At 36.8% G+C, this 60,948-nt stretch overlaps 7 protein-coding genes, 1 long non-coding RNA gene and 1 other non-coding gene across 9 annotated transcripts; 6 read left to right on the top strand and 3 right to left on the bottom strand.

Annotated features, from left to right (window-relative positions):
• The first annotated feature begins 24,205 nt into the window (after positions 1-24,205).
• On the top strand, positions 24,206-24,312 carry LOC131024021 (small nucleolar RNA R71). Its single transcript, XR_009101617.1, has one exon. It is a non-coding gene; the product is annotated as a small nucleolar RNA R71 (small nucleolar RNA).
• Positions 24,313-26,627: 2,315 nt separating this feature from the next.
• Positions 26,628-27,443, top strand: LOC131023494 (uncharacterized). The gene has a single exon (XM_057953036.1). It carries the CDS (start codon positions 26,628-26,630, stop codon positions 27,441-27,443), a length of 816 nt encoding a protein of 271 aa, XP_057809019.1.
• Positions 27,444-27,968: 525 nt separating this feature from the next.
• LOC131023492 (uncharacterized) lies at positions 27,969-28,409 on the top strand. Its single transcript, XM_057953035.1, has one exon. The coding sequence runs from the start codon at positions 27,969-27,971 to the stop codon at positions 28,407-28,409; it is 441 nt and encodes a 146-aa protein (XP_057809018.1).
• A 5,563-nt stretch (positions 28,410-33,972) lies between these two features.
• On the top strand, positions 33,973-38,636 carry LOC131021923 (glutamine synthetase-like). The gene is made up of 12 exons (XM_057951263.1): positions 33,973-34,886; positions 35,849-35,888; positions 36,023-36,126; positions 36,210-36,258; positions 36,348-36,454; positions 36,535-36,622; positions 37,201-37,329; positions 37,418-37,492; positions 37,575-37,628; positions 37,883-37,920; positions 37,990-38,149; positions 38,239-38,636. Exons 1-12 carry the CDS (start codon positions 34,813-34,815, stop codon positions 38,389-38,391), a joined length of 1,071 nt encoding a protein of 356 aa, XP_057807246.1. The 5' UTR covers positions 33,973-34,812; the 3' UTR covers positions 38,392-38,636.
• A 2,849-nt stretch (positions 38,637-41,485) lies between these two features.
• On the top strand, positions 41,486-42,602 carry LOC131021929 (xyloglucan endotransglucosylase/hydrolase protein 9-like). The gene is made up of 3 exons (XM_057951270.1): positions 41,486-41,864; positions 41,937-42,130; positions 42,202-42,602. Exons 1-3 carry the CDS (start codon positions 41,577-41,579, stop codon positions 42,545-42,547), a joined length of 828 nt encoding a protein of 275 aa, XP_057807253.1. The 5' UTR covers positions 41,486-41,576; the 3' UTR covers positions 42,548-42,602.
• A 2,484-nt stretch (positions 42,603-45,086) lies between these two features.
• On the top strand, positions 45,087-45,684 carry LOC131021942 (uncharacterized). Its single transcript, XM_057951286.1, has one exon. It carries the CDS (start codon positions 45,225-45,227, stop codon positions 45,567-45,569), a length of 345 nt encoding a protein of 114 aa, XP_057807269.1. The 5' UTR covers positions 45,087-45,224; the 3' UTR covers positions 45,570-45,684.
• Positions 45,685-46,714: 1,030 nt separating this feature from the next.
• Positions 46,715-49,354, bottom strand: LOC131021913 (organic cation/carnitine transporter 1). The gene is made up of 2 exons (XM_057951251.1): positions 48,350-49,354; positions 46,715-48,188 (listed from the first exon to the last, which is right to left on the bottom strand). Exons 1-2 carry the CDS (start codon positions 48,744-48,746, stop codon positions 46,948-46,950), a joined length of 1,638 nt encoding a protein of 545 aa, XP_057807234.1. The 5' UTR covers positions 48,747-49,354; the 3' UTR covers positions 46,715-46,947.
• A 5,518-nt stretch (positions 49,355-54,872) lies between these two features.
• LOC131021955 (uncharacterized) lies at positions 54,873-57,372 on the bottom strand. Its single transcript, XR_009101105.1, has 2 exons — positions 55,304-57,372; positions 54,873-55,175 (listed from the first exon to the last, which is right to left on the bottom strand). It is a non-coding gene; the product is annotated as an uncharacterized LOC131021955 (long non-coding RNA).
• Positions 57,373-58,729: 1,357 nt separating this feature from the next.
• Positions 58,730-59,613, bottom strand: LOC131021937 (uncharacterized). Its single transcript, XM_057951279.1, has one exon. It carries the CDS (start codon positions 59,441-59,443, stop codon positions 58,916-58,918), a length of 528 nt encoding a protein of 175 aa, XP_057807262.1. The 5' UTR covers positions 59,444-59,613; the 3' UTR covers positions 58,730-58,915.
• Positions 59,614-60,948: the final 1,335 nt, after the last annotated feature.

Here is a 60,948-nt window from a genome sequence, read left to right as displayed (position 1 = left end):
TATCACAATAATTGATTATCTATCTTAATAGAGATTCGAATATTACAAAATAAATTTGAGATAGATTAACAATACAAATGATACGTATAAAAAATACTAACATGAAAAAAAAAGTGACCGCAATAATAAATTGATTGGTAATACATGTTTTACCCATATATGGAAAATTGACAAACATACATATAAATTTTGGCATATAAGACCACAAATTTATCGTTTTATATATGATTATTGGCTCTTAAATACACGAACTTTCGAACGATTTTGATTTTTCTCACGAACTTTGAAAGTTTTTAAAAATACACGAACTTTGACTCGTTTTGTGTTTTCCCACAAACTTTGAGAATTATCAAAAAATACATAAACTTTGATTCATTTTATTTTTTTCCCACAAAATATATTGTTAGAGAAAAATTATCCAAATAATTCTTTTATTTTAATTTTCTTTCAATACAACGTTGTTTTGATTATGAAATACTATATTTTAAGATTAAAAAAAATCATGTCACCCATTAATAATTGACAACTATCATTAATTAAACTAATTAAGCTAGCTAATTAATTATAAAAAAATTATTTGGATATTTTTTGTAACAATATATTTCGTGGGAAAAATCAAATAAGTCCAAGTTCGTGTGTTTTTTGACAATTCTTAAAGTTCGTGGGAAAAAATAAAATGAATCAAAATTTATGTATTTTTTGATAACTTTCAAAGTTAGTGAAAAAAATCAAAATGAGTCTAAAGTTCGTGTATTTAAACGCCAATAGCCCTTTCATATATTAATTTCACTTTCAATTATTGATATGGATGTTGCTCGTGCATCGTGTAGAGGATTGCTAATTCGAATTTTTTTTATAAAAAAAGAAAAAAGAAAAAAAAAAGACCAATTATGGTTTGTCGATCTTTCCTTATAATTTTTTATTTTTTAGTTAAAATTTATTAATCATAATTAAGATTTGATTAGAATAGATACCATACATTTAACTAGCATCTAACTAGAATTTATTAGAATAGATTTTATTTTTTTATAGTTATATAAAATTGATACCAATTTAATTATTATTTTTATAAATATAATAAAAATTATTTTTAATTAAATGAAATTTGAGTTGAGTAATGAAAAATAAAAATAAAAAAGAGTTCACAATAATAAAAATTGATATTATGAAAAAGCAAAAAAAAGTTTAAAAAATAAAATGAAAAAAAATAATTGGAAAATAGATTTATTCAAAAAAAAGATGAGAGATGAGAGATTTTTTTTATAATTTTAATCTTTAAATAAATATAACTTTTACATTTAAATCAAATATTTATATAAAATGTATCAAATTAAAGCTCTTATGGTGATCTTTAGTTTAATATGCATATTAAATATTATATAATTAGTTGAATTTCTTAATTTTAAAAATAAATAAAACAAATAAATAAGAAGATAAAGAAAAATGAAATAACAAGAAAAATATAGTTTACAAATAAACCTTCAATTTTACTATAAGAATGTGTTTACTTTGATCGTAAAATTTTCATTGAAAAATAATGGATAAGAAAATATGAGAAAATATTATTTTTTTTCCTCCCTTTTTATCATATGTTTATTAGAGACAAAAAAAAGTGTTGAAATTTTTTTTACACCACCACCCAAAGATAATACTCTCTGCATCCACAAAAAATAGTCAATTTTTTTCATTTTGTGACGTCCACAAAAATTAGTTTCTTTTAATTTTTGGAAACTTTCAATCACATGAGATCATTTTCTCCACTCATACAATAAATTATCATTATTAACATTACTTTGTAAGTTGTACTCTTTCTATACTCACAATACATTAATTATTTTTATTATTGTCCCCTTCTATGACTGGACAACGGAAGTATTATCCAATATTGAAGAAAAAAATGAGTGAAAATAAGTTGTCCGAGAAAATGTTTTATCATGTTCGGATAAAATTTTCTATCATAGTAAATATGTGAAAATAGTGGAAAAAAGTGGGGGGAAGAAAATATATGTATTCTCTCATTTTTCATCAAAGTAACGGACCTAACTACAAAATTCTAGTCAATTTTAAAATTAATTTAAAATTAATTTTAATTTTTTAATATAATATAGATTATATCAAAGTGCAACTCAATTCTTAACATTCGAACGTATTGTTTTTAATTATATTTATCGTATATAGAAATTTCAAAGATAAATACTCACGGTATCTTGTGATATTACATAAATAGCACCATATCACGTGAACAATAGGAGAGATATAACAAGAATAGAACATCATATCATATCAAACAAGATCAGGTTCTGACAGTTCTTGAACTTGAAAGGGATAACTTTTAAAATTAAAATTGAAGAAGATTGATATATTTTGATCTAGTAATAAATTGTTTGTTATACCAAGTAAAGCTCCAACCACTGCTTTAAGAAACATTGTGTCACCAACCATAACCATTTCACGCTTTGTCTGCCAAATTGAGATTTCTTTTCATTGAAATGTAATAATTGACGTCCAAAATTGATACTATGTTGCTCTGTCTTTTAACATCACAATTTCAAACATCGAATCGAATTTATTTATTCGATACGTGGATCCTACGTTTCACAATTTGGCTCCCACTTGATTGGTTCTGGATAAAAATCACGACGATAATGTATGAGAATATATCATATTGATATTTTTCTTAAAGTCACACATCCAAAAACACCGGTACATAATAGAATTTTGATTCGAACGCTTGATTTACTAACTAAAAAAATTATTTTATTAATTAAATTGTGCTTCATCATCAATCATTTAGTATTATTAAAAAAACCTTAAGTTAATAAATATTAATGGGGATGGCTTATTTCATTTTTAAAATTTTTCTATTGAATTACGGCTGCAATATTATTATTACGGTTATTGTTGATGCGTGATCGGGTCAAAATATCAATATGATTAAATGACTAAACTATCCAACAAGACTTCAGCTAAATGTTGAAGCTTCAAACGGTAATCATCGAATAATTTTCTCAAGCAAAAACAAAATTGAAGCATATCAGCCGAAAAACAATGAACACTAGCGTGAATATGGGACATGAATGAAAGTAACAAAGAGGTGAGATGAAAAGAGATTTATAATGTCTCGATTAAACAATTTGACAGAGTTTTGGAAAGTATTTCAATGGATAAATTAGCATGTAAATACAAGAAATTTGGAGGTGTTTGAAATGTTACGCATGACCATTTTTTTTTTAATAGAAATACTTGACCTTTTAATTTTTTTGATTTATCATTCAATTTTAAAATTTTCCCAAATCGAATCTAAGTTAGGAGTAAAAAATTCCTACGTCACCAAATCGCCGATGGAAAAAAATTACACAGTATTGGAACAAATCAAAACATCGTCGTTTTTAACTAAGTATGGGTTTCAAGTCCAAGAAGCGGCTTCAGATCCATCAACGAGTCTGAAGATGGTCTTAAAAAACACAGCATCCATTCCCTCTCAAAATTGATCGTCATGATATGAATCATTTCCCAACGAGGTCGACAATGGTCTTGAAACATGTCTCTCAATATGGTCGTAAATCATTTCTTGTGCTCATCATGAATTCCCTTAAATTGAATGCTTTATTGATTTGAAACTTATATTTAGTTATAAAGGGCGATGTTTTGGTGTGTTCCAATATTGTGTCATTTCTTTCATTGCTTATTTAGTCCCGTTGAGATTTCCAACGGGCAACCCATATTTGATTTAGTGGAAAGTTAAAATCACATGCAAAATTAGAAAATTGAAAGGTCGAGTATGATGAGGAGTAATATGTGCAGAGCAGAGAAATGATATAAATCAGAGGAATCACCTTTGTCAGACGAACCACCTTCGCCCGAGAAACGAACTTTACCAGAGAAACGGGCTCTCGCGGAGAAGTCAGAGGAATGGACCTCATCAAAGGAACGACCTACGCCAGAGAAGACGCTCTCGCCAGAGGAACGGTTTTCGCCAGAGGAATCACCAGGAACGCGGGAAGATTTCCCGCGGGAGGGAGATTTTACTATTATGCCCTTGACCACGCAAGGCGCATGCTCCAGCGATGAATGTACAATTTTACCCTTTACGTGTAATCTATAAATAGTTGCTTACGTGCTCCTTGTAAGGTTATGTTATCTTCACTCTTGCAATACTATAGTACTTCTCTCCCGAGCTTTCAATCCTACTTTTCTCTCTCGACTTTCGAGCAAGCACTAGGTATAATTCATAGTTTTACAGTAATTCTCCGATAAAATCCACTTCCATTTAACCATGCTTCACCAGAGTATATTCAAAGGAGGGGAGGGGGGGTACTTAAATGCATGTAAAATTATAAACTTTGGTCAAAATGCGCTTTGCCCATGAAATTTGGAAATTCCATTTTTTATCAAAAACTTTCACATTTTGTACAATTTTACCATCGATTTCATCTCCGGTGAACGTAAAATTGACGTAGCACTGATTTGAATTTAGTTTTACATATGTAGACACGTAATGACATCGTTTTACAAATGAAATGACGTTGTTTTAGTATAATGTAATTAATATTCCTAAACCCTTGACGAGCCACTTTTCGTGATCTTTTTGTTCATCGTTATGGTCTAGATCGAGTCTTCTTTTCATGTGTTTTTGTGTCTAAGAGGACGTATTTTGGGCAACAGAACATGTGTTACAACTATTGATGAAGACAAGGATGTGTCAGATAGGAAACTTGAAGAGCTTGGTTCGTTGAGAATGCTTGAGAATTGAGATGAATTTCAAAATTGACAAGTTAGATAAGAGAAAAAATATTGCTTTTATCGCTGACTTTGGGAGTAAGAAAACTAACACAACTGCAATTGATCAAGCTAAGTTAGTTGAATCTTTTTAATCATTCACCAAGAACTTTGAAAAAGCATTCAATATATTGTTTCAAAAAGAAGAGTGGTCCCCAAAAAGTCTTTAAGAACTCAAAGAATCAGATCTCTCAAGGATAGAATGAGCATACTTCATCATCTAAATCGGGTATTCAATGTCATGAATGTCATGGATTTGGACACGTTCAATCTAAATGCACCAACACGCTGAAGAAATTACATAAACATAATAAGCCTTATAATGTTCCTCATAGTGATAAAGAGACATACGACAATGGAAGTGAATCTGAAGAAAAATATGTATTTCTCATTGTCAACAAGAAAGCCCTATGAATGAACTAGTATATGCAGATGACCCTCTGGAGAAATGTATGGAATGAGATACAGAAGTTGATATAGTAGCTCCCACTGCAAGGGAATAGGACATCCTATCAAACACATGTCTGAGATGATGACGCTCTGAACGAGTATGCAGAAAGTGATACAGATGAACTAGATGTTGATTATCTTCCTCAGAACTATGAATTATTGCATAAAAATGCACTGCCGTGCTTGAAGTGAACAAATCTCTTTCTGCTCAATTGTCTGATGTTGTGAACTTAATGAAATATCCTAATCCTAGTTTTGATGATACCCAAATCAATAGGTTTCACTTAGAATAGACAAGAACTGCTCGAACTCAAGTGTTAGAGTTCTTTTTCTAGTTTAGTTGTTGTTCTGAAGACTGAAGACTGAAGACTGAAGAACGAAGGACTGAAGACTGAAGACTGAAGATGCCGACTGATGTGACGATTAAGGCAAAGTCAAATACTGATATTTGATTTATCAGTCGAAGAATCAGTTTCGACTGATTACTTAATGCGCGCCACGTGGATTCAGCGGACTGATACTAAAGTCAAGTATCAGTTAAACATTCTTCCTCGGACTGAACCTCTAAAGTTTAAAAGAAGCCACGCATTCCAGAAGTACAGCCGCATTAAATGCATAGATCTCAGGATCGACCTTTCTCTGTAGAGGCCATTCCTTTTGGTGATTACCTTTTCAGAGATGTCCTATCTCCTGCTCCTCAAAGTAGCCGTTCTCACCAAACAAGGAACTTTGAAGATTGAAGCCTCAGCCAAGTTCAAATTACTCTCTAACAAAAGAAATCTTGAAGACCATCTCCGCTAACAGATCTATTCAAGACGTCTCCTATAAATTGCGTTCGAGGATCACTTCAATCTTAACCGATTCAACAACATAAGCTGAAACGCTACCGAATTTGTTACTCAGCAAACCAAGCATCCCCAAAGCTTGAATCGAAGAAGAGAATCACAAAGCTGAAAATCAGTCACTGCTGATTACATATATTCTCTTAGAACTTAGGCAAATATTGTATATCCAAAGGCTATGTAAAACTGACTGCAGAGAACTTGTTCTTTGTGGTTTAGTTGGTAAGTTTTCGTACCTCTTTTCAACCGACCGAATTGAGAGTTTGAGTTGTAAGGAGTTCAGACCAGTGTTCTGTCTCTGAGAGATCTTAGTGCCTAGTGTGCGCTAGGAGTGATAAATCCAACCCAGTGTGTTGGTACTGAAGATAGGCTCTTCAGTTGTTTCGGTTTGTTGTGCACCCGTAAGCACGTGTTCAGGTTTGCTGTGCACCCCCGTAAGCACACGCATAGGTTTGTTGTGCACCCGTAAGTACATGCCCAGTGAAGTTGTCGGTCTGATCAACTGACCGTGGATGTAGGAAGTGTTTTCCGAACCACGTAAAAATCTTTGTATTGTTTATAGCTTTTAGTATTTGCCTTCTTACTTGTGCTCTTACTTTCTTAAGCTGAAAACCGATTAACTGCAAAGAGAAACTTAACTGTTGACAACATGTCTAATCTCACAGGCTATTTTGAAACAAAAGTTTTCCGATGCGTGTGTTATTAGTCTAACTGATCTATCTTTAGATAGTCAGTAAGATTCATAACATCTATCTGTTTAACAAACTCGACTAAAGCCTTACGTGTATCAGTTAAAGTCTTTGACTTAACTGATAACTCTTTACTGAAGAGCATTCAGTATCAGTCGTCAACCTTGTTTTGATAAAACTCTTATAACTAAAAAGGTTGAGTCTGTTTGTATTTAAAGTTTCATTTTCAAAAATAGCCTATAGGTGTATTCTCCCCCCCACATACACCTATTCGAGACCCTCCGGACCTAACATCTGAAGTTACTAAAGAAAGGAATGAACTTAAACTTCTTGATGAGAATCTTCAAAATGATATTGCCATTCATCAACAAGCTACGAAATTAAAAATAGGAGAACTTGAACATCATCAAAACTTGTGAAGAAGGTGAACATTAGCACTGAAAAGCTTGAAGAAATTCTTAAAAGCAGTCAAAATACAGAGAGCAAAGCTGCAATTGGATATCTGAAAAAGAAGTGGATTCCCAATTAATATCTTATCCTTAAAGCCAACACCTTTCATGTTCAAGAACCAAAAACATGGCTGCTCCAAAACATCCTGATCCTATTTCCTATAAAAATCTGCCACCTAGAAAGAATAGAGAAAATTGGTTCCCATATGTCACTATTGTCAGAGCCGCGATCATCTTAGACTAACGATGTCAGATTTCTCATTGTTGATAAGAAGATTAACTCTAGAAGTTATCGTTATTCCTCTTATAGAAATCATAGAAGTTATGTCGCACATACTTCCCTCTGGTCAGTCGTTTAAGGCATTTGGTATCTTGATAGTGGGTGTTCGAGGAAATGATGAGAAACGAGATATTTCTAAAGAATATTCAAACCATCAAGAATAAAGGTGTTACATTTGGAGATGGCGTACAAGTTAAGGTCGTTGGTATAGGCACACTAGATGTACAAGGTTTTCCTAAACTAAAAAATTTCATGCTTGTAGATGGTCTCAAAACGAAACTCATTAGTATTTGTATGACAACAAGATGGATGTAAACCAACCTGATCGAAATCTAGCACAAAAAATTTGGTCACACCAGCCTAAAGAACTTGAAGAAAATCATTTAAACAAAGGCTACTGGAGGACTGCCAAACCATGCCATCAATATCAAAGAAGTATGTGGCGCATGTCAAATTAAGAAGCATATTGTTCATATATTCATGAAGTCTTTAGATGCTTATCGATTCGAGAAATTGAGAAAAGAACTCGGGGTATGCGTCTTATGAGTAACCATGCCGAGTACGAAGGTGTACTGCCATCATGTTTGGCTCTACTCTCCTATGCACAATAACATGAAATGCACTTATTTCTTCTGGTATTCTCATGATCTATATATATGTATATGCTCTTGCACTTAGTTCATTTGGTACTATATTATTGTGTTTTTCGCCACTTTTGGTATATCTTGGACAACTTTTACGCACTGTGATACAACTTATATTCCTTATCGGGCTTTGGTATAAAGGCAAATTGATTGCGCTCATATGTGTTCCACCCACTCTTATTCATGGGCACACAATATGATTTTTCTTCAACTATACCGTACCATTCTGGAATTATTGCAAATCATGTATTTTGTCCCTATTGGTACTACTTGAAATCTTAGTATAATTGTTGATACGGTCGATATTACATATTGGGATTCTGTTAAAAAGCTTGTGGGAAGTCCCACTCCTAAAGAATCGGTTCTTAAAGTTTAATCCTCACACATGGTGAAGGAGTTGGAACGTCAACTTGAGTTTCTTATTGTCACCATGGCTCTCTGCATTTAACGTCGAGTTGCTCTTGAAGTCCTCTTTTATGATTTATGCCATACTGATCTAGATCAAGCTGGTACAACAGCTGATGTAGAGGTCTAAGAGGATGATGAGGATGATCTTGATGTTGGTGATGATGTCGGGACTGGTCTAAATGTTAGTGATGAACTGGTGATGATTTTTTGCTTTTGGCTGTTGTTGGCAACCGTTGGTTAGTTCTCTTTAGCTTAATTAGCTCGTTGTTGCTTAGCTTGTTTATGATGTTGTTTTGTTGTTGTTGTTGTTATTGATGTAGTCCCTAGCCTAGTTATTGGTTTGTACTTATGATGACATTATGCTCCGTTGCTCGTTGCTTTGATTGAAAGGGAGTGACATATTTTAAGGGGACGTCTTTGTCTTTGTAGAAAGCATGGATATGACATTTTAATTATTCTATTTGTTGAGCATGGAATTGATCTCAACAGCAAAAGATAAAAATATAAAGAATAACACCATAATTTACATGGTTCGATCATACAGAATGAAAAGCCCCATTTAATTGTACACATGAGGGTATTATTTATAGATTACAAAATAAACCTACCCCTAAAGCCCATTAAACAGTGCCATTGGGCCCAAGTATCTGGCTGTTGGAGTCCTGGAGGGTTGACTGACAAGTGTAAGGGGGGGGGGGGAATACACATGTGGGCTATTTTTCACAAGCAAAACAAACTTAATTAGATTTCAGTGCAAAATAGGTTGTAGACTGATACTGAAAATACTTCAGCAAATTGACATCAGTCGAACACTGGGCTTAATTGATATCCAAGTAAGGCTTCAGTCTAGTTTGTAAAACAGAGTGGAGTTATTAATCTCTCTGACTATCTATTGAGACATCAGTAGGATTAATAACTCAGCAGCGGAATTTAAACTTAATGCGAATAGCCTTTAGAAAAGATTAGTCACTTATAAAATCCTTAGTTACACTTTTCAGTTAATCCAGTTTAGTTGAACAGTTTGGCACAAGTAAAGGAATAACTTAAAACAGATAAAGAATACGAGAATTTTTACATGGTTCGGAAACAACTTTCCTACTTCCACGACCAGATGATTAATCTGTGGGCTTATGCTTAAAGGTGCACAGCAAACCTACCAATCCACTCTGAATTGGGTTTAACACTTAGCACGCCCTGACACTGTTGTGTCCAATCAACTAATGCTAAAGTTTTGGAGACAGAACCTTTAATTTGAACTCCCTCTTGGTTTAACTGGTACCAAGGTAACCGTCTTGTTTAGTTTTCTGGTACTAAACAACCACCACTTGGCTTACCTGGTGCCAAGGGACCGTACAATTTAGTTTTCTTGCACTAAACAACAACCACTACAACTCACTTTTCTCTCGGTTGAAAAGGGGTTTGGACTATTCCAACTAAGACTACTGAGAACAGGCTCTCGAGTAATCCATTCTAGGCTTAAGATAAAGCAAGAAGTGCCTAGACTATTAAGAGAGTTTAGGTAATCAGCTAGACTGATTTTACAACGATGATTACTCTCTTCTTCGATTCGAAATCTATCTATATATGAAAATGCTGGCTCTTTAATTTGGTAGAGCTTCAGCGTATGTCGTCGAATCGGTGAAGATTGCAGTTGTTCCGCAAGCTCTATTTATAGGCGAAGACTTGAATAGATCCGTAGGAGAGATGGTCTTCAGGATTTCTGCCGTTGTGAGAGGATGTCACTTCTTGGGCAGAGGTGGCAATCTTCGGATACTCCTTTTGACAGATATTTGAATTGTCTTGTCCTCGGAGTATAGTGCATCTGCATCTTTACACGCAAATGGAAGCTCTGGTACTTTGCAAGGACGATCTTCAACTCTTCGGTAATTAATGTTGTTGTACTTGAGCATTTAATGTGGCGTGTTTGAAACTCTTCACTTTAGTCAGATGCAGAATGTTGACTGGTGCTTGATTAAAGCTTCAGTTCAATGCTGATACTGCATAGCAAGAATATCTTTGGCTGGTGACTGATGACTTCAGTTGGGATGCATCCTTCTGTTTGTCTAGCTAGGTATGTTTCAGTTGTGCTGTCTTCGACCTTCAGTCTTTGCAGCTTCAGTCAAGGCTTGAGAGGACTAAAACATACTTGGACCTGCAAGAGAAATAAAGACAATCAAAGCGTTCTGATGGTTTTGGTATCATCAAAACAAGAAGGTTGAATATCTTTTTGTGTCCTAATTAACATTGGCATTAACATAGCTAGAGTGCCAAGAGTGGCGTTGACACGTCAACATGGATGTTCTAAGTAGTGGGAATCATCTAAGAACTTATTGAAGGGGTTCAGTACCACGGATGCTCTAATGTGTTACTGTTCACACACACACACACACACACACACACATATATATATATATATATATATATATATTCCATAGAGAACTGCAAATAATTAGAGAACGGAGAACAACGAATAAATCTATAAATTTAACGAACATATCGGCATAGCTAATGAATATATGTATTCAATAAAAATAGTGAAAATCTGGCCCCTCTCAGGATTCAAACCCAGGCCAAAATCTTATTGATTTATTTATCGAAATTATAAACTTATTTGTTACTTTTTCACGAATTCTCCGTTCTCTAATTATTTGCAGTTTTCTATGGATCTTCTCCCTATTATACATATATATATATATATATATATATATATATATATGAAAACACAGTTTTCAAAGCAATTTTTTTGGCGCCAAAATTCTCTGTCATCTCTTCTCTTCTATTTATTACTCCCCATGTCCCAAACGAAATGTCCTATCTTTTCGGCACGGAGATTAAGAAATGTGTATAAAGTAGGTAAAGTGGGTTGGTGGAAATGATTTAAATATTAAGTATAGAGAGAGTGTGTATTGCCAAAAAAAAGAAACATGACATTTCGTTTGGGACAGCCCAAAAAGAAAAACAGGACATTTCGTTTGGGACGGAGGGAGTGCTATATTTTAATACATGAAAAATATTTACTATGCATCTTAAATTAAAGATCATACACGAATTTTAATAAAATGTGAGGAAAGTTGTTAGTGGAGTGAGAGTCGCACTTTAAATGTAAGTGAAAATATGTGGACCCTACTACTATAAATTGAAGTGATAAATTTTTTGTGGACGGACCAAAAAGAAATTGTGCAAATTTATTGTGGACGGAGGGAGTAATAAATAAATTTGAAATAAAAAAACTTTAATCATTTAAAGCTTTAAAATTAATTAAAAAAATTGATTTCCTTCTCCCCACACCCACGTTTTTTTCTTTATTTTCTTTGTTTTCATTTTTATTTTTGTTTGTTTATTTTTTGTGTTTTTTATATACATAATTTTTTTAACAATAATAATTTTTAATGCAATTAAAGTTTAGCAAATTATGTAGAATTATATAATTTTTAGTTATGTTATAAATATATTTATTGTTATCTTTTTATTTTTATAATGTTTGTATTTTTTATTAGTTTAGTTACTTTTGGAGCATTTGAAAATGGACTTTAAATAATAATATAGTTTGGACTTTTAAGAGTTCAAAATATTATACTGATGATTTAATAATTTGCACAAAATGAGATTGACTTAAATGATGTGTTTTATAATCTATAAATTTAGTAATTATTATACAATGTTCATTAAATTTAATATTATACTCATTGAGTCGATAATATTATTATTGTCATACATTATTTCAAATTAAATATTAATATTTAAACTAATAGAAATTTATTTTTTTTACTGATTAATTTAATTCATAAATGATGATATTTTGATATTTTATGTAATTTAAATATTTAAAAATAATAAAATATATTATCATTCGCGCATTGCACGGGAGGACGTACTAATGGTAACGACGGATGAGTAGTAATTTTGTTTTTGTTTTGTTTTGTTTTAATTAACTAATTTTATTTGGAGCAAATAATTGAAGTAATGAGGATAAAGATGAGACAGAGAGAGATAGTGGAGAAGGCGTAGGCGACGTTATCGAGGAGAAACAATAGAAATACGCAGGGAATCTTGCCCCATCTATATTGACGATATTGATTGGTAGTTTCAAGGTGGCTCCGGCCCCACTTTTGACTCTTCAATGTAGACGGACACGTTTTTATGCTTCGCATCTCCGCTGTCACTCGTCCTTCACCGTACAACTAGTATGGATACATATACGGCAGTTTGGTTTGAAGGATTAGATAGGACTATATTAGATTAATATTATTATATTTTATTTAGTTGGATGGATACGGTCCGTGATTTAATTTTGGGAGAATTCCACATAAGATTAATCTAGGTGTATGAGTTCCTATAATAAAATTAGTCTTAGGCCAACTCAATCTTAGATAATATCAAGCTAATTTAATCTCGGCAACCGAACGCCCCATAAAATACTTAAAATTAAATTATACTTCTTCTATTTTTAAAAATGACTCTTCTTTGAAGTGAATTCAAAGTTTAAAAAAAAATTAATTATAATATTCCCCTCATTCCACTTTTTCTTAAATTAAAATTATAATATTCTCCTCATTTCACTCGTAATGATGTACTTCATGCCTCCCATTAAAATTAACTTAATTCTTTTAAGTATGAAAATTTTAAAAAAATACTCCATCTGTCCCATGAAGCATGATCAAGTTTCCTTTTTGGTTTGTCCCACAAAGCTTGACCAGTTTCCTTATATGGCAAAAAAATATCATTTATTCACCTTTTCACTTTTACACCTACCACACAAAATATCAATTTCTTAATACCCGTACTGAAAAGAACTTGTTCATGCTTCATGGGACGGAGAGAGTATATAAATTGAATAAAATTGACAGGGCTCACAATTTTTCTAGGGTTAAATATGTAAACAAGCCAATTTTAATAGGATATCCCAAAATATAAATGAGCCGTAGTAGAATAGAGGGAGTAATTTTTTTTGGATATGAAGATTAAGAAAAAGATATGTAGAGTGTAAAATAAATAAAAATCTTATACATGTACAAAGTAAATTTATATTGAAAAGTAAGTATAGTGGGTCTGGAGATGACTGTGATAAGGAAAATCTTTTTGGGTGAGAATTCTTAAGTCTAAGTATGAGTCTTGTCTCATTGATTACCCGGGTAGACTTGAGAGAAGAAAATTATCGCTTTGGTGGCGTGACTTACTTGATCTAGTTAATGGGGTTGAGGGTGAGATTTTTTGCAGCAAGCTAAAATTTGTGTTAGGAATGATAATTATGCTAGGTTTTGGGAGCGTTTTATTCCTGATAGAAGATCTCTTATCACATGGCGGATTCTGCATTTGAAGATGCCGACTCTGGATGGTCTAATCAAAAGGGGCATGCACGGTGATCACTAAATTATTAGCAACAAATTACCGCAACTAACACGGTGCAATTGCAGCACAAAATCAGTATCCGAGTATCGTATCCACAGGGACTATTATAACGAATTACTCTAAGTAATCCTAATTAAACTATAGTAATATTCAGGCAACGAAAGGGAGAGATTGGTTGACGTAAATTAAAACGCAAATAGAAACTAATAAAAATACGTAGATAAATTCAAATATGGAAAACTCTGACCCTAGGGATGTATTTTCACCAATCAACTACATGCATTCAACCTATTGATTCAATTACCAATTTTAATCCAACCCTGATGAAAGATCACTATACTATCCACAAGCGTCTCTAACGACCACCTATGAACGTAGATTAATTAATCCCTTTTCGCATTCAAGACTCCAAGGAATAAATTAACTCCAAATAGCACATAAAGAATAGCTTCCTATAGCTTCACCTATCGCATTCAAGACTCAAGGCTAACACTATATCATGCATTCCTGAATCGGCTGAACAATTATCGCATTCAAGACTCAAACTGAACAGCTAGACATGTAAATCATTGATCAGATAATTCACAAGAGATTAAGCACCAGGAATCATGAATCACAAGTTGGAGGGCAAATTGATATCAATAAATCAAAAACACATAATCAATCAGCTATGTACAAACCCTAGGTTCAGATTAAAAGACTAGCCAGACATAGTAAAATCAAACATAAACATAATTAAATTGAACGCAATTGTAAAAACGAATTGTATAAAAACCGAATTGAAACGATTGTAGCGACTTGAATCTTCAATCTTGATCCAAGCCTTGAAAACTGGAAAGCTAAAAAGTTCTAAAGCTATAAAACTGAAATATGAAAATTGAGAACTGAAAAACTAAAGCTGGGAACCCTAGATAGGTCTAAAGAGGACCTATTTATAGTCTTAGGGTGAAAAACCAAGTTCTAAACCGAAAATAACTTGAAAAATCGTAAAAACGCGGAAGGAAAATAAAACACGCCACCAATTCGGCGACCCGTTTGGCGGTCGCCGAATTGATCGCCGAAATCCGGGATTTTTCTTCATGAAAACGGCGATCGCCGTTTTTCCAACTCCAAGCCAAAATTCAATCAGGGAATTCGGCGACCTGGCCGGCGATCGCCGTCTTGGTCGCCGTTTTCACCCTTTAAATCACCAAAAATCGGCGGTCAACGCCCTTTGACCGCCGAGTTGCTCCTTTTTCGTCCCGACTCCAGAATCTTCGTCTTTTCTCGATTTTTGGGCTTGATTCTCTCAAAACTCTTCTCTTCAACATGTTCCTTACACTCCATGCTCCAATATCACTCAATTCTGCATCCAAACAGTCAAAACTACACCCAAACGTGAAATCTCAAAATAATAGTAAATGAACTCCAAACAATAATGAAACGGGTGTAAAATCGACTTAAACTACAGAATATAAACCATAAAAACCATGCAAAATGAGTGTTTATCAACTCCCCCAAACTTAAGATGTTGCTCATCCTCGAACAACGAGAAGAACAAAATAATAAACACGAATGGGTAAGATGATTGGATCATCGATGCCTCAGAAAAATAAAACTTTTGAATTCCCTCAAATTCTCAACACATGAACACAATAATCACCAACAAGCATAATCAATGGCAAATTCAACCTCGACATTCCAACAATTGACTCTCAAGATAAAAGTGTTTCGCTCAACTCTCAATTGATGGAAAAAGGACGTGTATCACTCATCGAAGCTCATGAAATGCAGATTACTTACCATATGCTTGCCAATTGTCTCAAAATCTCCATCGCTAAAAGTGTGTCAAGGGTCCGATCAAATAGGTCTTAAATTTGGGTTCTAATGTAGGGACATTGGATTAGGTAGGGAAATTTGGCTAAGTGACTCAAATTAAATTGCTCTCACCAACCTTATGACTTCACCATTCAAGCATGGAATAAATTTCATCTTCCACCTAACACATCTCCATAATCATCACAAACCAAGGGATATAATCATCATAAATCAAACTAGACATTCTTTTATGCTCCCGTTTTTCTCATAACAACAAAGTCGACTATCCATGAATTTTTCAATTATCACTCGACTTTCTCAATCAACTTTTTTCCATTTTTTTTTCTTTTTTTTTTTTTGGTCTTTTTCTAGAGCTTATAAGAATGACTAGAATCATGTTTCACCCTTATTTCAATCAACCCACAGTCAATATCACACGATGATCCCCATATACTCCATCACCCCCTATCATCCGGTTAATGAATCAAAGCTTAAAAAGGCTCAAACACGATTAACAAGGGAATAATGTTTTTAGGACAGTGTTTGGGATATAACGTGGCTTACGAAAAATGGCCTAAGATCATTTCAAACTCTTGAACACAACAAGCAACCTCGACCAAGACTCATGGCAAGTTCTAGAAGCGCACTACATGCATGACAACACTCAAAAACAAAGAACAAACTGCAAATATGGGCAGTTAAGGCTCAATTCCTCACTAGCTTGTTCAACGTCAAAAGTCAAGGCAAAATCTACTCATCAATCACACACATCGGTTCAAATCATGTCATCATATCGAGAAAAATTGAGAATTACCTTCTTTTTCGCAGAAATCGTCACAGGCACCTTACCAATCAACTAAATGGAGCAACAACCATTTAAAATAGCACAGAAACTATGGAGTAAGTCTGAGAGATTATATCAATTTAATTACAGGCCCACGAATTAAAAGACTAAGGAACAAATCTCCTCAAAAACATCAAAAAGATCAAAAATATGCTAGGCTAAAAATGCAAACCATAACTAATCTCCATCCCCCTCCCCCAAACTTATTAAGGAGCGAATGCTCGAAAATAAGTTTGGAGGGAAAAATAGATAAAAGTTATGGTTAGCATACTTACAAATCACTCAAGATGGCGGTCCTCCTTGTCGCCTCTGGAACTCCTGAAACTGTCGTAGGAGTTCCTCCTGCATAGCCATCTGCCTCGCATATTCTTGCTGTTGTCTCGCCATCTCAGCCCGCTGCCACGCCTCAAAGGTCGCCTGCCGGTTGAACTCCTCCCGGGCGTATGTCTCAAAAGCGCCATAATGAGCAAATTGCTCGCGCTGATATGCATCCATCGCTTGTTGCTGCAGGCGAACCGCTGTGACGTCAGTGCGCATCACCGTGAGCTGCGCCTCCTGTTGCTCGACGAAGCCCTGCAACCGCTGCATCCGATCGGTGAGGTCAGTCACATCAAAATGGGCTCCCGGTCCCCATTGTTCTCCTGCTGCTTCTGCCGCGGGCTCCTCCTGCTCCTCTTCCTCCTCATGCACCTGCTCCTGCTGAAGGACCTGCTCATCAACCCGTTGTCCTGCAATAACCCTCAAATGGGCGTCAGTGTTCATTAGCCAATTTTGCGTCTCAAAGCGTCCGCCCACTCGGGTGAGAGGCGGGTTCGGCAGGGGGAAGTGGTCTCCATCACTTTGCACTAGCTTGAACGGGGGCTGGGCGCTCGTCAAGAATCGCATGTGGACCAATCGGCGACCGTTGAGTAGCGTATCACCTGCCAACGCATCCCATTGAGCAACGGCGGGACAAATACGTCGGGCAAGGGGTGTAAGCATTCCTCCAATTGTAATCACTCCTCTGGTCGCGCTGGATGCCTTGAACAACTGCTTGAGGAGGATTTGAGTCAAATCCATTGGGGTGCGTGTGAGCATCCCCCAAATCATGAACAGCTCCTGCTGCGTCACATGAGTGTTGTCCTTCCGTGCAAGCACCGTATAAGCCAAGATGCGGTGTGCCATCCTTAGGACAGGATTTCTGATATCCGCCGCATTCGATGTCCCCGACTCGAATGCACCAGCGCTCGGCAGGGCTATTTCTCTCCAAAATGCTCCAGCATTGAACTCGGTACCAATTGTGTGTACGGTGTAGCCCCCTATCCTGCAGTTGAGTGCATTGGTGATCTCGTTCACCGAAGTATCCACCTCCCAAATATTATTGAGTTGGAAAGAGATGGTTCTCGGTCTGTTTTCCTTGAAGACCGACTGATCCAACGAGCTCAAAATCTCCAGCGTTGCTCGTTCATAGGTGGGCCATCCACCGTTGAAGATGTAGACCCACCCCACATGGTAGAACAGGTCTCTCACGTCGTCATAAATGCCCATCTCCCGGAGAAGGTCATGATCAGCATACCGTGTGATTTCGATCCCCTTCTTGGCAAGCTTCTTAAACCGGACCCTATCATCGTCGGATATCAGGACTACCCCATGAAACTCGGGGTCCTCCCGTGTATATTCGCCCGGTTGGCGTGAGCTTTCGCCCGGTTGGCGTGAGCTTGAGGCGCCGGCGGTTCTACGCTTCTTTGGGGCCATGGTACCTGGATTAATTGCTAGTTAGAAACCATGTAAACATCCACAAGATTTCAAAACAAGCCAACTAGCACCCCCTTTCCATCTCTTTTGACAAAAATCAACTTCTTGTGTCTATCATAATCCCCCACATCATGCTAAGTCTTTCAAAAGATACAAAGCCTCATGAATATTATCAATGCCACAATCAACATCACATATAATCTTCAAATAAAGACCAATCAAAATCAAAGCAAAGACAATATCCCCTTGAGACTTAACAATTATAGAACTAGCATGCTCTTGTGGATTCCATCACTCATCAACACCAACAATGATCTATCAATAAGTTCAAACACCAACACAAAGCAATTGATTCAAACTCCCTACACAATTAAGCTCATAAAAAGTTCTAGCATAAACCCTAGCTCTACTAACCCATCAAAAATTTCACAATCAAACCAAAGAAACATAGTAGTAGCATAGGAATAACACTAGATTAAGAGTTAGAAGCACATACCTTGAGGATTTAGGAGTGATTTTCGAAAATTCAAGTGTTCTTGAGCAAAAAACCCCAAATTCTTGAATCTCCCGATTTGGTGGATGAAAACCCGAAGTAATCGGATGGAATGGAAGATAATGATGTGGGTAGTGAATGTATGGAAGGAATTGTGAAGATTCAAAGTCGTTTGGGAGTAATTGGATGAAGAATTTTCGAAAATTAGACTACTATGTGTGCTGAGTGTGTGTTTTAGGTGTAAGGTATGAAATAAGGAGAAAAAACGCAACTTAAAAACAAACCTGGCAGTTCGGCGTTTTTGTGCTGTAATTCGGCGACCGCCGTTTTTCGGAACCAAGTGCAAAATCCTTCCAGGTAATTCGGCGATCTGGCCGGCGATCGCCGTCTTGGTCGCCGAATTCAGAGCTGGGTCGCCGAATCCGGAGTTTGGTCGCCGTTTTTGATTTTCGAGCTTTTTTTTTTTTTACTGCAAAAAAAACGAAACACACTAGCACAAACATGAAAAACGAACATAAACTAACACGATAAACTAAGTAAAAACGAGAAGAAAGAAACGACAAACGAAAAGGAAAGAAAAACAAGCAAAAACTAACAAAGCAATAAACATTGGGTTACCTCCCAACAAGTGCTAAAATTAACGTCTATAGCTTGACGATACCTCCAATCATGGATCAATGAAGTTGACCACTTCCACGTCGTGGTCCATCTCCGCTTTGAAGTACGGTTTGAGGCGATGTCCATTAACAGTGAACGTGGACCCATTCGATGCAAGCAACTCATAAGTCCCATTCCAATTGCTCTTGTGAACCACATATGGACCTCTCCATCTAGACTGCAGCTTGCCAGGAAAAAGTCGAAGCTTAGAATCATACAAGAGTACTTCATGTCCCGGCTTGAATTCCTTTGTGCGAATGCTCAAATCATGAAACTTCTTCGCCCTCTCCTTGTAAATACGGGAACTCTCATATGCTTCATTCCTCCATTCATCCAACTCTGTCAACATATCTCGCCTTGTATGGCCGGCCTCCTTGAACTCCAAATTGATTCTCCTCGTCGCCCAATATGCCTTGTGCTCTATCTCAACAGGTAAATGACAGGATTTGCCAAAAACAAGTTGATAAGGAGACATACCAATTGGAGTCTTGTAGGCGGTGCGATACGCCCAAAGAGCATCATCCAAGTGCTTGGCCCAATCTTTCTTGTTGGCGACGCTCTTCTCCAAAATTTGCTTGATTTCTCGATTTGCCAACTCTGCCTGCCCATTAGCTTGAGGATGATATGGAGTCGTCACCTTGTGCTTTACTCCATACTTTGCCAAAACGCTTGCTAGCAGCTTGTTGTTGAAGTGCGAACCCCCATCACTAAGCAACGCTCTCGGTGCTCCGAATCGAGTCAAAATATTCTTTTGCAAGAATTTAATGACTACCTTTGAATCATTGGTGACAGTCGGGATTGCCTCCACCCATCTAGACACATACTCAACCGCAAGCAATATATAGGAAAAACCACATGAAGGAGGGAAAGGACCCATGAAGTCAATTCCCCAAACATCAAATAGCTCTACCTCAACAATGATGTTTTGCGGCATCTCATCCCGCTTGGTAATGTTGCCCATGCGTTGGCATCGATCACAAGACTTCACGAAAGCATGGCAGTCTGCAAAAATTGAAGGCTAATAAAATCCACTATGATTTACCTTCATGGCAGTGCGGTTGGCTGCAAAGTGACCTCCACTAGGTGAGCTATGACACTTCTCAATGATCTTTGGCCATTCATGCTCTCTAACACATCGCCGAATAAAGCCATCGGCGCATCTCCGGTATAGGTAAGGATCCTCCCAATAATAGAACTTGACATCATGGAGGAACTTCTTCTTTTGATAGTGTGATAACCCCTCGGGAAGAGCTCCAATAACCAAGTAGTTGCTATAATCGGCATACCATGGATCCTTAAATAACACCGCCCAAATCTGCTCATCGGGAAAAGACTCATTTATGGCCATGTTCGGATCATCCCCCTCAATCGGATTCTCCAATCGAGACAAGTGGTCAGCTACCACATTCTCACATCCCTTGCGATCTCGGATCTCCATATCAAACTCTTGCAGCAATAAGATCCAACGAATTAAGCGGGGCTTAGAGTCCTTCTTCGTAAACAAGTAGCGGATGGCGGCATGATCAGTGTAGACAATTGAATGAGTTCCAATCAAATAAGAACGGAACTTATCAAAAGCATACACCACAGCTAGCAGCTCCTTCTCCGTGGTAGTGTAGTTCATCTGCGCAGAATCCAAAGTTTTACTTGTGTAGTAAATTACCTTGAACAACTTATCTCTCTTTTGCCCCAACACAGCTCCCACGGCCCAATCGCTAGCATCGCACATCAACTCAAACGGGGCACTCCAATCCGGCGTGATCAAAACTGGCGTAGTGGTCAAGGCAGCTTTCAACTTCTCAAAGGAGACGAGGCACTCATCGGTGAAGACAAACTTCACATCCTTCTCTAGCAAAGCACAAAGTGGCTTGGACAGCTTGGAGAAGTCTTTGATGAAGCGCCTATAAAATCCTGCATGCCCAAGAAAGCTCCGCACCGATTTCACAGATGTAGGAGGCGGCAACTTCTCTATAGCCACGATCTTCGCACGATCCACCTCCAAACCTTGGGCAGAAACCTTATGCCCCAAAACAATGCCTTCTCGAACCATGAAGTGGCATTTTTCCCAATTTAGCACTAGTGCCGTCTCCTCACAACGCTGCAACACTTGAGCAAGATTGTCCAAACAATTATCAAAGGAGGAACCAAAAACAGAAAAGTCATCCATGAATACCTCCATAATGTTCTCAATCAACCCATGGAAAATCGCCATCATGCAGCGTTGAAAAGTGGCAGGAGCATTGCAAAGACCAAAAGATATCCTCCTAAAAGCAAAGATGCCATAGGGACAAGTAAAAGCGGTCTTATGCTGATCCTCCGGGGCTATCATAATTTGATTGTAGCCCGAGTACCCATCCAAGAAACAATAGTACTCATATCCTGCCAAGCGGTCAAGCATCTGATCAATAAATGGCAAAGGAAAGTGATCCTTACGTGTGGCTGCATTCAAAGCTCGATAGTCAATGCACACGCGCCATCCTGTGACTAGCCTCGTAGCTATAAGTTCATCTCTCTCATCCTTGACCACAGTCATGCCTCCCTTCTTAGAGACAACTTGAGTTGGGCTCACCCACTCACTATCAGAGATGGCATATATGATTCCTGCATCTAACCACTTGAGCACCTCCTTTCTCACAACTTCTTGCATCGCCGGATTCAAACGTCGCTGCGGCTGCACCTTAGGCTTGTATTCCTGCTCTAGTAAAATACGATGCATGCAAATAGAAGGACTAATTCCCTTGATGTCAGAAATAGACCATCCTATAGCAGACTTGTATTTCCTCAATACTCGCATCAACTTCTCCAACTCCAACGGAGATAAATAAGCAGACACAATAACAGGAAACGTTTCATTCTCACCCAAAAATTGGTACCTCAAGTGCTCAGGAAGCGGTTTCAGCTCAAGTTTGGGTGCAGCTGCAGCTGCAGCTGGCGCAGGAAAATCAGCTCCCTTTTCCGTGGACTTGCTTCCCCCATCAACAGGTTTGTGAATATCCATGTAAGGCACAAGATCGATGGGATGGCTCTCTACGGCTTCCAGCTCTGCAATATAATCAAAAATCTCATCACACGCCTCATCAAGATTGGAATAAGGATATAAGGACTGTGTGATGCACTCCTCCAAAGGATCCTCTACAGCTGCAGGAAAATCCACCATAGTATCAATTAGGTTGCAATCCTCAACTTGTGGCTCAGCTGGCTTCTTCATCGCATCATAGATAGACAACGTCATCTTCTCATCATTGACACGGAAAGTCAGATCTCCCTCCTGAACATCTATCAATGCACGGCCCGTAGCTAGAAACGGACGCCCCAAGATCAATGGAGTATTCTTGTCCTCCGGCATGTCCAATACTACGAAATCTGCAGGAAAGATAAACTGCTCCACCTGCACTAGAACATCCTCCACAACTCCCTTGGGATAAGTAAGGGAACGATCTGCCATCTGCAAAGCAATAGATGTAGGCTTGATTTCTCCAATCTCCAACCGTTTGAAAATAGAGAGAGGCATCAAATTGATGCTTGCCCCTAAATCACAAAGCACACGGGAGAAATTCTGCCCTCCAATCACACAAGCTATAGTAAAGCTGCCAGGATCCTTCTGCTTCAATGGTAGCTTTCTTTGTAGCACAACACTGCATTCCTCGGAAAGATTTATCGTCTCATATTTCCCCAACTTCTTCTTGTTGGAGACTGCATCCTTGAGGAACTTGGCATAGCCTGGCATATCTCTCAAAGCATCAAGTAAAGGAATATTGATGTGCAGCTTTGAAAATACCTCCATAAACTTGGCTAACTTCTCATCCATCTTTGGCTTTCCCAGGCGATTCGGGAAAGGCGCTACAGGCTTGTACTCTGGCCTGGGAAACGTGGGAGTAGGAATGGGCTCCTTAACGGCAGCAGAACTCGATGCCTTTGAAGTAGGCGGCAAATCGCAAACAGTCGTCTCCAAGTCATCTTCCTCAACAATCTCTACACCTTTTCCCCTGCCATCCTGCAGCTCTGGATGATTCTGATATTGAGTCCCGCTCCTTAGATGAATTGCATTACACTGATTTTTAGGATTGATCTCAGTGTTGCTAGGGAACTTTCCTGGTGTGTGCTGCGCAGCTGCTTGGTTGGCAATCTGACCAACTTGGTTCTCTAACATTTGCACTTGTTTGGACAGTGCTGAAAAGTTTTGCTCCATGTTGAACATTTTGGTTCCCAAGTTTGCCGAGTTTGTCTCCATCCCGGTGACCTTCACCAAAACTTGCTTCATCATTTCCTCTATTGAATCTTTCTTTGGCTCATTGATGACTCCCCCACTAGAAACAGAAAATCCAGGTGGAGGCTGCAAAGCATTGTTGGGATTTGAATAGGAAAAATTTGGATGATTCCTATTATTTGGATGATACGGTGGATTTCCGCCCTGATGTCCTTGATAGTTTGGTCTATTGAATTGGTACTGCCGCTGGATGTAATTAGCATCTTCCAACTGTGACACATCAGGTAAACTCGGCTGCTGAGGAATTTTAGCTAACAGTGTCTTTCTCTCCAACTCATACTGCTTTTGAAGAGCTTCATATTTCTCCTTAAAATCATCTCTCTCCTCATTCACAGCTGCAATTCTTCTCGTGGAATTTCTGTCATTCGGCCATTGGTAACTGTTGGAGGCCATCTCTTCTATCACACGATACGCCTCCTTTGTATTTCTATGGAGAAGACATCCACCTGCAGTAGCATCCACCATACTCTTTGTTAGACCAGTCAAACCATTATAAAAGTGAATGATTTGCTGATCCTCTGTGAAACCATGTTGTGGGCATTTCCTGAGCAGCTCACGAAATCTTTCCCAGGCATCATGAATGGTCTCATATCCTAGCTGGGAAAAATGAGAAATCTCTGCAATGATTTTTTGAGCTTTAGAGGCAGGAAAGTATTTTGCCAAGAAAGCTCTACACAAATCCTCCCATCCAGTAATAGCACCTCTGTCCAAACACTTGAACCATTCCTTTGCTCTATCTCTGAGAGAGAATCCAAACATCTTCATTCTGATGGCATCTGGTGGCACTCCATTCTGCTTAATAGTGTCGCAGATATCTAGAAACTGAGTGATGTGGACATGCGGATTTTCATCAGCCATTCCACTAAACTGTTCAGCTTGCACCATGTTTATCAATCCCGGCTTCAGTTCGAACGTGGTAGCCTGCAAAGTTGGTCCCCATCTGCCTCCTTGAAATTGATCAACCCTAGGCTGATACATGTGATTCAGTGGTGGCTCTGTTGGAGGAGCCCGGTTGCGCTCTCTTTCTTCATCTAGTTGCCTCTGAAGGTTTGTCACGACTTGCACAAGAGTTTGAAGGTCCATGTTATTCTCTGCCATTGCTTGCTTTTTCTTTTCGCGGTTGTCTCTTTTGTACTGTTTTTCGATTTCCAAGTTCAAAGGTACTAGATGTTCCTTTCCTTTGGATCTCGTGATCATGCACGCCTGAGACAACAAACAAAAACAGAAATTTAAAAACTAAAAAAAAATAAAATTAAAACTTATAACGCCTGAAATAATGCTTAAGTCTAATCAGAAATATTAAAGTTAATTCTAAATAGTCCCCGGCAACGGCGCCAAAAAGTTGATCACTAAATTATTAGCAACAAATTAACGCAACTATCACGGTGCAATTGCAGCACAAAATCAGTATCCGAGTATCGTATCCACAGGGACTATTATAACGAATTACTCTAAGTAATCCTAATTAAACTATAGTAATATTCAGGCAACGAAAGGGAGAGATTGGTTGACGTAAATTAAAACGCAAATAGAAACTAATAAAAATACGTAGATAAATTCAAATATGGAAAACTCTGACCCTAGGGATGTATTTTCACCAATCAACTACATGCATTCAACCTATTGATTCAATTACCAATTTTAATCCAACCCTGATGAAAGATCACTATACTATCCACAAGCGTCTCTAACGACCACCTATGAACGTAGATTAATTAATCCCTTTTCGCATTCAAGACTCCAAGGAATAAATTAACTCCAAATAGCACATAAAGAATAGCTTCCTATAGCTTCACCTATCGCATTCAAGACTCAAGGCTAACACTATATCATGCATTCCTGAATCGGCTGAACAATTATCGCATTCAAGACTCAAACTGAACAGCTAGACATGTAAATCATTGATCAGATAATTCACAAGAGATTAAGCACCAGGAATCATGAATCACAAGTTGGAGGGCAAATTGATATCAATAAATCAAAAACACATAATCAATCAGCTATGTACAAACCCTAGGTTCAGATTAAAAGACTAGCCAGACATAGTAAAATCAAACATAAACATAATTAAATTGAACGCAATTGTAAAAACGAATTGTATAAAAACCGAATTGAAACGATTGTAGCGACTTGAATCTTCAATCTTGATCCAAGCCTTGAAAACTGGAAAGCTAAAAGGTTCTAAAGCTATAAAACTGAAATATGAAAATTGAGAACTGAAAAACTAAAGCTGGGAACCCTAGATAGGTCTAAAGAGGACCTATTTATAGTCTTAGGGTGAAAAACCAAGTTCTAAACCGAAAATAACTTGAAAAATCGTAAAAACGCGGAAGGAAAATAAAACACGCCACCAATTCGGCGACCCGTTCGGCGGTCGCCGAATTGATCGCCGAAATCCGGGATTTTTCTTCATGAAAACGGCGATCGCCGTTTTTCCAACTCCAAGCCAAAATTCAATCAGGGAATTCGGCGACCTGGCCGGCGATCGCCGTCTTGGTCGCCGTTTTCACCCTTTAAATCACCAAAAATCGGCGGTCAACGCCCTTTGACCGCCGAGTTGCTCCTTTTTCGTCCCGACTCCAGAATCTTCGTCTTTTCTCGATTTTTGGGCTTGATTCTCTCAAAACTCTTCTCTTCAACATGTTCCTTACACTCCATGCTCCAATATCACTCAATTCTGCATCCAAACAGTCAAAACTACACCCAAACGTGAAATCTCGAAATAATAGTAAATGAACTCCAAACAATAATGAAACGGGTATAAAATCGACTTAAACTACAGAATATAAACCATAAAAACCATGCAAAATGAGTGTTTATCACACGGCCCCAACAGATGTGTGATGTGTGGGTTGGCTGAGGAGTCTATTGACCACTTGTTCTGAAATTGCAGTGTTATTCGGCAGACTTGGGTGGTTTTCTTTGATTGGTTTGCCAAGTCGCAAATGCTGGACTGCTTGGATATTCATACCATGTTGGCTGCTGCATGGAACACGGATTTCAGTCCGTTGGTTCGGTCCTACTGGAAAGCTGGAGTGATTAATTTTATTTGGAAAATTTGGGACTGCCGCAATCAAGTGACTTTTAATGAGGCCAGTTTCCATCCAAAATTGATTCTTGGTTTCCTGAAAGTTGTGTTTAAGGAGATGGATTCCAATTTCCCTAAGCTTGGGCGTTCTCATAACTCTTGGCAGGATTATTTGGTGCTTAGGCGAATTGGGGTTGCTATGCGCGCTTTTGCGCCCCCTTTGATGATTGAGGTTCACTGGTGGCCACCGGCGGGGCAGTGGATTAAAGTCAATACTGACGGTTCGGCGCTTGGGAAACCTGGAAGCATTGCCGCGGGCGGTGTATTCCGCGATAACTGGGGTGCGGTTCGCGGTTGTTATCACTATAAAGGGGGTTCGGGGTTCACTTTTGAAGCGGAGCTTTTCGCGATCATGCATGCCGTTCGAATTGCGAATTTTCGTGGTTGGCACTGGCTTTGGATTGAAGCAGACTCGTCTTATGTTGTCCAGCTTCTGCATTCTCGCTCTTTGAATGTTCCTTGGCGATTTCTCCCGCTATGGAAACAGACTTTAAATTGGCTTTCAAATTTTCGACTTCAGATCTCGCATATTTTTAGAGAAGGAAATAGTGTGGCGGATATTATGGCTAATCATGCCCGGATCGAAGGGTGGTGGCCCTTTGCTATTGAGGATATAAAGATTGCGGTGTCTTTAGATATGGCGACTCATAGTCGCGTTCGTTTGAAGAATTGATTACATGGGGCTGTTTTGGATTGGTCTATTGGAGTGGTTGATGCTCGGTTGGTTTACTACAGCGTCTTACCGACTGAGGTTCAACTATTTTTACTTTTTCTTGGATGACGGCGACGGGCTCTCACCGGCCATCATCTTTGTTGCTTTGCGTGTTCTTATTTCGGTTGTGACTTTTTGAGCCGGGATTGTTTTGGGACGATGGTTAGGCCGGAGTTTCAGAAACTTTCCTTTCCGCTCTTCTGGTCGTGGTCTTTGTCTTTTGACGAGAACTCTTTTTCCTTTTCTGGTTTTTCCCACGGGGTTTTCCATGAAAAGGTTTTAATGAGGCTCGGCCCTTAGTCTGCTTTTTTGTGCTTTCAAGGGTTTCTTTGTTCTTTTTCCCCTTTTCCCATTTATAATAAAATCGCATTTTAATAATATGCTAGGTTTTGGGAGGATCCTTTGATCAATGAGAGTATTTGTCTCAAAAACAAATTTCCTTCTCTCTATTCTTTATCTTCTCAAAAGTCTTGGTTTATTAAAAACATGGGTTTCTTCTGTGGTGAGTCTTGGTCTTGGGTTTTTAGATGGGGAAGGATTTTTAATGCTAACGATTTGCTTGAGTTCTTGGAGCTATGGAACTGTGTTTGGAGGTGTAAAATTTTGGCTCACAAGACAGATTCCATCAGCTGGGTTGATTCATCGGATGAGCTTTTTTCAACTCGTTCTATGTATGGTGCCTTGTCCAATGATGATTCAGGAGCTACTAATGTCTCTTCCCTTTCAAAGGTGTGGTGGAAAACAATTCCAGTTAAAGTGTCAGCGTTCTGTTGGAAGCTGCTTCAAGATAGAATTCATACTAAAGAGAACTTGAGTAAAAGGAACATCTTATCTGCTGATCAATCCTTAGCCTGTGCGTTTTGCTCAGAAAGTCCTGAATCTGCGTCCCATTTGATGATCGAGTGCCAATTTACAGCACAAGTTTAGGCATTGGTGAGGATATGGTTAACCTGCTCTAGAAACTCCTCAAGTGACTTCTTAAACCATTTTCACAATTTCATTCTGGAAGGCCGAGGTAAGGAGGAAAAACAAGTTTTTAACTTAATCTGGCAATGCACTATGTGGAGAATCTGAAAATGAGAATGATTTCATTTTTAATGGAGTTGATCCGACCATCACTAAAACTGTGGAAGATGTGAAGATTCATTCTTGGAAATGGCTACGTGCACATTTTCCTCGCACATTTTGCTACCCCGTTAACGATTGGTGCTTACATCCAAGAGATTGTATCCCTCCTTAGTTGTTACTTTTGTTATTCAGCTTTGGATTTGTACTGTATGAGAGTTGAGTACCTCTTGTACTCTTCATTTATATAATTTATCTTGACCTTTCAAAAAAAAAGTAGAGACCACTTATTTAAGGTGTAAACTAAGTTGGGCACGAGAATTAAGAAGAATTAATGACTCTAATTATTTCTATTTTTAGAAAATGTAATTATAAATGAGATAAATTAAAAATAAAATTGTGTCATTATAAGTGGAACCAAATGAGTATTTGGTAAGAGTGTAGAAGGAGCCCATAATTTAAAAAAAGAGTGGTGATAGTTAATGAATGTATACGATCCATTAATGATAATGTATATAAATATGTGAGAATTTTAATGATGATAGTTAGTGAGATTACTTTAAAAATTATAATTATTAAGATATATTGTTGACGGACACAAAAAAATTAGAAAGATTTTTTTATCAACGAGGAGATTATATCATAATATAATTAAGGGGTAATTGCCTGTAAATTCCTAACATTTACACGGAATTGGTTTTTGCACCTATTTTTATTTTTCTTCTTTTAAATACCTAACCTTTCGTTTTTTGTCTCAAATTTGTCCGGTCACCGGTTTTTTCTTACGCCGGCGCCGGAAATGCCACTGTGGCAGCCGAAATCGCTGATTTGGCAGCCAAAAGTTGACACCTAAATATATTTTTTTACATGTGGCAAGAAAATAATAAAAAAATAAGTTTTTTTCCAAATCATCATCTTCCCCAATTCACCTCTTCCCCTTCCCCCAAACCCTAATTCCCTGCCAGCGCCGCCCCCTGCCACCACCATCGCCGGCCCCGCTCTTTGCCGCCACCACCACCGGCGGCACACACACACATGACCACACACACCACACGCCGACGACGGCCCCTACCCTCCCTTCCAACACAGCTCTGGGATCGTCATAAGAGAAACAGGAACACGCCGACGCCGCCCCGACCCTCCCACAAACAATTCTCAAACGGCGGCGCCGCCCTCCACAATTCCCCTGTCGGCGGCGCCGCCCTCCCACAAACAATTCCAATGAAGAACACATAAGACTCAATCTCAACAAAATCAACAGACCAAAATGCAAAATCAACAGACAATTCCAAACGCCACAAATTCAACCAAAATGCAACATAAAAACCCAATCTTTATCTCTTCAAATTTTCGAAGCTTCGTCCCCTCCGTGAGCGTTCTGAAGCCCAGATCCGCCCAGAGATTTGCAGATATCGGTGTTCTGGGGCTGGGGTTGCGTGGCTGATTTGCAGAGATCGATTGCGTGAAATTTCAGAAAACTAGGGTTTGGGGGTGGGGAAGAGAAAGGGGTTGCGTGGCTGATTTGCTGAGACTGAGCTCGCCGGTGGCGCGCGAATCGCCGGTGGTGTGTGGCTGGGGGCGGTGGTGGCGGCAGCGGCGGCAGAGGGTGGCAGAGCCGGGTGGGGGAAGGGGAAGACGATGGGTGGGGTGGGGAAGAAGATGACATAGATTTTTTTTATTTTTTATTTATTATTTTTAATTCCACATGTCATGAATAGGATATGTGTCAATTTCCGGCTGCCAAATCAGCGATTCCGGCTGCCACAGTGGCATTTCCGGCACCGGCGTAAGAAAAAACCGATGACCGGACAAATTTGAGACAAAAACGAAAGGTTAGGTATTTAAAAGAAGAAAAATAAAAATAGGTGCAAAAACCAATTCCGTGTAAACGTTAGGAATTTACAGGCAATTACCCCTATAATTAATTATAAATTTTTTAGTGTTGTAACTAAACCACAAAAAATTAAATAGTTATACCATACTTATAATTAATAAATTAAAATTGCATATTATAAAATCAAAAAAGAAAAAGAAAATAAATCAAATAATAGAGTGAAAGAAAAGAATGAGAGAGATGAGAGATAAAACAATTTTGTTAAAAACTTCAAACTTCTATAGCGTTTTAATCTTAAATTTATCTATCACTTATTTTAAATTATATTAAAACTCTTAAATAAATGATTTTGATATGTATTTACTTTATGTCATTTAAATTATATATTGCATGCAGATTGAATATTTTATCATCAATTAAATTCTACTATCTTTGAAAAGAAAAAAAGAAAATAACATAAAAGAAATAGAAAAAAAATGTAAGATTCGCGAAAAGTATGCATTGCGTAAGATTCACCGGAAACCAGTCTCTTCAGTTAAAATAAATTGAGTTTTAAAAAGTGACCGTAAAAAGTATCATTAAAATTATATTTTCATGTAATATACTTTTTTCGTTTAAAATATTTTAAGAGAAAGTAACATAAATTTTAAGAAAAATACTTGAGTATATTGTGAGTGGAGAAAAAAAAATTAGGAATAGTGTTAATAATGATATTAATTGTATTATGTGCAAAAAAAAGATTGATCATATAATATAATATAGGGTTAATTGCGCCAAAATTCATGAATTGTACCCCAATTTCTAATTTTTTCATGAACTTTATATATATATATATATATATATATATATATATAGGGGAGAGCTAAAATAAAAAACTTCTTAAAATATAAAATATAAACAATTTTCAGCCCTTAGATCATCAAGATCTACGGTTGATTCGTAACCCTTTTGGATGAATTCGTAGTCCTGGGTTCGAATCCCAAAGGTAGCAAAAATTTATTTTTCACAATTCGTAACCCTGTTGGATAAAATTCGTACATTAAAAAACCTTTATATTTATATTTTAAGAAGTGTTTTCATTGTAGCATTCCCATATATATAAGTACACTTGTTAAGATATAAAATAAGAATCATTTTCAGCCCTTAGATCATCAAGATCTACGGTTGATTCGTAACCCTGTTGGAGTTGGATGCATTTATGGTCCTGAATTTGAATCCCAAAGGTAGCAAAAATTTATTTTTCACAATTCATACCTTTATATAGCAAATTCATACGTGTTCTACATAAAATTCATATATTGAAAATTGCTCTTATTTCTTATTTTAAGATGTGTTCTCACGGTAGCCCACCCTATATATATATAAGGTTGGGTTATACTAAAAATGCTATTTTTCGTAAGAAATAAAAATACTGCATAAGACAGTATATAGTGTTGCATAAGCTGCTTATAATGACTGTATAACGAAATTCAATTAATTGATAAAATTTTCGCTTCCTCCAAGATTCGGACCCAGGTAAAAATTTGTCCCCTCTAAATAAATATCAGCTATATGGTTTGAAAATACAATGTTACAAATTTATTCTCATTTCCGATCACATTTGTCCATTCTCATTTGATCTTTTCCCTATTTGTATATATATTTAATTAAAATATATAATAAATAAGCAAATCTTTAAACCCCCAATCCCTATAGACTTGGATTTTATTTTGAGGGAACTTAAATTATTCTATAGTAATTTTTTTAATAATAAACTTTGATTATTATATAGTAAATTTTTAAACATATTTTATATTTATAATTATTTTATGTTCCACAATTAAAAATTTCCGAATCAATTGAATATGTGGTTAAGGGCCTCGTGGCATTGTAAGGTGCGAGTCCTCTAGGCATAATTAATGACATACAATTGAATGTGTGTGGATGAGGCTACATTCATGAGTCATGACTCAAGGCATGGAATTAATATAAAGTTTAAGATTGCATTTAATTTGAAATATATTACTTTAATATTAGTATAAATAAATATGTGGGTTATTGGATAATTAATTTGTGATGTTTGTATAGACTATTTGACTTAAAAGTTGATTAATTAAATTGTTTTTTTTATAAAGTTGATTGATTAAATTGTAACGCATATAAACATCATTGCAGATTTTGTATCATTGTTTTCTTGTCCTTGTAATGGTTATAATTATCAAGTAAAAAAATGGTTATCATTATTACTTGAAAAAGTTGACTACTCCCTCCGTCCCGCTAAAGTTGGCTATATTTGTTTCAGCACGGAGATTAAGAAATAGAGTGTTATGTTTTAATTGAGTGGGCCCCATCAAAATTATTGAGTTAATTAAAATAATTTCTTCCACCTTCCACTTTCTTCTTCATCCACTGCCACCCACCTCCGGCGAAGTCGCCGGCATCAGTCACCCCCTCCTCCGGCGAAGTCGCCGGCATCAGCCACCCCCTCCTCCAGCGAAGTCGCCGCCACCCTCGTCTCCCTCTGTCCCCCTCGTTTTTTCTTCCTCTGTCCGCCACCTCTCTCCCTCTGTTCGCCAACAACCACCACCACCACCGCCATCTGCCAACAACCACCACCACCACCACCATCTGCCAACAACAACCACCACCACCACCGCCATCTGCCAACAACCACCACCACCGTCGCCAACAACCACCACCGCCGCCAACCTTCAAAATCCACTCAAAAACCAGAAATCAAAAACCAAATCGACGCAGGCGAGCCCTAGCCCTAGCCCCCAAATCGGCGCACAGGATGCGACGACCTCACCCAAATCGGCGCAGGCGAGCCCTAGCCCCTAAATCGGCGCACGACCTCATGCATTTGGGCGGCGGTCGACGGCCGACGTTGTTGCTGGAGAAGAAGAGAGAAGGGAGGGAGAGGCTGTGTTGGGGTTGGGGTTGTCGGGAGGGGGGAAGATCACGAGATCTGTAACGAGAGAAAGAGGGAGAGGCAGAGGTGAGTGAGAGGGTTTCAGGAGCCGGGGCGGCGGTCGGCGCTGCCGTTGTCCGCCGGAGAAGAAGAGAGAAGGGGAAGGGCGGCGAACCATGTTTGTGTGTGTCTGTGTGTGTAACGAGAGAGAAAGAGATGGAGAGAGAGCAGAGGCGTGTGTGTGTATGTAGGTTTAATTAGAAAATTTAATTAGGTGTAGATTAGTTGATTAATTATAGAGTTTAATTTGGTGTAATTTTTACCCAAAAAGGAAAGTAGCCAACTTTAGTGGGACGCCCAAAAAGGAAATGTGACCAACTTTAATGGGACGGAGGGAGTAATAAAAAATAAACGTTTTTATAACTCGTAATTGACCTAATGAGAAATTGTTTCATTATCTACTACCGTGGGCTTGCTTGGACCTCTATATTAGTAATTGACTCCCATATTTACCTTTCAAAAAATAAAATAAAAATTGACTCCCATATTTATTGTGCAAGCAAACCTTTTTTTTTTTTTTTGAAAGCTATTGGGCAAGCAAAATTAATGATAAGTACGACTCTGAATATTGGAACCATATCCGTATCACTGATACACAACGGACTCAATAATTTCGGAAGAAACAAATAATTTTCCATAAGTGTGATTAATGATCGTTTTCCATTTAGATTCTGATAAGATAAAACAAGAAAATAAACAAAAATAGGTATTGCGTCATCAATATCATCTTATTCGCCCATCCTTCATTCCACTTCTAGTATCCAATTTTGATACTATTTCGCGCAGTTCCCCACTTTTGCAAACAACTTCTTTCACCCGCCGGAATTCAGCTCAGATCGAACTCCGGCAGCAATCCATAATGACGACTGAACTACATTAGATTACCGTTCCGTATCTAAAGCTTACGATTTACGGATCTTAATTCACTGTTCGATCACGATTCAAATCTTCGCCGCGAACCAAATTTAGAGCTTACACGTATAATCACGCGCATGTATCTACGTTTTCTGTAGAGATTCACATTGTAAATTCATCAAAATTAGGTGTAATGCCGGAGGAATTGGAAACTTACAGAGAGAGAGAGAGAGGTGAAATGGTGAAGGAATTACGCGTCTTCGCGGGTGGAAAAGGGAATCGAAAGAGAGAAAATGAGTATTGAAATCTTGACTATCTTTGTATCTCTATTCTATCAGGCTGTGTTTTTGATTTGACATGAACGGTGTTAATTCCTAAGTTGCTGCTGATAATAAATAATTAAATTCGCAATCTCTAATTTAATGAATTCTTTTTTTTTTTTTTTTTTTTTACATTTTAAGAAGCGTATGCACTATGCAGTTCGTATAATTATAATTGCCAACTACGGAGCTGCGACTATAAATTTCCACATTCCACCTTGTTGTCAATATACAATCATTTCCCCTGAAGAGAGAGAAAACAGAGAGAGAACCAGTTGATTTCTTTTCTTTTTTCTTCTTTGCAAAATGTCTCTGCTCTCAGATCTCATCAATATCAACCTCTCCGAAACCACTCCCAAGGTCATTGCTGAATATGTTTGGTGAGTTTTATCGCACTTGTTTCTACTTCTGTGGTCTGTGATCCCTTTATTCGTAACTGTGTTTTCGCTTTTTTATTTTATTTTGGCTAAAAATACATTCGGGATTGTTCTGGACGATTTCATGCTGCCACTCCTTGGTTTCTTAATTTAATATGACTTGGTGTTGTTTTTGATCGGTTCACCTTTTTTCTGTGTTGGTTATATTGCCCTGTTTACAGTCATCCATGACTATCGTTCCTTGCTTCCGTTTTGGTATCATCAATGTTTTGATCTGTCAAATCTTGCAACTTCTTAAGGTATCGTTTCGGAAAGGTTTCGTTTTCTCTGTTTGAACGGAATTTGTTATGTGTAGCTAGATTATGTGATTAAGATCTTAGTGTTGCTTGTTTGTGACTAATTCCAGATGTTGACTGCAGATCTTTCTTTATCTAAACATTATTATATCATTGGTCAAGATGATTTAGTATTCGATTTACTAACAGTCTTATTCAGAGTCAAATTTGTGTTTCCGTACCAATTCTTTTTCTGTTGTTTGTGATTAAAACCCTTCATACAAATAAAACGCTGAACTTCTTATCGATCACGACTTTGTATTATCTATGATCATTATGTGCACTGTGAATGCATACCAATCCTGTACGCCCTTGGTTACCGATGATGCTATGTTCAAGAATAACAATCTTTTGCTGAAGCACAATATCAACCAGTTGATGCTTGACTGATTGCGAACTTTATGAATTTAGTTTTATAGCTCAGAACCTTAGATAGTTGATTTTGTTGTCTAGATATAGTAGTTCGATTGAGAATATAGTCATATTAGCATACTTGTCCCAGAACATCACTCTATTTCGATTTTGTGTATGATATCCAGTAGAACTCGCATATTGGCCTCTGCCACACTCAAATCTATTAGTTTACTTTATAGGAGGAACTTACATGTTTTGTTTCATTCATATTATTAGGATTGGCGGCTCTGGTATGGACCTTAGGAGTAAAGCAAGGGTAAGAGTTTATTTTGACAAAAAGCTTGGCTTTTGCATTATTTAATTACATAATGTTCCTGTTTAATTATACTCCATATGAGTATGATGCATTTCTCTTTTTCTTTCTTTTTTGTTTTAATTCTTCTTTTATAGACTCTTTCCGGACCAGTAACTGATCCTTCAAAGCTGCCGAAGTGGAATTATGATGGGTCTAGCACAGGACAGGCTCCTGGAGAAGACAGTGAAGTTATCCTATAGTAAGTGTTATGTACTGTTCTTTGTATGTAATTTATCAAAAGAGTTGCAAATACTAATCATAATTATAATGTGTTGCACCTAGTCCTCAAGCAATTTTCAAAGATCCATTCAGGAGGGGAAACAACATTCTGGTTAGAATTTCCACATGAAACTCTGGGCTTTGCTCTTAAACTGCTTGTGAATTGTTTTTAAAATAAGACTTCCTATTTTTTTATTATAGGTCATGTGCGATGCGTACACACCAACAGGTGATCCAATCCCTACAAACAACAGATACAAGGCAGCAAAGATTTTCAGCAACCCACAAGTGGTTGCTGAAGAACCATGGTAATATGTCAGCAATTTTATTCTGGTACAGGGTACATTTTTGTATAGCATGCCGATTCTGAATTTTTTTGTTTTGATAGGTACGGTATCGAGCAAGAGTACACTCTGTTGCAGAAGAATGTTAAGTGGCCTCTTGGATGGCCATCTGGTGGTTTTCCTGGACCTCAGGTAACTGTCACCTCAATCTTTTGTTGTGCTAAAAGATTTTTGTTTCAGTTTGTGGTTTCCGTGGATCTCTTTTTCCCCACAGTACATACTGGCTGAAGATTTGATTAATGAAATATTATGTAAATACCTTCGGCTCCTCTTATTTGTTGATCGATTACCTGTTAACACGGTCTGGAATTTTCTGATGAGGAGGTGAGTGAGCATTATTTACAGTCCCATTAGCTATTGACATGAATATAGATTTGATGATATTTGCATAATTTGTTTTCTTGCTTCACGGTCATGTAAGTATTTCCTAAAGTCAAGATGGAGGTTTCACCATCAAAATAGTGAGGGAGTCCTTGTCATGGGAGTAGGGGGAATAGGAATGGAAGTGTAATAGTTGCTTGGGTGGGCCAGTGGGGACTGGGGATTGATTCTCCCACAATCACTTTGATCACAACCCCCTAAAGAAAAGTTGATGGCAGGAAAGATGCACCTATTCCATAGAATTTCCAAGCATTCCCTGAAGCTGTAATACTGCAATTTGTTCTTTCATTTTTTTTTTAATATTATAATTTAGTCTTAATTGCATCTAGGGCCCATATTATTGTGGAATTGGAGCAGACAAGGCCTTTGGCCGTGATATCGTAGATGCACATTACAAGGCATGCCTGTATGCTGGAGTTAACATGAGCGGCATAAATGGGGAGGTGATGCCCGGCCAGGTAAACTTCTATTCTCAGATATTTGTTCTAGTTGGGATAGTTTACATTGATTGTCCGTTGAAAATTCTAACTTATTATAATTTTTTAGTGGGAATTTCAAGTTGGACCTGCAGTTGGCATTTCAGCTGGTGATGAGTTGTGGATTGCTCGTTACATTTTGGAGGTAATATTCTCTTAAAGTTTTTAATAAATGGCTATTTGATGGAATTGTGTACTTTGTGCTGAAATAATTGTTCTGTTGACAGAGGATCACCGAAATTGCTGGGGTGGTTGTTACATTTGATCCCAAGCCTATTGAGGTGATGATTTCATCCCATTTTCTTTTGTTCAGGCATCATTGCATTGTTTATAAATAACGGAGAATCTATCTGCAATGGAATAAGATCTGGTTAAATTCTATTTACTAAGTTTTGTCTTTTCCCTTTGGCTAAACTAATTTTCTCTACATTGAGATTGGTTTCTGGATGGGTTTTGAAATGAATATACAGGAGTATGCATATTTCTTGGTTGATTGAGCTTTGTGTTTCATTTTTCTGGTAATTTTTACTCTCAGGGTGACTGGAACGGAGCTGGTGCTCACACTAATTACAGGTAAAAAACCTTGGACTTTATTAAACGTTTATTTGATGTTAAAATTGGAGTTTGACGATTCTGTTGCAGCACCAAATCCATGAGGAATGAGGGAGGCTACGAAGTCATCAAGAAGGCTATTGAAAAGCTGGGACTGAAGCACAAGGAACACATTGCTGCATATGGTGAAGGCAATGAGCGCAGGCTCACTGGAAAACATGAAACAGCCAACATTAACACATTTAAATGGGTAAGAGAAGTTTGTAACTTTTAAAATGAGAATAGAAATATTGAGTGTTGATATGGCAGAAGAAGCTAATTGGGTATTGTTGGGTGTAGGGTGTTGCAAACCGTGGTGCATCTGTTCGTGTTGGGCGAGACACAGAGAAAGAAGGCAAGGGATACTTTGAGGACAGACGGCCTGCTTCGAACATGGACCCATACGTCGTCACTTCAATGATTGCTGAGACCACCATCCTCGGAAATAATTGAATTGAGGATGATGTTTTATAGTATAATGCTATTGGCGTGGTTTTAGCGGACAATTTGATTGCTTTCTTTAGCCAGCTTTCTGAATTATTATTCTCTTTGTTAGACCCTCCCATTTCAGGCCTTCCTTGATTGGGAGCCTACTTAATAAGAGTTTATATAATATATTAATCATAATGTAGAAGGATGGGCTTCAATTGATATTGTTCATCGTTTATATGATATACCCTAAATCAATGGTTGATTGAGCATTGTGTTTCATTTTAGCAGTAGGTAATTAATATTTACAGCCTATTAAATCAATGGGGCAATATGATGTACCCAGACAAAACATGAAAATACCCATCTTTTATAAAACATATCAATATATCAATTTAGGACATTTTTGCCCTTATGTTGAGCATTAGTATATTTTGTACTGATGCTCGATAATTGCTGCTCGATTTATAAACAATAAATGTTGAGCATTAGTGTATTTTCTAAGAGTGCTCGACTACAAATACTCGATTGTTCAACTCGCAATGGTTGAGCATGTCGAGCATTGGAGTATTTATCACTATTGTTCGACTCGTAGAAATTGAGCATGTCGAGCATTAATATATTTATCACACATACGCAATGCTCGACATGCTCGACTAATGCATGTCGAGCATTACACTAATGCTCGACATGCATTAGTCGAGCATATCGAGCAAAGTTCGCGATTTCAGCATTTTTTATGAATTAAGTAAGGGTAGCTTTGTCCTTTCAAGCTCAAATTTCTTTTATAGTGGGCTATGTGGCATAGGTATGGAGGTGCAGATGCGAGGGCGATACGATACGAGTACGGGGATACGGGTTTTTAAAAATTATAGGGTGTGATTCGGCAATGATACATCTAATTATTAAAATTTCATGATATATAATGTTATAAAATATATACAATTTAAATTTTCTTAAATTAATTATATGTAATTTACATTTTATTTTATCCAAAAGTTAAGCATTTTCAATTATATAAGTTAATTGAGCAACAATATAGCGATTCAAATATTATTAGTCCAATATATAAGTCATAACTGAAAATAAAACTATCAAAATAACCTTGTGTAGGCATTTCGTGCACGAGATACGTGAATTTCGCTTATGGAATTTGCGAATCCGGTTTATTTTTATAAATTGTTTTAAAAGTTACGCCATGTGGCGAATCGGGTGCGAATCCGAGAGAATTGCACCCTAAAAGAATCCGATTCGCTGTACATGCTAATTTTTTAAGAATCCATGCATCATAGATAGTGGGTATTTTTTATTTTTTTTTCTTTGAGAAGGGGTAAATAGAACCATTAACCCTAAATCAATCATATTAAAATTATATCAGCCATGCGGAAATTATAAATTAAAATATTATATTTTATATTTTAAAATTAAATTAAATTAATTTCAAGATTATATATTTTATTATATATTTATAATAATAATAATAATAATAATAATAATAATAATAATAATAATAATAATAATAATTAACATTTAATTATATGAATTTATTGGCCAACTAAAACATGTTGTGTCAAAATCTACATGAAGTAAATTATGAGGATCTAATATGATCATGCCACAAGATTTACGGGCTCAGACTTAAAAGCCCGATCATAAATTTCCTTAATTAGATTTTCTTATTATTATAAATATGAGATGTAGGAAGCTCATAAAAACACACATTAAAGGAGAATTCACTAATATGAAAGTCATCTCCAAGACGATCACAAGAAAATCAAAGCAATTTTCGTCAAAATCAACCAAGTCAATGTTCAATTTCGAAATAAGATAAAAATCCTCTAAATTGACGTCATCAAATTTAAAATCAAGTCATCAATTAAATACAAATCCAGTGATTAATATGGGTTGTAATACTGTAGGTACTCATTTTTTTTTGGAGAATGTAGGTACTCATTAATGTACGATAATGTTATTACTCCTCCTACTTTTAGGAATACTTAGAATTAGATATATAGGTGCGCAAATGGCTTCGAGGTTCAAGTTGTGAGAAGCAAATGGCTTAGGGTCTAAATTATTTTCTAGTATAATTATTTAGGCAAATGTTTATTTTATTTATGATACAATATATATAATCAGCTAAATTATATGTGACTCTAGTACTTATTAATTTCTGGATAAACATTGGAGGATTAGCCTTGATAGATAAAAATAGTAAGGATAATCTTTTGTTTACTCTGATGGATTGCAACTTTGGGATATCTCAAGGTCCTTGATTATTTCTATCATTCAAGCTACTTTTGCTTGATTCTTATCCCGTGGAAAGGGTGGGATTAGAGATATCATACTCTTGCGAATAAAAATAATCAATCATGGATATAATCAATCATGCAAATTAATTAAACGCCCCCTAATTAAATTAAAATGTTAAATCATTCAGGCAAATGTATATTTTATTTACGTTGAAATTAAATATGTCTTCCACTAATTATTTACCTACCAAAAAGTAATCGAGATTCTTTTATTTGTCACTTTAAATACTTAGTAACTGTACCACACTATTGCTAGCGCATCATGCAACCTAATAATTTGCTAATTAAATATACGACTAATTGTTACTTCGTAGTACGAGTTATATTTTCTAATTTGATTTTTATCTATAACCTATTTTTGTCACATATTGTTGCATGTTAACCGAATAAAAAAAATATTAAGAGTGGCCTTCTGGAATCAATAAACATTATTGACCCGTCGAAACAATTTTATGAAAAACTGTCATACAAACAAAATATAATGTATAATGGATAATGTACACACATTATCACATAGTGGCTATGAGATGGAGTCCACTATTACACTTATATTTTCTGTATTCACATGTATAGTTAAATTGCCGCCCCACCCATATATATTTATTATGTTCCATTTTATTTTTATAATAAACCCATGCGGCATACTTCTTTACAACCTACATGATAATGTTGATGTATTTCATTCCAATTTTCTGTTCATTCATTAATATTCCGTACACCTTTTTGTGTTTTATAACTATGATTATATATTATTAGAAGGCATAATGTGGGTCATATATAGTCTCATAGATCATATACAAGTACAAGTTGATATAAAATATTTTTTATAACACAACACCTTATAAATACCCTGATAAAATTAGCTACCTCACTCAAACTCAATCATTTCCAATTAAAACGATGAATTGCCTTTCCCAAAACAGAAAATGGAATTCATTCACATTCATAAACATAATTTCCATAATATTTGTGGTTGAGGCTGTGAATATTTCAGGTGATTTGAACGAAGAGTTCGAGGCTGACTGGGCGCCAGATCACATCGTCACTCAAGGCGATCAGATTTCATTATCCCTCGATTCTTCTACGGGTTGTGGATTTGAATCGAAGAAGAAGTATTTGTTCGGAAAAGCCAGTGCTCAACTGAAACTGGTCCAAGGAGATTCAGCTGGAACAGTCACTGCTTATTACGTATAGTAACTCCCTTAACTATGATTTGTTGGTAATTAAAAACTCAATAATAATGAATTAGATGGAATGCAGATGTCATCACAAGGGCCGAATCACGATGAGCTAGATTTCGAATTTCTTGGAAACGTTTCGGGGGAGCCGTACATTGTGCAAACAAATTTGTACATTAATGGCAGCGGCAACCGGGAGCAGAGGCATTACTTGTGGTTTGATCCCAGCTTGGACTTCCACACCTACTCCTTGTTGTGGAATCAACGCTCCATCTTGTAATACTACTCCACTTGTTTATTTACTAAATTAATGTTGTTATAATTAATTAAGTTGATGCATTGATTAGGTTTGTTGTGGATGATATTCCCATAAGGGAATATGTAAACAAGGAGAGGAAAGGCATAGCGTATCCGGGAAAACAAGCGATGGGGATATACGGTTCAGTGTGGAACGCGGACGACTGGGCTACGCAAGGAGGGAGGGTGAAGACCAACTGGAGCAACGCTCCATTCATCGTCACCTTCCGTTCATTGGAAATCGAGGCGTGGCAGTTTTGGTGGGATAAACCGGTGGTGAAGGAGACAAGGAGAAAGCAGCTCAAGTGGGTTCGTGATAACTTCTTGGTTTATGATTATTGTCGAGATGTTGATAGGTTTTCCCTGCAGGGTTTGCCCAAAGAATGCCATGCTTAATGCTCTTGCTCTTGTGTTTGCAACTCAGCTATATATATATATGGTGTGGAATCTATCCCATGCAAGTTCCACTCGATATATATATCCCATGCATAACACCTCTTGGGTTAGAAATCCTTTCATCTGAACAAGAAAAAATAAAAATAAAGCACCACCACTCGATATATTCTAGCGCTAGAATATATTTTATGTACAATTGTGATGAGATGTTAGCTAGGATTGAATGATGAGTTGAGCAGTTGAGTAATAGGATGACTGCTGCATGCCCAATTTAGGTCAGTGTCAGGATCAACCTTCAAGAATCCACCACAACTGTCTAAAAGCCGTTAAGAACAGGAAGATGACCAAATGTAATATCTCACTTATCGGGAAATCGATTCAAGTTCTTCGGATAATTTTGTACAACGAGTGGCTTCCATCATGATCTAAAAATGCACAAATAGGGAATATCATAAAATCTAATTTCCAGACTTGATTATGACAAAATTCAGTAATAGATAAGGTAAAGAGTGAGTTATGGTGTACCAAAATGTGGTTTCCACTTATTCCTCCGTAATAGAAATGTTATATGAGGTCTAAATCTAAAGATATTTAATTAGATATCTATTTTGCTATCAACTTAGAACTAACATGCTTGTTATTCATTGACTTGGCACATTTGTGTCTCCCTCCCACTGTTTTAATCTAAAATGATCATTCTCCCTTCACAAGACTTGCATATACCATGGACAAGAAGGTGTGCAGTACGCCTCACATTGTGTATCGCCCACCCTCTTAAAGTGGACAAATTAACCTAGGCCAAGTCCAAATAGCATCCATGCATTGCAATCCATTTTGGAATTACCTCAAACAAAACTTAATATTTAATGTCTTGTATTATACACATTCCTTTTTCTCATACGTCTGGTAATAACTTCATCTTCATTAGTTTCAGATGAGTTCATACACCCTTAGAGGATTCATACTCAGACACATACCCACTACCCTCAATATCTTGCTTTGTACTCACATCATCATCAATGAGACCAATTTTTTATTTTATTTTATTTGTAGTTAAGTTTCTTTTCTTCCTATATTAAATGTACTCATAAGAGGCTAATTCAAGGTCATCTAAGCCATCGTCACCACTAGAAAATCATTCACATATGTGGTAGATTATAGACTTCATCATCCTCACTGTCTTCATCCCATACACTCCTATCATTAATTGTCATCGATCTCCATATATGTCTTCCCTAGTTAAAGGCATTTCATTTTCCTCATATTCCCCCTAGATACCCTTCAATAAATTCATTTTCAGTCAGTTTATCCCTTCCATCATCAGGTAAACCTAACACATTATCATCTACATATTTATCCCCACCCTCAACATACAAATTTAAAACTTTAACTCTACTAGAGAGAGTAGCCAATCGGGCCATTACTTCCTTATAAGATACTACAATTTCTCAATATTCATCAACTTTAGAAAGGCTATACTAAATTTAGACCATTTTGTATAACCTATGCCCTGCACTAAGTCCACAACATCAAAATTGAAAGTGTTGCTTCCTTCAAACTACATGTATTGCACTGTGTTAAGGCAACACGAGAGTGCGACGGAGAAATATTGCAGCGGAAATAAAAATGGAGACAAGTATGTGAAAAATTTCTTCAAGTTATAAAATAACTTGAAGAAGCCTTATGGCAAGATAACTAAAACAAGAATGAACAATTATGTTCAATACCTTTACAAGACTCTAGGTATTTGAACATACGACACTCTTACTAAGAAACAAAACTGGATTCAAGAGTTATACTCCGAAATCCGACAAAAACAAATGAATGCTACGACAGATGTTATGCTAACACACAATACAGCACTCAACAAACACGGTTTTTCTCTCTAAGGCTTGGGTGATTTGAAGTGAGGCTTCTCTTCAGTATTTATAGACTTCTTAACTTGCTCGCTAAGCCTTGAAAAACGTGGATATGTGTAGGAGAAAGTGGATGTATGGGTTGTTGAGAGTGGTTAGGTTTTCCATGATTGTAGTAACAACCCTAACTCCTCCCTTTGCTTCCCACGTTTTGGCGGCAATTGTAATTAAGGAATAAAAATGACGGCGTTTATGTTGAAACAATATACACTCCCTCCGTTTCACAAAAACATGAACAAAGAGAAATGCACGAGTTTTAAGAAATGTTAGTTGAGAGTTAAAGTAAGTGGAAAATGGGTCCCACTTTAAAAGGTGTTGTGAGAGTAATGAATTAATTAAGGAAAAGTAGTGGTGGACCATGATGTACTAAAATGGAAATGTTCATGTTTTTGTGAAACACCCCAAAATGAAAAAACGTTCATGTTTTTGTGAGACGGAGGGAGTATATTTAAAGAAAACGATGTTGTTCTTAATCACTGAAGGATGAAGATGTGTTGGCATTACAATAAGTTGTGGTTAATAAGTCGTTGTAGGAAAAATCAAATTAAATTAGCTTATTATAAATTTTAATTTCAATTTAAAAAATCGTGGTAAAAAAATAATTTTGGTGAAAAGTCGGATGTTATTGTGATTAGCTCTAACTTAAAAGCTCATATATAGAGAGAGAAGCAAAAGACAATAATGTACAATTATCTTTCTAAAGAGAGAAGCAAAACCTTGAGAAGAATCGCGGTGATCTTCAGGTGAAACAGAATCAAGGGATGTCAGAGGCGTACGAGAGGGTGAGGGGCGGAAGGCTAGCATTCAAGGGGGGCGAGCTCGCCACCCGCGACAAACCCATAGACAAGAAGAAAAAAAAGAAGAAGAACAAGAACAAGCTTCAAGACGACGCCGTTCCGTCCGAGGACCCTAGTATCAGCGTTGTAGATCCGGGCGCGGACGCGGCCGATGTGTACACGATCGACCCCATGAAGAAGATGAAGTACGACGAATTGTTCCCCGTCGAGACGAAGAAATTCGGGTACGATCCCAAGGCCAAGGTCAAGTCTGTCGAGGATGCCCTAGATGATCGGGTCAAGAAGAAGGCCGATCGATATTGTAAATGAAGCAAACTTGTTTCTGTAGCTATGTTTTCTTTAGCTGGTACTGGATTAGACTGGGCTTGTGTACTATTTGATGATGAAAACAAGATCATTAATTTGATTAAGGTTTTTCTGTGAATTGGTTTTTTATGCTTTAGCTATGGAGAATTTGAATACTGAGTTATAATATGTGGGAATTTGGAGGAAAGAGCTTAAGTTGAGGGCTTCTTAGAAGCAAATTTCTGCTATTAGGTTGGTTACTGGAATATGATTTTTTTTTTTTTCTCAGTTTATATCATGCTATTATGTTACTGTTTGCTGTTATATATGTGTTCAGGTTCTATGGTACTCTAGTTTCAGAAGTATATTGAGAATGAATGACTGTATATGTTACGCTCTAAAAATTTTCTAAGAACTTGTTTTTCACGAAACTTGAGATTTTTGAAGAACTTGTTTTTCACGAAACTTTGAGGTTTTTGCATTACGCCTCTTATGTAAGTTTGTAGCTGTTCTAAATTGGAAGAGTAGTCCTCATTGAGGCTTGGTTTAAAATTGCATATTACAAGAGTGAGGAAGAACATGTCTGGAATTAGTCGATCAGCTGACATTATTGACTTCTGTGGAAAGTTCAGAAAACCTTGATGGTAGGTGTTTTAGGCCACAAGGATTACTCTTTCTGTGAATTGTGTTCTTGGTCCTGGTATGCTGTTGTGGTTGTGTTCTTGAACTAGCCAATTAGCCTACTTAGAAATTTGTGTTATTGCTTCTTGCAGAGGAATGCCTAAAGATGTTTTGAGGCTTCAGGTGTTGACTAGGCAATTCAGAAACTAATATTTCATGGTGTGGTGTTTACACTGGTTTGTTTGATGTTACATTTGGTGAATCCTACAGATGCATTTTTTCTTGCGTGTGTGTTTGTTTTGTGTGGAGGTGTATCATACATCTAAAGGCCTTGAGGTTCCTTTCTGCAGCAATCATATGATTTTGAGCTTTATTTTTATCAGATTGCAGTATGCAAGATGATCATAAATGGTGCACTTGTGATCTGAATTTACTGATGACATGTGCCTCAGATTGCATGTTTCTGTAGTAGAAAGTATGGATGATAAATTGTAAATATCTGGTCATATAGATTAGCGAGTACGTGGCCTGAACTTTTTCAAGAGTTACCTCAGCTGTTAATTCACAATGACAGCATTAGAGATTTTGATTCAAATAATAATCAATGAAGGAGCCTTTATGTATGCTTTATAGCATAGTCTTGAAGTTGAAGGTATTCCCCTACAGAAGTCAGGCAAAGCTTTGGAACTGTACACAAATTTGAGCAAGTAAGTTGTTGCTGCTTTGATCTTATGTTTTTAAGCAGAAACTATAAGTATCAGTATGGTGCCCTAATACACATTTACATTTGCACCTTTTCCGTGCCCAGTTCCATTCCAATATCTGTAGACTCAGATTCTAACATTTCTTCCTCTTCTTGTTGCTCCAGAGTTTCGTAGAGAGGAGAATTCCTGGTTTCAGGCAGCCACAAGCTCAAAAAACCACTGGTTATGGCCAGCACCCCGAATACGAGGAAAGAAAGAGATGGACTCGATCTCCCAAACACAACCAGCAGAGGAGAAATCGAGGCCCCCAACATCATTGACTGCCTCATCATGGAAACACAGAAGTTCCTCACATTCGTAGGGAAAAGCTCCACGCAGTAGATGTACAACACATCAAATGCAGTCGAAGCAGCCATGAAACCGATTGCCTCGATCATCAGTTGAGGTAAACTTCCTCTTTTCGTTGATGATGACTCGCTGTCATTCTTGTCTCCTGTTCTTGAGAAAATCATGCAGAGGAGGCAAGAAATTCCGGTAGTCAAAGCTGACACCGAGAAGAGCAGGCGGCGGTTTGTGAAGGCCAGCAGCACACTGCCTATGAAAACAGCTGGGATCTCCATCATCGCATTTATGGCAACAGTTAAGTAGAGGTTGAAGTCAAGGTTTTCAACATTGAGTTGAATACCATAATATACGAAGCCAATCCCGAAACCTGTCAGCATAACCATTGCCATCCTTCTCACAGCCCATGTAGTATTCCACAGTCTCTCAATAGGTGAGGCGCTATTTTCTCCTTTGCACGCGGCCATTTTCTCATTAGTAGACGGTTCTAAGAGACTCAGATTCAGAGGCAACTCTTTTCCATTAATTCTTGCATATCTTCTCAACACATCAAGAGCTTCTTTGCTTCTTCCCCTCACAAGTAGCCACCTCGGAGACTCTGCTACAAAGGGCATTAGTATAAAGATTGAGTAAAGAAGTGGAAGGATTGAAATAATCCTGTACAGAGTTCTCCAACAAGTTCTGGTCGGATAAGCAATCACGGGGATCGAAAGAAACCCCGCTGCAAAGAAGAAAAATCCAACTTGGCCAACTTGGCCGCGCCATCTCCGGCCTATGGTTTCTGTTGAAAGCACCAGGCAGCATATCCCCATGCCTGCTCGGGAAAATCCATTTGCGAAGCGGAGAAGGGAGTAAATCCATATGTTGGGGGAGAAGGAAGTTAGGAAAATGGTAGCAGCGGTTAGGAGACATGAAGCAAGAACTGCCCTTTTCCGCCCTAAGCGTCCATCTGCCAGGCGGCCGAAGACTGCAGAGCCTGTTATCATATATGGTAAAACATTATTCAGTCTCAACCTATGAAAAAATCATTATTTTTTTCTGTCTCTTTTGTTGAATTTTAGCAGTCTTGAGTTCAGAAAAATAACAATCTCTACAATTTATTTACTGTAACAGAACATGTTGGGAAAACGAGGAAACCTATAAGGGAACCGAGGAAGTAAACTGAAGTAGGCAGAGCAGCAAGAAATCTACGGTCACACACCAGCCCCCATTCAGCAATGGTGGAGCTTGTATTGCCACCACTCCACTCCCAAGTTCCTGGCTCCAACCCACAAACGGAAGCAGCGGTGCTGCCACCAGTGCTACCGCATTCGTGGCCAATGCACCGCCACGACTGTGGCTGAGCATCTGTGAAGATGGTGACAAGGGTGCAGTGGGCATCAAATATCCGAGCCAGGGAGACCAAGGTTACCTGCACAAGCTGTGAGAATCCAAACGATCCAACATATTCCTCCACCACCTCATCCACTGTAAGCTGCAGCTTGTTCCCTACTCCACTTGGCTCTCTCATAAGTCGATGTTTTTCCTCATCCATTTCAGACAACAAGGACAAGGTGTTTGTATTTCTAGGATCAGTGTTGTCTGATTCTTGAAAACGGCCCTTTTTATACACCTGAGAAAACAAATAGTAGTAAATAAGAGGATGATTGGCAGTGACTACATTTGCATTATGTTGGGGTTTGGATTACATATGGCTAATGTTTAGTGGGTTGTTCCTTGACGTGTTATGCCACTAGAAAAAGCTAGCCTTTTTACTCCTTGAAGGTGGCAATCTGAGTAAGGCAGAATTAGGATTATCTACATTAGTGTTATCACTATTCGTTTTTTAGTTTAGTGCAATAACTAATGACATAGAACTGAATTGAAAGCATTATTTATTATAAACTTATGTCCCAAATTCAAGGTTGAATGCATTTTATCAAAATATGTACTGTATGGGATGAGATAGTTGAGCTAGAGAAATGATTGGTGCTGTTCTAGTGGGAACAGAGTTATTCCCACTGAGTACGAGATGCTTCAAGATGCTGATTCTATATTCTCACATAGTATATTTCAATAATTATTCTCTCCTCGGCATGCGTGAACAGCCTTGGTTAAATTTTCGTGCAATACTAATTTTGGAATGATAAAAAACAGCTTATTTCGAATGCTGATGCAACGTGGAACGAGTTCTGGCCTTTTATGGATGCATATCATCATATTATTGCGCTTAATTTTGTTTTACTTTCATGTTTATGCAATTTTGACTATATATAGAATATGTGATATTATCATTGCAAGTACGCTGCACTCGTGCATGTGATACGGTTAACATATAAAGAGATATGAATGAGAAAAATAGAAATTTTCATCCACAAATTTATGGCGTTCATGACATATGCGAATGCATATATTATAACAATAAATTTTGAGTGCGTCCCATCATTTTCAATGGTAAAAATGAGCATCGACTTGTGAATGCCCACTTACTTTTCTCCAACCAAATATGGAAGCTATTTTGGCTATCACCTAAACATCAATTTTAAGAGCCAAATCTTGATGCCAAATATTCCCAGGTTACAAAATTTAGTTTCAGGATAGCCTTTTTCGTTCAACAACAGAATTTATTTCAACTAATTTTGTTTGCATCTACCAATTTGATTGAGTGTAACGTTTTACCTAAATCCCTAGGATCATATCAACGCAATTTTTATGTGTTCTTTTCTTTTCTCTTTTTTTTTGTGATAAATTACAATTATTAAATATTTTTTTTAAGACAGCGTCACGATGGATACGAACTCAAGAACTTTGACCTTATGTATTAACCACTCTACCCTTAGATCAACACACGCATACATAAAACAATTCTTGTAGAAAATTTGTTGATGTCGTGAGATGTCCTCGCACTATAAAACAGTTCTTGTACAATTTTTCAATTTCCACAAAAACAAGATGAATAATTATAAAACAAGGTGGTGTAGTGAAACATCATAGCATGTATTTTTGGAGCTAAGTCGTGGAAATCTCAATCATGCATAGCCATTTTTCATGCATGATGGAGACTACCACTTTGCATTTTCAAAACTTACCATTTAATTCTTTACTCCTTAAGCTATATTTGCTTCATCTTCCAATAGCCGGGAGACAGACCAGCACCAAATCACTGCAGAAATATAGAATAAATTTTCGGTCCTCTAAATCCTGAGGGGGACGAAAATTTGGTGCATCAGGTGCAAGATTTATGTGACCTCTTCTCCCTATTTGCGTGCTGATGAACTACGTTAGGATTCTTATGAAGATTAGGATAAGACATTTTATAGACTTAAATAGCTATAAGTTCATTGTAATTTACATTTAAGTCTACTAATATTAATTTATTTCATTCAAAAAAAAAATATTAATTCATTTCATTAAAAAATTAATATTGCACTATTTATACTCATCCATATTACGTATATGATTTATTTGCATTTCATTATTTCCCGTGTTTAAGATAACACATGTCCAATAATTAGTTTAAGCTAAATACAACTTTAATTAATTAATATATTATCCAAGAGTTTAAACTACTCAAACATTATTATTCTACCTTGAATTAATTCTAGTACAATAAATATTATGAACATCTCAAGTGAATAGCATCATCTCCACGCATCGAGACACGATTTTATATAATAAAATCTTGTATGCATAATATTATTAATATAAACTAAGATAATAATTTTCGTAGATCTTGTTATAAATTATGTCAGTCATTTAGAACTTATCTCACTGTGAATCTAGTTTCAATGCTATACCATAGTATCTATAATTAGCTAATATGCTAATTTCACTACAATAGTTACCAATAGATTTTCACTACCACTATATTTTTCAAAATCTATTTAGATTGTGAACTTAATTTATTCTATAACAGATTATCGAATTTATCTAATGTAATCCCCGATCACTATATAATTTTTATATAGAATCTAAGCATATTGCAATATACTCCCTCTGTCCCACGAAGCTTGAGTAGCTTTCCTTTTCGGGTTGTCCCGCGAAGCTTGAGCAGTTTCCAACAAGGTGTTCCTTATCCGTGCTTCTGATGTAGACACATTTATCACATTCGTTGATTTTGAAGTCATTTGACAACATTACAATGTCAAATTTCAAGTGCCATTGCTACAGAATGCATACCCAATAAAGATACACTTGTTTGGGTGAAGACACATGCACCATAGCTAAACACTCCCACACTTAAATATATTTGTATGAAGGCTTTCTTCCTTTCCGTAACTCATAGGGAGTGACGTCCCTTCCCTTGAGCGGAATTTTATTGAGGGTATAATTTGCTGAGAGAATAGCTTTCCCCCACATGTTCTGAGGTAATTAGGGATGGCAATCTACCCACGGGTAGCGGATATCCGCGAAAACCCGAACCCATTAGGGTAGGTTTGGATACCATTTGATATCCACGGATAGTTTCGTGGGTACAATTCACTATCCATTTAGTTCGTGGGTATGGGTTTGGATACTTACTATCCATACCCGCGAAACCCGTTTACCCGCGAAAAATACCCGCCAATTACCCGTCAATTATCCGTCAATTACCCGTCAAATATTCACAAAAAATTCTATAAAATATGGGCTTTAAATACATATTTTGAGATTATGGGCTAGTATTTTATATTTTAAAATAGGCCCAAATCACCACAGTGGCTTCCGAATCAGCTTTAGCACTAGTGGGAGGGTTCTAAGTGAGCATCGCAGTCGTCTCAAACCAAACCTATTAGAAGCATTAATGTGTACTCAAAATTGGCTACGAAATCAACTTGAAGGTATGTAAATTTGTAATTATAATTAATCTTTTATTTCATATATCTAATGTAAATAATTGCTTATTTCATAGGTCAAGGAAAGAATTGAAGCTTTTGGACTTGTCTTGAAGATGAAGATGAAAAGTTCAATGAAGAGGGTTCTATTTCTACTGTTGAGCAATTATAGACATTGTTCTTTGTTGGATTTTATATTTTAGTTGATGAATTTGAACATTGTTCTTTGTGAATTTGAATTTAAACATTGTTCTTTGTGGATTTGAACTATGCTATTTGTGTTGATTTTTTTTTCTATTAAATTTGTTGTAAATTTATATTTAAATTCTATTTCGTGGGTATTCGGCGGATAGCGGGTATCCGTCGGATAGTGGGTGACGGATATCCGTCGGATAGCGGGTTTCGCGGATACCCGACGGGTAGCGGGTATCCGCGGGTAGCGGGTTTGGATACCATTTGATATCCATGGATAGTTTCGTGGGTAGCAACCACTATCCATTTAGTTCGTGGATATGGGTATGGATAGTCACTATCCGTACCCGTCGTACCCGATTGCCATCCCTAGAGGTAATCCAGAACTAATCAACATAGCATTCATCATCTCTTTAAGAGTTCGATTCTTGCGTTCAAAAACTCCATTAGATTAAGGTGAATATGGAGCAGTTATTTAATGTATTATACCACTAGCGTTGCATAATTCCTTAAACGGAGCTACATATTTCCCCCCCCCCTCTATCACTTCGAACTATCTTAATTCGACTGCCAAGTTGATTCTCGACTTCAATTTTGAAGTTCTTGAAGGATTCAATAGCCTCATCTTTACTTCTTAGAAGGTAAAGATAGCAGTACCTTGTGCAATCATCAATAAAAGTGATAAATTATTTTTTACGACCTCTAGTTTGCACAAACTTTAGATCACAAACGTCTATGTGAATTAATTCTAAAGGTTTGATGCTCCTTTCAATAGAATGAAATGTAGACTTAGTCATTTTTGCTTCAACACAAATTTGACATTTGTTTTGATTGTTAAATTTGTTTATCTTTAGTAAATCCATATTTACTAATCTTTTTATTGCATTTAGATTCACATGTCCCAATCTACAATGCCATAAATCACAACACTCAACCAAATAAGAGGAAGTAGTTGCATTCTCATTGATTGCTTTGCCAGTTACACATTTAACAGGTTGGACATTAAGTTTTAAAAGCCCATTGGTGAGAAAACCCCTACCAAGATACTTTCCAAACTTGATTACAACAACTTTCTCGGATTCAAACACTAGTCTAACATCCTTATTGACTAGTATAGACCCCGAGAAGAGATTCTTACGGATGTCCGGGACATGGAGCACATCCTTCAAGGTGATCTCCGTGCCGGATGACAGCTTGAGCACTACATCGCCAATTCTGGCAACCTCCGACGACACTTGGTTGCTCATGCTATGCTTCCTCCCTTCACGGGCTTATAAGTTGAGAAGCGTCTCTTGTCGGAGCACACGTGCACAGTTCCACAGGTGTCTATGAACCAAACACATTGGTTTTCAACGAGGTTGACATCCTCAATGATAACGGCTGCCAAGTAGTCTTGGTCCTAATCGTCGAAGTCCTTCTCGGCATTGGGCATGTGGCCATAGCTCGTCATGTTGGACCCTAAGGCTCCAACGATTGGTCCGTACATCGATCCAATGGAACCACTCGAAGTGGAACCAAACGTTGATCCCAATGGTGTTGGACCAACACTTCCCGTTCCATTCCTGAAACTTCCATCTCCTCCAAGGCTCATGAAAGGTGTTGGAGCAGGATCATGTGAAACATGAATGTTCACATCAAGGAGTTCACCAAAGAAGGTAGAGGCAGCAACATTGGAGGTGGCAACAACCATGGTTGAATTAATCGCATTGGCAGATGCGGCGGCAGCGTTGGCAGCAACAACGGCATTGGCAGCCTCGGTGGAGTTGGTAGGTCCGTTCGACATCTCCAGCAAAGATTATTAAGTGATCATGAAAGTTTTAAGGTTCAATTAGGTGTCTAAACTAATCTCCTCTAGCAAGCTATCTCATCTTGCGATTGTTGGAAATACAAGCTTGCAGGCGTTTACAATGTAGTAGAAATGTAGAAGATCAGATTATAAGGAAAAATTGTATTGAAATTACAAGGAAATATAGAACCAGAAAACAGCCGAGTCGAAGAGGATCCTCTATCCGCAAGACGAGATACGCCCCGGTAGTGCTCACGGCTTGGCGTGTCGTCTTTAAAGATAAAATGGCTTCATTTCGTGGGTAGCAGCACCGCAAACCAACGAGCTCCGACGAACTGGAACGAGGCGAGGACAGAGCTATGGACTATATGAGTGCAGAGTGAAAGTGTGAATGCAGGATTTTTCTAAGTGTGTTGGATGCATGGAGTGACTGTCCTATTTATAGGCATAGTCCACTTTATGGGGGAGCCTGCAACATTAATTCCTATTGATGGAATTTAAGTGCTGTTGGGGAGTTACGGTAACTCCCTCCCGTCTAATAATGACGGCAGTTACCAAGTAACTCCCTCCCGTCCAATAATGACGCCAGTTACGTTGTAACTCCTTCCTTCAAGTACCCAATTTTAATTAATTATTTCTCACTCACCAGAAATCGATTTTGAGTAAATAAATATAGTACGATCATCTACTTGAAACGTAGATCGATATCTGTGCCATTTAATTCTGCTAAATTAAATATTTTCGGTACTAAAAAATTAGTCAAACATTGGTCAACTTAATAACTGGTGAAGTATGATTGAACGGGTATAGATTTGATTGGTATATTATTGTTGGATTTCGAATTATACCTAGTGTTGTTTGGAAAACGAAAGAGAAAAGCAAAGTTGAGAGCACGAGAATCCGGTTGCTGTTGTATTGCAAGTGAAGTAAGCGTAAGTCTACAAGGTACATGCTCATGGCTATTTATAGATTACACGTTAAGGGTAGAATGGTAACTTCATTGCTGGAACATGCGTCTTGCGTGGTCGGGGGTATAGTAGTAATTCTGCCCTCAAGCGGGAGAATTTCCCGCTCTTTTGGTGATTCCTCTGGCGAAGACCATTCCTCTGGCAAGGCCCATCCTTCTGACTTCTCTGCGGAAGCCCGTTTCTCTGATGAAGCCCGCTCCTCTGGCTTATACCACTTCTCTGCTCTGCACATATTACTCCTCATCAATAACCAATTTCCTACATTTTTGTCATCCCAAGTGAAAAACCAAAGACAAGAAAAGAAAGCTCTCTCCTATTTTCTTATCACCATTTTCGGCCTTCACACACATACCATTACCAAGATTTCTTCTCCATTACTTCGCCACCCCAACAGCATCCCCTTGAAGCCTAAAGAAAGCTAGGAAAGAAAGGGAATGGACATGAGAAAAGGATTAGGACATAAAGTTAGAGTAAATATTAAGCTACAAAGGTGAGTATCTATTTGGCTAGTCTTGAGATGAGCATGAATATTTGTTTTATATGTATAGATTTATCATGTTTGGGTGTGTCATGGTCTTTATTGGTGGGTTTGATGAGCTTTTAAGGGTTAAGAACCCAGTTTGGGATGAGGGTTGAACTCTGCCGAAAGCACACTATCACGACAGTGGATTGCGAGCCAGTTTCAATAGACTAAATTATCTCTAAAAATTCTCAAATTTTAACAGTTTGCCTATTCATATATCTTCTGCCTCGTGGTAAAATTTCAAATATTTATGAGCTCTTGAAAATATTTTGTGATGTTCAAAATTTGATGCTTGGATTAAATCCAATTTTGGTAGACCTTTTCCAATCGGACATACGTCCAGTTTTAATCGCTGAAAATCCTTCAAACTTGAGTATTTTGTACTAGATTCCTTCATCTTTCTTTAGCCACTTACCTCACCATTTTTTGGTGAGAGAAACGACCGACATTAATTTTTGAAGTTCAATGCTCGCCCAGTGAACCTCCCAGTAGGTTATGTACAGCCTACAAATTTGGAAAGGCAAGGGCCAACCCAAATCGTTGAGTCTTGAGCCCATTTTGCCACAGATCACCATTTTGTATATTGTGACTTTGTGAGTCTCTGTGTCAAATTTCATCATTTATTCAAATATAATTGTAAGACATATATATCTAGCTCAATCAAAGATGTTATATATGTTATGTTTCGAAAAGAAAAAGAAAATTTACCTGTTATCTGAATTGTCGTTTCCTAGCTACAACCTAATAAGCTTATGAAGTTATCATTGCTCCTGTCAACTAGTTATTTATGGTCCAAAGGCTTCAAAAGTTTACAACTCACATTAATTCAACATTTCACGTCTGCCAAGGCCTGATGGAATCCATCCTTGGAATAAGCTAATTAATTCTCTCAAAGATCATGAATGGTGATGAAGGAAAAGGTTTCCAACTAAGAACAAACATACAGATATGTATATAGTGAGATTATGAGTGAAAAGTTAAAGGAAAGTTGATTGTGAGAACAACCACTTTTGTAAATTGATCAAATCAACTACGCAAAAGAAGTTTTTTTTTATATATAAATTAACAATTAAATAAAGAAATTTAAAGGCCACACCACGGTGGATTCGAACCCAGGACTTCTGGCCTTGGACATTTACCACACTACCGCTAGGCCAAAACATGCACGCACAAAGGAAAAGTTTTTATCACATGCATTGTGCGCGCGTGCACGCGCGTGTGTGTGTTTGCGTGTAAAAAAAAGGGAAAGGGTTAGAGCTACGTTATGACCAACTAATTGTTTGATTGTATATGTTCTTTAATTTTGTTGAGTCTAATGACTCAAAGAATTCAAAAGATAATAACATTAAAGATGTGTTGAAATATGTTCATTTTATTTTATGAAATAAAAATAGAGAAAACAAAAAACAAAGTAAAGCGAAAAAAGATCATATCTCGATTATCCAATTAATGCCACACAAAGGCATAACTTAGTTACCAAATATTCTCCTATAACATGAACCAACATAACCACATACTACAATCCTTTTTTTTTTTTTTTTTTGAGAATGTAACTTGTACATACCCAACAAATTAAAGGCCGGGGTAGAAGTCACATTTGACATCCGAACATATAACTTATGAGCTCTAAGGCTTGAGAGAACACTTTTGACTTTTGAGTGGCAATTATCATGAACATGTCGCATTTTGGCTTGTAGGGGTGAGCATTCAGTTTTCGGTTCGATTTTTTGCTAAAATCAAACTAAATTAAATTTAAATTCAATTTAAAAAAATTGAACCGAACTGAATTAACCAAATAAATCGAACCAGATTAACCGAAATTTTTAAAATTAAAATCGAACCGAGCCAAAAAATCAAAAAAATCGAAATAATAAAAAAATGTGTAAAAATAGAAAAAACAAAATTATACTATTATATATATATTTTTTTATCATTATCCATCATTCATTTAAACAACATATATACATAAATATATAACAACCTAATAACTAAAATATATATATATATATATATATATATATTATAAATATAATTCGATTTTCGGTTTTAAAAAATTCAAATCGAATCAAATAGAATCGAAAAACCAAATTTTTATGAAAAATAAAACCGTCCGAAAAATTGAAAAAACTGAACCATATTTTAAATTTTCGATTTGAATCAGTTCGATTATTCGATTTCGAATTTTTTGCTCACCCCTATTGACTTGTGTATTATGGGCTTGAGAGACCACAATTGACTTTTAATCAATAGCCGTCTCTATCTGAATAGGCCACATCAAGTTTCTTACTTCTAATGAAAAGTAATATAATATTCTCTTCGTCCCATAAAATAGTATCAATTTTTCTATTTTTGTCCGTTCAACAAGAAAGTACGACTTTTATTTTAAGATATGACGACCCCACACATTATCTACAATACATTAGGAAATAATAATATACACGGTAGAAATCTAAATTTCTTGACCGCAAAAGTTTCATTCCTTCTTCCCACATCGATTCAATTTTATGTTCTATACAGTGGCGGATGGGGGGGGGGGCTGGGGGGCTTCAGCCCCCTCCCAATTTTTAAGTTTTTTTTATATATATATATATATATATATATATATATATTCTTATTATTTTGTTTTATATCTATATATGTGTATATAAATAGAAAAATACAAGAAAAAATATAGTAATACATTATTTATAGTATCCAACTATCCATATTAATTGCTCAACACATTGAGTTGTTACATTTATATTATTTTTATCATTTTTTCTTTCTTAGTTAATTTTTAATGTTAAATTTGAGTCAATTCTAAAGGTAAAAGTAAAATTACTAATTACTAACAATGAAAATTAGATTATTTGTTTAGAAGATGAAACAATTTTTTTTTAAGAAAAATGAATAAAAGTATAAGTCTTTATATGCTTTCAATCTACTTGATGTTGAATTAATTGAATTGCGAACAATTATCTTATTATATTAAGTGATTGTTGAAAAAATGCATGAAAATGAAGTGTTCGGAATGCTCAAAAAAATTTGCTTCGGGGCTCCCGCCCCCGAACCCCATGTAAATATTTTCAAGCACCTAGTCCAATAGATTCAGCCCCCCTAACATTGAATCCTGGATCCGCCCCTGGTTCTATAGATATTAATTTATTGTTATTTAGTTTTACTATAACATGTTCCCTTTTATCGAAGGCGTTATCTTCCTTCTCGTAATAAAATTGTAGTCTATAATATATAATAATTGAAGGTCCACACGAAATATGCACTTGAGACTTTTCTACGTTTTATTAACGAGACAGAAAATAAAAAAAAACTTACAAAATTACACCTTATCATCTAACATACTCTAGAATGGGGGTTCTCAAATTAATCATTACATATCACATGGTAGTAAAATAAAGAATCAAATACAATTCTTAAATATGTATACACATGAAATTAGAGCACCTACCTCAGCTCCGCCACTTGGATCAAGCACGGATTGGCGCGAAGCCGGACCTTCTCCGGCAGCTTCTGCCGACACTCGAATATCCGATTCTCGACCACATCGCTTCTCGATGAGCCACACGCCGGAACACGTCTCGACCAGAACCCTTTTAACATCCTCCTCTTTACGAAATTCGCGGCGGCGGCGGTGGGCTGATCGCCGGCGTTGTAGTTAACATGGCTAGCTTCTATATAACGATCTAGCTGCTTGGAAATCCTCTCTATCTCGTAATTATCAAGAAGAGAATTCTTAGAAGAATTGATATGTTGATCTCTCTGTAAATTTCTCAATGCTTCGAGCTTGTACCTTGATGGTTTAGGCTCCGGTTTAGACATCCAAACATCAACTTCCTTTATGGGTCGCCCGTCCGACCCGGATCCGCGTTCGTACCATGCCCATGCAGCTGACTTAGCTAAACCCGATTCGTCGACGATCATCGTTTCGGATTTTCGGGCTTTTCTTTTATCAATGAAATTATTCAATGCCATATTTTGGTTGAGTTTTGAGGGATGGAATGATATGTGTGGGAATATAAAGTTCCACGGTTTAATGCTAGTTTTCGCATAGTTGGGTATTGAGGTCGGTTTCAGCGCCGTAATTATTTATATAATTAATGTATATTCTATTTTACTTATGAGTAACGCAACATCTGCTAGTACTTTTTGTGGCATTTGTGGAGCCGCATCAATTTTTTGAAACTAAAATAAGAAAAGGGTTATAATTGATACAAATTAGTTCATGATTTTTTTTTTTTTTTGATAATTTAGGATATAAACGCATCAATTCTTTGAAATTAAAATAAGAAAAGGGTTATATTGATACAAATTTAATAGTTCATGATTTAAAAAAAGATTTTTGATAATTTAGGATATAAATAATCACGCACAACAAAAAAGTAGGAAACAAATCATAATTAAATATAAAGAAAATAAAATAATTTATAAGATAAAACGTGAAAATAATAATTAGAGAGATGAGAGAGAAAGTAATTTTATTTAAAACTTTATTTATATAATTTTTTAGTCTTAAATTTATTTTTGACATAATTTATATTAAATTAAAGTTCTTGACATTATTTTTTAAGAGTTGGTGATGTGCTGCGGAAATCAAACTGTAGGAAAAAAAAAAGTGGTGAATTGTATGAAAATCTAACTACCTTTCTATTTAAGAGAAAGAGCAATTAAAAATTAACTGATTGCATCATTTCAAAAAAAAAAAAAAAAATTAACTGATGCATCGCTTTAAAATGAAAAAACAATAGTAATTGATCTACGGTTCCTTTAAAATACAGGAAACCTTTTAACGAAAAAAACTGATGCACATTCCTGTAAAACATACGAACTTTTTGAGCTGTAACTGGATTGGAGTAAAAAAAAAGGTAATAGAAACTGTGTTTAATATACCCCTAATTAATAGGGAGTTTCAATAGGAAGAGAATCAAGAGATTAAATTGAGAATTTTTATTTAAAATTATTTTCAGCTCTTTGATCATAAAAATGTATCAGTGATAAAAATAACACTTGAGTTCAAATCTTGAAAGGAGAAAATTTTCATTTTTTTTATTTTTATTTCTTGCGAGTGCAGTTAATTTTACGATGAATGTAATAACTTTACATGTATTCTCAATCTTCACGACAAAATATGGTTTTCAAACCAATCCTATATATATATATATAGGGTCAGCTTCAATGGAGACCACTTCCCTATATAGAGAATAGAAACCAAATCAGAGTCATTGATGTCACAAAAATCAATGAATCAGATTAATTCGAATTCTTCAAGTTTAGGAAATCTCGTAAATTTCTCATTTTCCAATTCTGGGAACCAACGAACATTATTATGAACTTACGATTATACTAATGTTCGTCGATGTGTTCGTATAAAAAACAAATGAACATACTAATGTTCGTCGATATGTTCGTATAAAAATAAATGAACATATAAATAAACATACTTATGTTCGTAAGTTCATAATAATGTTCGTTGGTTCCCA

This window comes from Salvia miltiorrhiza, chromosome 4 (assembly GCF_028751815.1).
Source record: "Salvia miltiorrhiza cultivar Shanhuang (shh) chromosome 4, IMPLAD_Smil_shh, whole genome shotgun sequence".
Lineage (NCBI taxonomy): Eukaryota > Viridiplantae > Streptophyta > Magnoliopsida > Lamiales > Lamiaceae > Salvia > Salvia miltiorrhiza.
The sequence above is the reverse complement of the archived record's forward strand: the minus strand, read 5'-3'. Positions and strand labels throughout refer to the sequence as shown.

Excerpts from the sequence above, each read along its gene's own strand:
- LOC131023492 (XM_057953035.1), top strand. The coding sequence starts at position 27,969 with ATGGGTTTCTTCTGTGGTGAGTCTTGGTCTTGGGTTTTTAGATGGGGA.
- LOC131021937 (XM_057951279.1), bottom strand. The coding sequence starts at position 59,443 with ATGGCATTGAATAATTTCATTGATAAAAGAAAAGCCCGAAAATCCGAA.
- LOC131021942 (XM_057951286.1), top strand. The coding sequence starts at position 45,225 with ATGTCAGAGGCGTACGAGAGGGTGAGGGGCGGAAGGCTAGCATTCAAG.
- LOC131021929 (XM_057951270.1), top strand. The coding sequence starts at position 41,577 with ATGAATTGCCTTTCCCAAAACAGAAAATGGAATTCATTCACATTCATA. Across the intron at positions 41,865-41,936 it reads GAACAGTCACTGCTTATTAC|ATGTCATCACAAGGGCCGAA; the intron begins GTATAGTAACTC and ends GATGGAATGCAG. Across the intron at positions 42,131-42,201 it reads TGGAATCAACGCTCCATCTT|GTTTGTTGTGGATGATATTC; the intron begins GTAATACTACTC and ends TGCATTGATTAG.
- LOC131021923 (XM_057951263.1), top strand. The coding sequence starts at position 34,813 with ATGTCTCTGCTCTCAGATCTCATCAATATCAACCTCTCCGAAACCACT. Across the intron at positions 36,259-36,347 it reads GGAGGGGAAACAACATTCTG|GTCATGTGCGATGCGTACAC; the intron begins GTTAGAATTTCC and ends TTTTTATTATAG. Across the intron at positions 37,330-37,417 it reads GGGAGGTGATGCCCGGCCAG|TGGGAATTTCAAGTTGGACC; the intron begins GTAAACTTCTAT and ends ATAATTTTTTAG.
- LOC131021913 (XM_057951251.1), bottom strand. The coding sequence starts at position 48,746 with ATGGATGAGGAAAAACATCGACTTATGAGAGAGCCAAGTGGAGTAGGG. Across the intron at positions 48,189-48,349 it reads CTTCCTCGGTTCCCTTATAG|GCTCTGCAGTCTTCGGCCGC; the intron begins GTTTCCTCGTTT and ends ATATGATAACAG.
- LOC131023494 (XM_057953036.1), top strand. The coding sequence starts at position 26,628 with ATGCTGGACTGCTTGGATATTCATACCATGTTGGCTGCTGCATGGAAC.